At 41.4% G+C, this 71,543-nt stretch overlaps 4 protein-coding genes and 1 pseudogene across 6 annotated transcripts in view; 4 read left to right on the forward strand and 1 right to left on the reverse strand.

Moving 5' to 3' along the window:
• The first annotated feature begins 5,059 nt into the window (after positions 1–5,059).
• LOC129084872 (60S ribosomal protein L18-like) lies at positions 5,060–5,626 on the forward strand. Its single transcript, XM_054591154.1, has one exon. The coding sequence runs from the start codon at positions 5,060–5,062 to the stop codon at positions 5,624–5,626; it is 567 nt and encodes a 188-aa protein (XP_054447129.1).
• A 5,843-nt stretch (positions 5,627–11,469) lies between these two features.
• Positions 11,470–15,888, forward strand: LOC129084870 (tubulin alpha-1A chain). The gene is made up of 4 exons (XM_054591153.1): positions 11,470–11,629; positions 13,679–13,901; positions 14,044–14,192; positions 14,620–15,888. The coding sequence occupies exons 1-4, from the start codon at positions 11,627–11,629 to the stop codon at positions 15,598–15,600; spliced, it is 1,356 nt and encodes a 451-aa protein (XP_054447128.1). The 5' UTR covers positions 11,470–11,626; the 3' UTR covers positions 15,601–15,888.
• A 4,484-nt stretch (positions 15,889–20,372) lies between these two features.
• LOC129085107 (60S ribosomal protein L15-like) lies at positions 20,373–20,968 on the reverse strand (annotated as a pseudogene).
• Positions 20,969–47,660: 26,692 nt separating this feature from the next.
• On the forward strand, positions 47,661–51,540 carry LOC129084873 (tubulin alpha-1B chain). The gene is made up of 4 exons (XM_054591155.1): positions 47,661–47,749; positions 49,149–49,371; positions 49,514–49,662; positions 50,043–51,540. Exons 1-4 carry the CDS (start codon positions 47,747–47,749, stop codon positions 51,021–51,023), a joined length of 1,356 nt encoding a protein of 451 aa, XP_054447130.1. The 5' UTR covers positions 47,661–47,746; the 3' UTR covers positions 51,024–51,540.
• A 15,225-nt stretch (positions 51,541–66,765) lies between these two features.
• Positions 66,766–71,543, forward strand: part of LMBR1L (limb development membrane protein 1 like) — a 12,253-nt gene continuing 7,475 nt past the window's right edge. Inside the window, exons 1-3 of one of the 3 annotated variants that reach the window (XM_054591159.1) lie at positions 66,766–67,008; positions 69,534–69,618; positions 70,695–70,728. In XM_054591159.1, the coding sequence (XP_054447134.1) occupies positions 66,937–67,008; positions 69,534–69,618; positions 70,695–70,728 (191 nt within the window). In that variant the 5' untranslated portion in view covers positions 66,766–66,936. The remainder of the gene's footprint in view (positions 67,009–69,533; positions 69,619–70,694; positions 70,729–71,543) is intronic. The other 2 variants (XM_054591156.1, XM_054591158.1) reach the window with 2 other exon arrangements.

Consider the following 71,543-nt stretch of genomic DNA (forward strand, 5'->3'; position numbering starts at 1 on the left):
CTGTCTTCGTTTCCTTTTCTGACACTTGTTTTTCTTGCAGTCCTTTACTGGCTTTAATTTATTAAGTCTGTTCCCAAATCTGGTAAGTCGATCTCCTAAATATCCCCCTAAATCCATCTCTTTCCTTCCAATCCGTTTCTTCTGTTAGCCTCAGGCCCTCATCACGAAGCTTAGATGACTGAAAGCCTCCTAAATAGTCTCCTTGCCTTCCATCTCAAACTGTCTGGCCCATTCTTTAAAGTCCTAATGGTCTTTCTAAACTGGTATCAATTGTGACAAAAAGAGCTGAATCCAGGTTTGCCTGACTCTGGAACTGGTAACCCCATCCTTTACTCTTTACTGCTCCTCATTCCTACACATCACCAGCTCCTCGAGATCCAACCTTCCATATGCTTCCCAAATATGTCTACTTTCCATTGCCATTACAACTTCCTTAAATCAGTCTTATCATATTAACCAGCAATCTTCTAAACAGTCTCCATGCTTTCTGGCCCCCCATCCCTAACTCTATTCTCTCTATTCTCCCTGCACACAGCAGTCAGAAGGATCTTTGTGAAATGCAAAGTTCATTATTCCTCTTTCCTTTAATGGTTCTCACTGAGTTTGGAATAAGGTCCTTTCATAACTGACTCTTTGCATAATCCTCCAGTCTCATCGCTTCCTGGTTCCCTTTTCTAACACTTTATGTAGCAAACCACCTCCAGTTTCTGAAACTCACCCAGCTGTCTATGTGTTTGCATAGGCATGCTCTTTCCCATTTGCACCTACTACTCCTATTCATTTTTCAAGACAGTCCCAAGTATCACCTCTTCCAGAAAGCCTTCCTGCGTTCTCTACACTGCAGCATCCCACAAAGACCTGGAAGTTACAGGTAATATCGATCTCTTTGATCAGGACCATGCCATGCTTCTTCCTTGAAACTTACCAGAATATATTACATCCACTTAAATCTTAGCCAAACAAATACCTCTTACCCTAGACTATGCCTGGCCCAATATATGCACCTTAGAAGACAATTAATATTTGTTTCCAAAAAGAAGAAATGGATAAATAAATGTTTGAAACATGTAGGGTTGATCATCCATATGAGTTAATTAGTTGGCTTTAAAAAGAATATAATCATTTAAAAAATAATAAAGTTGAAATATGTATGAGCTAGAAAGAGAGAAGTTACTTTGATTTATGACAAAAGTGTCACTGCATTCCTGTGGGGGAAAGGATGGTCTTCTAAATAAATAATTCTTGGTCAACTGGATTTCCATATGGGGGAAAATAAATCAAATCTTGATCTCTATATCGCACCAAACACATGCGAAAATATCAATTCCCATATACATTATGCAACAAAATATAAAACATTAAACAATAAATCCTTTAGAAAAAAATAAACCCTTTAGAAGAATGTGTTCATGACCTTGTGAGAAGGCAAAGATTTTTAAATTGTAACTCAAAAATCTTAACAATAAAGGAAAAATGATAAGCTGAACTACATTAAAATTAAGAACTTCTATTCATCGAATGACACTATTGAGAGAGTGAAAAGGCAAGCTACAGAGTGGGAAAATATTTTTTTAATCTTCAAATGCAACAAAATACTCTTATTCATAATACATAATGTACTCCTACCAATTTTTAGGATAAAGACAGGCCACCCATGAGAAAATATGAAAAAGACTTGAACAGGCATTTTTCCTAAAGAGGATATATCCAAAAGACAATGAACGAAGCAAAGGGTGTCAACCTTATTAGTTAATAAATTAAAGTTACAATGTGATAAATATCACTATAAACTCTCCTGAACGCTACAATGAAGGAGGATGAGGAATAACCAGAACTCCCCTGCACTGCTAGTGGGAGTATGCATAGTAATTACAACCACTCTGGAAAAACACAGTTTTTCTATTAAAGCTGAACATATACATGCTTTTATTACTCCACAATTCCACTAGCAGCAGAAATACATACAACAGGCCTGGGTTCAGTTTGTTGGACTGTTGTCCTGTGCACCAGAGTGGCAGGTTTGATCCCCAGTCGGGACATATACCTGGATTGTGGTTCAATTCCCAGTTGGGGCATGTACGGGAGGTAACTTATCTGTTTCTCTCTCGCATCAATGTTTCTCTCTCTCTCTCTCCCCCCAACCTCCTCTTCTTTCCTCACTCCCACCCTCCCTTCCCCTCTCTCTGAAATCAATAAACATACCTTCAGGTGAGGAGTAAATAAAAAGAAATGCATACAACAGAAATTTGTAAATATGTTCAGCCAAACACATGTACAAGAATGCTGGAAACAATGCAAATATCCATTAACATTGGAAATGGGTAAATTATGGTCTATTCATACCATGGGGTACTACAAAGCAAGGAGAACAATTTACAATTACACTCAATGGTAAGAGTAAATTTTGCAAACATAATATCGAGTGAAAGAAGCCATATATGACAGAGTCTATTCCATTTATACAAAGTTCAATAACAGGCAAAATTGATTGATTGTGCTAGAATTTAGTGGGCATTACCTTTTGAAAGCAGATAGTGGCGGGGGTAAGAAAAGAAAGGAGAGATAGCTCATGTAGTGATACTGTTCTTTTTCTTGATCTGCATGCTGGTTTCATTAGTAATAATGTTCAGTTTGCAAAAATTCATCAAATTGTACATTTATGATTGGTGAAAATTTATATGTGTATGTTATCCTTCAATAACAAGTTTTCAAAATGAAGAATATAAAAGAAAGCCTTGCACTTGGTAAACATAATTACACCTAAATTGTGTATCCCAATCAGTGGCATAACTTGAAATTCTGGGTTACACTTGGAGAATTCTATTCTCATACCATACCATCAGCATAGAATGCTGTTATCATTAGGTTCTAAATATACATCTCCACTCCCTCTAACCCTGACCTTTCTATGTGCAATGTCAACCTCAGATTCTCAGTGGCCTCCATGACTTCTGCCATCAGTCCCTCTATTACCTCATACAATATAACACTCAATGTGTGAGGTTACATCACCAGTTGGTCCTGCCCTCAACACCCTCCCCACAATACACACACAAACACATTTCTTGCTCAGAATTGTGTCCCTTCTCAATGTCCCTATTTCAGTAAAGAACACCACTACCATTTCATTCTTTTGGCTCTCTAGGTTCAAAACTTAAAGGGTTAATTTTGACTCTTTCCTTTTTACTTCACATCCAAATAATCACCACTGGATTCTTCCTTTGGGTGGTCTCTTCTGTTATCCCTTGCAATCCATTCCCACTGTAATTACTGTGGTCTCCACCTTCTGCTTAGATTATTGCAGTAACCTCCTTATTGTTCCCCTTCTCTCTAGTCTCTCTCCCTATTCAACTTACCTGTCAGATTGATTTTATGAAAATGCTGTTCCTTTCCCTTTACTCTTTAAAAAAAAATTATAAGGGCTTTACATTGTCTATGGACTCAAGCCTAAACTCCTGCTTCAGACTGGAGTTAAAAATACTTCATTAACTAGCTCCTCTATCCCATATAATACATCACCCACAATTCCTTTGCATGCCCAAATCAAGTCAATTTCTTTGCCTTCCTTTATAAAGGCACCAGATCATCATCATACTATGTCTTTGCTAATATTATTTTCCCTATTTAAAGTACTCACTCTACTCCCATCCCATTCAGTCAAAAGCCACCATTCCTAATGAAGGCTTCCATGATAAACCATAGGCCATAATATAAGGACTTTTTTCTTCCTTTGAAATTTCTATAACTTTCTATTCAAGGCAGTATGGAATAAATTGTGAAGAAGATAAAACTGCTCTTTAGCAGCCACAATTTCCTCTTTCTATAATCTTTAAAAATTCATTAAGACATTTTCAAACATACTGAAAAAGAGAAAACAGTATAATAAACTCTATATACCCATCATTAAAATTCAACAACTACCAAATTTTTGCCACAATCTTTTATCTACTATTTTTCCCTTTGTTCTTTGCTGAGGTATTTTAAAACAAATCTGATACCTTATTTCATTTAACCCACCATATTTCTACATGCATCTCTAAAAATTATAGAAATTTTCTTACATGATCATACTACCATTGTCAGTTAATAAAAATAACAATTTGTTGTATTTAACAACCAGTCCATATCAAAATTTCCCTGGTTATCTCCAAAATGCTTTACATTTATTTTGTTTGAATCGGGGTCCAAACAACATCCATTGTTATATTAGGCAGTTGTCAAAATCTCTTTTAATCCAGAGCAGGCCCCCTTTCCCACCTTTCTAACCTCATTCCACCACTGACTTGTTGCAGAAACAAGATAATTTGTCCTGTACAATGTCCCACACTCTGCATTTGTCTCTTCTCTCCTTGTGATGTCTTGTTCTCACTCCACATGTGTCTTGTTCATCTATCCCCTGCATTTCCTATCGGTGGGAGTTAAGAGTCTCTAAAGGCTCTAAAGATTTGATTAGATTCAGCACAATTGTTTCTGCTAGATCACTTCATAGATGAAGCCATGTAGTTCCTAATGTATTACATCATAGGTTCACAAGGTCCGGTTGTCCACTTTTAGTGACGTAACATTAATCAATAAGTTCAGATTAATAGCCTAATCTTTCTATTTAAAATATCCCCATCAATATTCTATCTGAATTTTCATCCACTGATTATCTTTGCCCGACTTAATTATTGCATTGGAAGATATAAAGGGTGATTTTCCTAATTCTATTTTTACCTCCCGTATCTTCCATATTTCTTAGCTGGCCTTTCATATTCTACAAAAGAATGATTTTCCCCAATTAACCAGGGTCATTTGGTTACCCTAAAATACAGTTTGTACAGTAAGTACAAAACAAATGCTCAATTATTTATTTAATTATTTGGTTGTCATTGTGTAGAGTTGGTGTCCTAGTTACTTCCAATAATGTGATGATATCAAATGGGTATTTTTAATTCACTTTTTAAATCTTTTTTATTTTTCTTTTGCTTTGTGGGGATATCTTTATGAATTTATTAGTTTATATTGTTAAAACTTTTATTATTAAATTGCACGAAAAAGTGGAACTGAAGGCGACATCATGGGAGTTGACATCCACCACAGCAAAGACCGAAAGGTTCGGTGCAAGGAGCCCAAGAGTCAGGACATATACCTAAGGCTGTTGGTCAAGCTATACAGGTTTATGGCCAGACGAACCAACTCCACCTTCAACCAAGAGGTGCTGAAGAGGTTGTTCATGAGTCGCACCGACCCGCCACCTCTGTCCTTTTCTTGGATGATCCGGAAGATAAAGCTTCCTGATCGCGAGGGCAAAACTGCTGTGGTTGTAGGGACTGTAACTGAGGACGTGCGTGTCCAGGAGCTGCCCAAACGGAAGGTGTGCGCACTTCGCATGAGCAGCCGCGACCGAAGCCACATCCTCAAGGCCGGGGGCAAGAGCCTCACCTTCAACCATCTGGCCCCGGACTTCCCCCAGGGCTGCGGCACTGTCTTGCTTTCTGGTCCTGGCAAGGGCCGTGAGGTGTACAGGCATTTCGGCAAGGCCCCAGGAACTCCTCACAGCCACGCCAAGCACTATGTGCGATCCAAGGGCAGGAAGTTCGGGCGCGCAAGAGGCCGGCGGGCCAGCTGCGGCTACAAAAACTAACCCCATATCCTACCTTCTTATTAAAAAGATTTTGGATGCTGAAAAAAAAATTGCATAAAGAGAATACATAAAATGTAACTTTACTGCATAACAAATAATTATTAAATAAACATTCAGCTTTTATACCCTTTGCTTCCCTTTCCCCTGTCAAAATCAACTCTCAGGAAATTATCTGAACTTTAATGAAATGTAAAATCAATATGTCTTCTAGGGGATTTTTAAGTATAAGATTTACTTCTATTATAAAACTGACGGAGCAATATTAAAGATTTGGTATCTTTATTTTTTATTTTATTTTTTAGAATATTTTACTGATTACGCTATTACAGTTGTCCCATTTTTTTACTCCTCCTATCCCCCTCCACCCTGAACTCCCCTCCCACCAACAATCCCCCACCTTACTTAGTTCATGTCCTTGGGTCGAACATATAAGTTCTTTGGCTTCTCCACTTCCTATACTATTCTTAACCTCCCCCTGTCTATTTTGTACCTACCAATTACGCTTCTTATTCCCTCTACCTTTCCTCTCATTCTCCTCTCTCCTCCTCCCTGCTGATAACCCTCCATGTGATCTCCATTTCTGTGATTCTCTTCCTGTTCCAGTTGTTGCTTAGTTTGGTTTTTTTGGTGGGAGGTCGGGGGGGGGGGGTTAGGTTCAGTTGTTGATAGTTGTGAGTTTGTTGTCATTTTACTGTTCATAGTTTTGATCTTCTTTTTCTTAGGTAAGCCCCTTTAACATTTCATATAATAAGGGCTTGGTCATGATGAACTCCTCTAATTTTACCTTATCTGGGAAGCACTTTATCTGCCCTTCCATTCTAAGTGATAGCTTTGCTGGATAGAGTAATCTGGGATGTAGGTCCTTGCCTTTCATGATTTTGAATACTTTTTTCTAGTCTCTTCTTACCTGTAAGGTTTCTTTTGAGATATTAGCTGATAGTCCTATGAGAACTCCTTTGTAGGAAACTGTCTCCTTTTCTCTTGCTGCTTTTAAGATTCTCTCCTAATCTTTAATCTTGGGTAATTTAATTATGATGTGTCTTGTATTCCTCCTTCAGTCCAATTTCTTTGGAACTCTCTGAACTTCCTGGACTTCCTGAAAGTCTATTTCCTTCACCAGATTGGAGAAATTTTCCTTCATTATTTTTTCAGTTAAGTTTTCAATTTCTTGCTCTTCCTCTTCTCCTGGCTCCCCTATGATTCAGATGTTGGAACAGTTAAAGTTGTCCCAGAGATTCTTAAGCGTCTCCTCATTTTTTCTGAATTCTTGTTTTTTCATTCTGTTCTGGTCGAATGTTTATTTCTTCCTTCTGTTCTAAATCGTTGATTTGAGGCCCGGTTTCCTTCCCTTCACTGTTGGTTCCCTGTATACTTTTCTTTATTTCACTTTGTATAGCCTTCACTTCTTCCTCTGTTTTGTGACCATACTCAATCATTTCTGTGAGCATCCTGATTACCAGTGATTTGAACTCTGCATCTGATAGTTTGGCTCTCTCCTCATCGCTTAGTTCTTTTTCGGAAGTGTTGTTCTGTTCTTTCATCTGGGCCATATTTTTTTGTCTTGGCATACCTGATAGGTTGTAAGGAGCGGATCCTTAGGTATTCACAAGGGTGGGACAACCCACATCTCTGCATGGTGGAGCTATACGTGGGGGTGAGGTAGAGAGGGAACAATGCTGCTTGTTCAGTTCTCACCCACTTTCAGTCACTTCCCCTGCTACCCACAAGCAAATTGGGCCCTTCTGGTGCAGATTCCCAGGTGGGTGGGTTTGTGTACATTCTAGGATCCCGTGGGTCTCTCCAGTGAACTCTCCTGTGAGGCTGGGAGTTTCTCCTGCCACTGCAACACCCACAGATTTTTACAGCCAGAGGTTTTGAGGCTTTAGTTTCCCACACTGGAACCCTGGGTTGCGTGATCTGTTTCGCTCCCCAGTTGTTCCTCCCTGCTTATCTCTCCATGAATGTGGGAACACCCAGTCCACCGACACTGCCTTGCCCACCTGGTCTGCCACCTTGCTGTGTGTCCTCTCTGCCCTGGCTGTCCACCTCCACCTCTCCTACCAGTCTGGATGAATATTCCTTCTCTTACTCCTTATTGTTGGACTTCCATACAGTTTGATTTTCTGGAAGTTCTGGTTGTTTTTTGTTTTTATTTTTGTTGTTGTCCTTCTTTCGATTGTGCGAGGAAGCAAAGTGTATCTACCTAGGCCTCCATTTTGGCCAGAAGTCTGGTATCTTTATCTTAAAATAAACAGGCATTGATCTTATTTACACAGTGTAATGACATGATCTATATCATGTGACATGATATGTGATATATATTATAATAAGATCACTGGTTGTGTGCGGAGACTGGACTAGGCAGGGGTACGAGTGAATGTAGAGGAAATCTAGGAAGGCACTGAGGTTGTCCTGGCTAGAGATGATGTACTTACTAGAGTTGAGGCAGTAGAGACAGAAAGAAAAGAAATAAGATTTGAGAAATATATAGGAGGTAGATTTAACAGAACTTACTGACTGACTCTATGGTAGTCAGAAAAGAAAGGACAGATGTTAAAAGCAATTCTCATTTCTCATGTGAGAAACCACGTTTATGCTATTCCATTTCTTGAGCAAAAAGACTTGTAGGAAGTGTATGTTTGTGTGAAGATAACTAGTTCAATTTGGGATACGTGTGAGAAATCCAGCAAGAGATTGAAAGTTTATTATATGACCTGGACCTAAGAAGAGAAGTCAAGATGTCATTAGCATATAGAAAGGATCTTCAGCCTGGGGAAGGAAAACACTTATCATCCACTGAAGTGGATGAGATTACATAGAATAAAATGAGGGAAAGGTCTAGGACAGAACCTTGAGAAACGTCAACATTTAAAGATTAGGAGAGAAGGAAAAACCATTATAGACTGAGAAAAAAAATGTAGGAGGGAAACCCAGAAAATGTAGAGTCTTTAGGGCCAAGGGAAGAAAATGCCTCAAAAAGAGATAATAGTCAACTGTAACAAAGCTTTCATAGGTCAACAAGAACTAAAAAGTGTCATGTGAATTTAGCAACAAACACAGAGGGCATTTGGTTTTAAAGAATGGTAGGAGCAGAATCCAGACTGGAATAAATTTAGGGATAAGTAGGAAGTGAAGAAATAGAAAAAAAGTGTTGGACAACTCTTTGTTTCCTGCATAAGTTATGATACACAGGGTCATGCAATGGAGTCTCCAAGGCTCCTCCCCATACACACACAAACACATACCATTCTCAAGTCTATATACATGTACTTGTTTTATTCTTTAATTTTCAATTAGGTTGGAAGATTCTAGTGTAAGGAGACCATGTTACTACCTCTGATTCTCACAGTATTTAGAATGGTCCAGGGTTTACTATTGACACTCAGTACATGCTTAGTCTATAAAAAAGTAAAATACTTTACTAAATACCTTTAAATTAGTAACTGTAATAATAGTTAATGAAATATGTACAGAGAAAAGTTGTTCATTTAACTCGACAAACATGTATCAATATATGCCTGCTGCATGCTAGGCACTTTGTCGGGGACTAGGATTCACATTTTAATGGAAGGAAGGTATAGACACACAAATAAATAATTTAAATTCCACAATATTATGAAATGGGAAAAATGTTTTATGCTTATCTTTTTTTATGCTAATCTTACTGTGGACAAGAATGAATATATTAGTGAAATAGTTGATGTAATCTAAAAAAGTTGGCAGTAAAAATAAGTAAACTAGACAAAAAAATGTTTTGCCTCCCATAGTTTACATGCTATTAAAAAAGATGAGGAACAAAAAGAATAGATCATTTCCCCTTCTCCTCCCATTTATATATTTAATATTATCAGTACTCAAATAGTCTATTTCTGACCTAGATCTTATTGTTACTTATGCCCAAGGGAAGGAAAAAAAAAATCCTCATTTACATAAGGAACAGAATGGCTCTGAGATAGAGTTACAAAGAATCAATTGCACGAACCCTCCTCTTTTTAAAAATTTAATCCTCAGTGTAAATTGCATAAAGAATTGAGACTATTGGGCATATTTCTTTTATATTATAAAGAAAATAAAATTCAAGACTGTGCCTCTCATTCCCAAAAGATTTGTACACTTTACCATGGTCCAGCAGTGTCTAATTTACCTCATTATTAAAGCTTTGAAAGAAGTATTTCCAATGAGCGACTTAATTAATCCTTATACTTCCCTATGCCATTTAATTCCTATTTTTGTTAAATGAATTTCTGAGTCTCGAAAGAAGCATTCAAGTTGTCCTTAATTTTCCTGTCTCTATATTGAAACATATATTTACTAAAGAAAGATATGATGTTGAAGATTATTTTTTCTTCTAGGAAATATGCAAGAAGTAGATAAAATAATTTGTATGTTGGGTTTTTTTTATCCCTAGGGAAGACTACTGAAGAACATTTGAAAAGGTAAAGCAGAGCTATGGAAAGCAGACTAGTAAATTCCACAGCCACTGTTTAAACACCATAACCTGTAGCAACTGTCTCAAGTCCCTCCCTCCCACGCCCTGCTTTGCCTGCTAGCCCAGCACGAATGGACTCTGCAGAGCACTGTAAATGGTGCTGCAAACCCTAAAAATAAGTCGCTGAAAACTGAAGGGAAAATACAAATTTTCAACTTCATGGCCATTACAAACCTCTTTACCTCTGAAATTTCATTAGTAGTGTCAGGAGGTACCCAGTCCAGAGTCTTATTCTGCATAGCCTATCTTTGTTGATAATGGAGCCTTTCTAAGCAGCAACAATAACAAAAAAAAAATGTTACTGCAATCCACTTCCTAGGGAGTGAAAGCAAAGCCTTTTTGTCCCAAGAGGCCATTGAGCAACCACCAGCCTCTAGCTGAATAGAAATGGTGTGAGGCTGGCTATAATTTCCACATTTGCCTCTCATAGATTTACCAAATTCACATGGGATACATAAAAAAGAAATGCAGTTATTGAGCTGACATCACACAGTTGTCTCTGGATGGCGGCAACATTACAAAATGATCTTTTTACACTGCACACATCTCCTCCTTTTTTATTTGGTATCAGTTATTTTTCTCATCCCAGAAAACAGAACAGTGCAGAATGTAACTGCATGCTCAGGTAGTACTAGCTTCTGAACATAATTCTTTCTCCTTGCATTTTTTTCAATTCTTTATCAGGAATTATTGACACGTTATAACTATTTGTGTGCGTCCCTATTTAGCATGGTTATTCTTTCCATCTTTCCTTTTTGTTTAGCTATTTGGGGGAAGACTGCAAAAGAAGCTCTGAAAATAAATTACTTGAACCTGAGAAACCATTTTGGATGGCTCTATTATTGAATCTTTTTAAAGGTTTTTTTTAAAATGTCAGATTACCCAAACCATTTTAAGCATCATTCCCATCGTTTCTCCTACTTTATTTGTAAAGCAATTAGAGATGTTGAATCCTCACCGAATGTGGTCGAATTCAGTATACTTTGACGAAGGAACTGGGAATAATTTTCCATTAAATATTTCATCTCAACACAAATTCTGCGATTAAGTGTTGGTAAAACCTTACATTGGTGGTTTTAACTGTAGTTTGAGGTTTAAGCAACATAAACTCATCAAAACCCAGCTCTCTTTCTTTCCTTTTGCACCCCCTCCCTAGCCCCACCCCATCATGGATGCTCGGCTGACTGTTTTTTCTCGGTCTCTTTGTCTGAAGGATGCAAACAGTCTATGGATGCTAGGGAAAAGGGGGTGGGGGAAAGATTACCTCATCCCATCTCCTTTGCACCAATCACAACTCTCCTGTCGTGGCTTCTCCGGGCAGATTGAGGGGTCTGGACCAACAGGAAAAGGCCCCAGCCCATCCCCATGGTGACTGAGTTGTATATAGGGAGCTGCATCCGCCCATATGCCGCAGGTTCTCTTACATCGACCGCCTAAGAGTCGCGCTGTAAGAAGCAACAACCTCTCCTCTTCCTCTCCGCCATCCGCTCGGCAGCCGCAAAGCAGCAACCATGGTAGGAATCTGCTTTCTCTGGTTTTTTGCGGCCGTCGGGTGGGGTCGGTCTCCCAGGGTCTACTTGGAATATCTAAAACTCTTTTCCCTTTACAGCTTCTTTGGTAAGAGTAGTCTTACGCTTTGTTAGCGAGGTTAAGCTTCGTCTGTCCCAAATCCTTGAGTTGGCCGCCGCCGCCGCCGCAGTGCGGGGTGCAGGAGCCCAGCAAGAACTGCGCCCTGGGCGCGGCAGAATCGTTGGGAAGAACAAAGGCGGCGAGGAAGGGCTTTATGTTACCCGAGCCTTTCCGACCTGCAAACAGCCCATCTATTGGTGATGAAAGAGTCTGGGGCAGGGCAAGACGGTCGTGGCTTCCCCTGCTTAGCCCTTGTGTGTGTGTTTACCGTGTTCGTGTGACTTGGAGAGGCCCTTTTCTTCCTCGCGTCTTTACTCAGGCAAGGAGAAGAGGAGTCGTCCCAAAAGACTAGGGGTCGGTGGGTATAGAAGGGAACAGTCGGGGTCGAGAAGGGCCAGGACAAAGCGGAGCCTTGGGTTAGGGGAAAAGAGAACCTTTCGTCACCGGTTCTTTGGCATATTAGAAAGGTACCCGTATATTAACGGGGAAAAGTGGTTAGTTTCTGTTGGAGCTGGTGGGAGCTGGTGGTAGCCGGCGTCAGGGAGGCGCAGGGGCGGAGTTGTTTGTTTCTGGCTTCTCTGGCCTTGGAGCCACTGGGCGGGGTTCGCTCTTGCTAAACCTCTTCTGTCAGAAGACTTTTAATAAAAGCCTTTCATAATTGCGGGACTGTAGGCGTTAAAAGGTTTTTCATTCACATCTAAACGTAAATGAAATATTTTTTTTTCTTGAGGAGCAAGCCACAGTTCACTTGACAAGCCCTTGTCTTGTCCGGGGCGATCCCACATGAATGAATGTGTCTGTCTTGGCCGCCTGTTCAATGAGAGAGAGAGACCATTGTGTCAACCAGTGTACCCCAATGTTCAGGACCCAGGGAAACGCCCTTCCCTGCTCCCCCTCCCCTCACATGTCAGTGAAGAGACAATGATAGACAATGGAAGTTGTAGCCATAAAGACCACAGAGGATTAAATATCTATTGAATGTGATGAGTATGAGCGTTCTGTGGTGGGTAGTAAAACCTCAAAATGAAAACAGGTACTATTTTGTTTTTTGGATAAATATTTCATTATCCTTTCACTGGGCTTTTATTGTTTGGTAGCTTCTCATGTGATATTTGTTTCTAATTTAGGGATTGTTGTTTAAAAGATACTCATAATTTTTCCAGTTTTTTCCAGTGGAGAAGATTCTGGAGAAACGTAAAAAAAAAAGTAATGAAATTGCTGCAGACAAAGAAGAATTATACTGTGTCCAGCTGTCTTTTGTTCTCACGCATATTCATTAATTCATTTCAGTTTAGGCATATGGTCCCAGCCTGGCTCAGAGGAGGAAAACTGGCAGAATGGCACAATGAGATCATGTAGGCAGTTTCTGGAAATAGAGCTTGCTCTGTTAAATAATGTAGCAGACAGTACAGGCTAGCACCAGGCACAGCAAATACAGCAATGCAGGAGTCAGCCCTTGTTGAGCTTCCAACCCCCTAAGTACAGATGGATTCTGCAGATAGACTGCAGAAGGGTGTGGCTTCTGGCCTCAGCTGCAGTACAGATGTCCATGTTGAAATACCAAATCATATTTAGAATAAACTCTTATCTTTATTTAAAGGGGAAGGATTCCAATTAATTAATGATTGGATTTAACTTTACTTTATAAAACCTGTGCTTTGAATATTTTTTAAAAAATAACAAAAACCTATTCAAGCATGCCTGTGACAATGGGCTTGGACCATGTGCCAAAGAGTGCAACATACTGAGGCCACACCCATCTGCAGTGTTCGTAGCAGGTGTTTTCCTTAATCATTTCTGCCATGATAGGGATATGACCTCAGATAAATTTGAAGAATATCTGTATAATACTAAAAATATTTTTAGATATCTACTGAAAATTCAAAATGCTAACACAACCTGATTGTACAATTTTTCTCGTTTCCTTCCAACAGCGTGAGTGCATCTCCATCCACGTTGGCCAGGCTGGTGTCCAGATCGGCAATGCCTGCTGGGAGCTCTACTGCCTGGAACATGGCATCCAGCCTGATGGCCAGATGCCAAGTGACAAGACCATTGGGGGGGGAGATGACTCCTTCAACACCTTCTTCAGTGAGACAGGCGCTGGCAAGCATGTGCCCAGGGCAGTGTTTGTAGACCTGGAACCCACAGTCATTGGTGAGTTGCCCTCAGTAACCCAAGTGAGACCCCAGGGGTCCGGGACAGGAGGTGTGTCTTGGGGGCTCTGTCGATGCCTTGGGGTTGCGCAGGCTTGCGTGGGTTGTTAGTGATGGGTGGCCTCCTCGTTTCCCTTTTCCAGATGAAGTTCGCACTGGTACCTACCGCCAGCTCTTCCACCCCGAGCAGCTGATCACAGGCAAGGAAGATGCTGCCAATAACTATGCCCGTGGACACTACACCATTGGCAAGGAGATCATTGACCTCGTCCTGGACAGAATTCGGAAACTGGTATGTTTGTTTTCAAGGATAAAGTAAATTAATGAGCCTAAGGAAGACATTTAAAATATGCTCTTTCTTTTTTTTCAAATACAGAATTGAAATGTAATATTAGAGATGAGTTATTCCTTTATAGTTTCTTTAAAATTTCAGAACATGAATTATTTGGTATCATTTCATTAATTTTAATGAAGCTATTTTTAATTAAGAAATGCTGAGTTATTCTAGGCAAATAAAGATAAAGATAAGAGTTTATTCTAAATATGATTTGGTATTTCAACATGGACATCTGTACTGCAGCTGAGGCCAGAAGCCACACCCTTCTTATTATAGACAAAATAAGATCTATATCCTTGGAATTGTATAAAATGTGAAAATATATTTATCAGTTATCACAGAAAGCAATAATTATGTTTCTGCTGTTCTTCTTTCCCTACAGGCTGACCAGTGCACAGGTCTTCAGGGCTTCTTGGTGTTCCACAGCTTTGGTGGGGGGACTGGTTCTGGGTTCACCTCCCTGCTGATGGAGCGCCTCTCCGTCGATTACGGCAAGAAGTCCAAGCTGGAGTTCTCCATTTACCCAGCCCCCCAGGTTTCCACAGCTGTAGTGGAGCCCTACAACTCCATCCTCACCACCCACACCACCCTGGAGCACTCTGATTGTGCCTTCATGGTTGACAACGAGGCCATCTACGACATCTGTCGTAGAAACCTCGATATCGAGCGCCCAACCTACACTAACCTGAATAGGTTGATAGGTCAGATTGTGTCTTCCATCACTGCTTCCCTCAGGTTTGATGGAGCCCTGAATGTCGATCTGACCGAATTCCAGACCAACCTGGTGCCCTATCCCCGCATCCACTTCCCTCTGGCCACATATGCCCCTGTCATCTCTGCTGAGAAAGCCTACCATGAACAGCTTTCTGTAGCAGAGATCACCAACGCGTGCTTTGAGCCAGCAAACCAGATGGTGAAATGTGACCCCCGCCACGGTAAATACATGGCTTGCTGCCTGTTGTACCGTGGTGACGTGGTACCCAAAGATGTCAATGCTGCCATTGCCACCATCAAGACCAAGCGTACCATCCAGTTTGTGGACTGGTGCCCCACTGGCTTCAAAGTTGGCATTAATTACCAGCCTCCCACTGTGGTGCCTGGTGGAGACCTGGCCAAAGTACAGCGAGCTGTGTGCATGCTGAGCAACACCACAGCTATTGCTGAGGCCTGGGCTCGCCTGGACCACAAGTTTGACCTGATGTATGCCAAGCGTGCCTTTGTCCACTGGTACGTGGGTGAGGGCATGGAGGAGGGGGAGTTTTCTGAGGCCCGTGAGGACATGGCTGCCCTAGAGAAGGATTATGAGGAGGTCGGTGTGGATTCTGTTGAAGGAGAGGGTGAGGAAGAAGGAGAGGAGTACTAAAGTTAAAATGTCACAACGGTGCTGCTTTTACAGGGAAGCTTATTCTGTTTTAAACATTGAAAAGTTGTGGTCTGATCATTTAATTTGTATGTAGCAGTGTATACTCAAATACAATTACTGGCCTATGCTTTAAAACATGACGCTTTGTTACAGACCCAGTGAGTCCATTTCTCTGATGGGTTTGAATAAAGTATTCCCTGTCTTAAATGAGTTCAGACTTGTTCATGTCTTCTGTTTGGGTGTCTGATAATTTTTATGTATTTAGTACATTGAGTAGAAGGGATAACTGTTGATCATGATGTGTGTGTGTGTGTGTGTGTGTGTGTATAATGAAGTGACTTTTTTAAACTATCTTAGTATATTATAAAACTTAGAAATTATAAAACATATCTAAATATTATTAGATAACATCCATGCTATTCTTAAGTTTTGACTCCATTGTAATAGTTACTTTAAATGATAGTACTCTTTAGAGTTGGTATTTGCTAATACACAGCCAATGTTCTGATTGGCTGCTGAGTATTCCGAATGCATCATCAGGTCTTAAAAGCTTATTTTCATACCCCCTCATCTTGGCATGTGTCTAGTGTCATTGTGTTTCCTCTGTCCAGGCTTCTCAAAACAAGTCTCTCTCCAAGCAGTTGTCCCCTATGCTAGACCTAGTTCTTTTCTTTTTCCAAACATTTTCAGCTGAATGTGACAATGGAAAATCCTGATAAATTTATTCACTCTAATGTGTTAATTGTATATCTGAACTTTAACTCTCCGAAGATACTCTTTATTATGGGCCAAACACTTCAAAGAACAAAACTAATAGTGGAATTGAAGGCATCAACACCAACACTGTAAGAGAAATAGTTTGGGACGAATGGCTTCTTCAACAGTGGAGTTCACCTGCTAGTCTAACTAACCAAAAGGCTAAGAATTGAAGGATATCAAATTGTCTTGCGCTTTCATGTTACCTTGTTCTGGCAAAATACCCTGTGGTAATGATTTTTTTTTCTTAAGTATCAATAGTCTATTTAATCTCTCTCTCCTTTGACACTACCAACTAAGGGGTGAATAGTATTACAGTTACTGGAATCTGAGTTTAATGTTTAAATTCATGGAAATAGTTGTGCACCACCTACCATTTCAGTGAGTGACACACTGCATATAAGACAGTGGTTCTATAATATAATGAAGCTGGAAACTTCCTGTCACCCAGCAATGTAACCATTGTAACATCCTAGGGCACCACATTATGTGTTTGTAGTGATGCTGGTGTAAACCACTTTGCTGCCAATTGTATAAAAGTATAGCACAGTACATAATACTTGGTAATAAATGACCATGGTACTGGTTTATGTATGTATGATACTTTTTATTATTTTAGAGTATACATTTTCTGCTTAAAGTTTGTTGTAAAACAGTATGTTGTGTTAACACCAGCACCAACTTTATAAGTTTTTACTGCATCTCTTGACTAATTTTCTGTTGTGCTTGATTTAACCTTATGCTGTTTTGTACAGTAACAAGGCTTGTAGTCTGCAAGCAATGGAGCTTAGTTGTGTAGTAAACTATACCATCTAGTTTTGTGTAAGTACATTCCGTGGTGTTCATGCACATCGACATAATTGTCTAACAAAGCATTTCCCAATGCATCCCGTTTGAATGACTTATACAAAATAAAAAGTAAGCCAAGATTAACTAAAAGCCAGTCCAGTACTGCTCAACAGTCTTAACTAGAAGCCAATGCAAATAGATCTGATGAACAAAAAATAAAAGTCCTCATTCAGATAAAAAGCAATGGAAACTAGATCAACTGTAAGTTTTTAATGTACCTTCCCAGAAACTAGCAAAGTATAAGGGATATGGTAGGTATACAATGATTATTGGTTGCATGAGTAAAGTGTACGCTAAAAGAGATACAAGTATAAAATCAAAGGGAAAAAAAGCTCTATGATCCTAGTTTTTAAAAAATATTATACAGCTTTGTCCACTGACAAGGCCAAGGACCACTGTAGCAATGAGTATCCCTAGCATTTAGATGGTAGGCTCTAAATACCATTTTCCATTCAAAGGAACTGGAATGTTTTAGAGAAAAGACTGGTTCCAAGCTGGAAGCAGGAAATACACAAGTTCAGCCTCAGATATTTTCTCATTCCAGAAAGCAAGGAAGACATAAAAAACTAAAGTCACAACAAGTCAAGTTGAAGGGGCTCTCCTTGATGGTACAATGTGAGCACTGAAAACTGTAGTGCAATAGATTAACCATATAAAATATGTTAAAATCGAGCTCATGATATTTTGTGTTAAAAAAGGGAAAACAGTATGGCAGCTTCTTAAAAATATTAAATACAGAATTACCATATGATCCAGCAACCCCATTTCTTGGGTATATACCCAAAACAATTGAAAGCAAGGAGTTGAACAGATACTTGTATATCCATGTTCTTAGCAGCGTTATTCACAATAGCCAAAAAGTGAAAGCAACTAATGTCTATTAATGGATGAAGGAATAAACAAAATGTGGTATACACATACAATGAAATATTATTCAGCCTTAAAAAAAAATTCTGCCCTGACTGGTGTGACCCAGTTGGTTGGCATTGTCCCCCAGAATGAAAGATCATGGGTTTGATTCCCAGTCAGAGCACATGCCTAGGTTGTGAGTTTGGTGTCCTGATCAATGTTTCTCTCTTTTTCTCCCTCTCTTCCCCTCCACCTCTCTCTCTCTAAATTAAAAAAGAAGAAAGAAAGAAAGAAAATTCTGACACATGCTACAACATGGATAAACTTGGATAAACTTTGAAAACATTAAGCTAGGTGAAATAGGCCAAACACAAAAGAACCAGCGTGGCCTGATTCTACTTATATGAAGTACCTAGGGGTGCTATATGAAGTAATAGAATAGTCAAATTCATAGAGACAGAAAGTGGCTACCAGGGACTATGGGTAAGGATATAATGAGAAGTTGCTGTTTAACAGTTTCAGTCGGAATGATGAAAAAATTCTGGAGACAGTGGTGATAGTTGAAAAACAATCCAAGTGTACTTAATGATACTGAATTGTACACTTAAAAGGGGTTAAAGTGGTAAATTTTATGTTATGTATATTTTGTCACAATTTCAAAGGAATTATAGCCCTGACTGGTGTAGGTCAATTGGTTGGGTGTTGTCCTGCAAACCAAAAAGTTGCCAGTTCGATTCCTGGTCAGGGCACATGCCTCGGTTGGTGGCCAGGTCCCTGGCTGGGGGCATGTGAGAGGCCACCAATCAATGTTTCTCTCATACATCGACATTTCTTACCCTCTTTTTCTTCCTCATTTCCCCTCCCTCTAAAAATAAATAAATATAATTTTTTTAAAAAATAAAAAAGAATTACACAATATTAAAACAGTTTGGTTTACTTACATATATTTCATGTAAACTTATTTTACTTTTTATTTAATTGTCATAAAATACACATAGCATAAAATTTACCATCTTAATCGTTTTTTAAGTGTACAGTTCAGAAGTGTGAAGTGTATCTATATGGTTAGGCAACCAATCTCCAGAACTCTTCATCTCATCTTGAAAAATTAAAACACTATACTTGTTAAACAACTCCTATTCCCAGTTGAGGCAAGACTGTTCCATGACATGATGCTGCTGGACCCTCAAGCTAGATGTGGACCAGAACAGAGATTGCTTCCCATAAATTCTCTCAGAGACTATCTGATCCATCCCTTCCCTACGCCCCATGGCACGTAACAGGCCTTCATCCTACCCTAGGCAAGCAGGTAAGGTGTTTTTCCCTTATCTGGGATGGGACACAAACTAGTACCCCTATCCACCCTGCCCTGTTCTATATAATTCTTTAGTGCCTGCCACGTGGCTGCACCAAAGGCACACCTCATATGTAAGTTCCCTTAATAAGTTCTTGATGTAATGCTGGAGTTGTCAGCATTACATCAAGGTACTCAATTGTCTTTGGTCTTTACCTGCCCTCTGCTTATGGAAGTAGCTTTTCAGGCTTTCCCCAGGGTCTGTGTCTATGAACGTTCCCCCCTCCTCCTAGCCTCTGGCAGCCACCATTCTACTTTTTGTCTCTATGATTTGGACTATGCTAGATACCCCAAATAGTAGAATCAGGCAGTATTTATCTTTTTGCGGCTAGCTTATTTCACTTAGGATAATATCAAGGTTCATCCATGTTTAGCATGTGTAAGAAATTCCTTCCTTCTAAAAGCTGAATAATATGCCATTGTATATACAGGGTAGTTCATATGGAGAGTAGTACAATAGTTAATAAATAATATTACAGGAATAAACTGTGTTTTGCACACTTACAACTGTAAATCTACCTCTGCCCTACCCTGTATATACCACATGTTGAATATGGGCATTATGGTTGCTTCCACCTTTTGGCTATTGTGAATAATACTGTTATAGCCCTGGCTGGCAACTGGTTCAATTACCAGTCAGGACACATGCCTGGGTTGCAGGGTCAGTCCCTGGTTGGGGAGCATATGAGAGGCAACTGATCAATGTTTCTCTCTCATAGCTGTTTCTCTCTCACATCTGTTTCTCTCTCTCTCTTTCTCCTTCCTCTCTCTCTAAAAATATATAAAGAAAATACTTTTAAAAAATGCTGTTATAAATGTGGGTATACAAATATCTCTTCCAGACCCTGTTTTCAATTTTTTTTGGATATATCCAGAATGTGCGATCACATGGTAATTCTATGTTTAATTTTTTTGACTGTTCTAAATTGTTTATTATGTAAGAATTTTACAAACATTTCTTATATTAGCAGTAATGGTGGAGCTGGAAAGTCTTATGCCTTCTCCAAGCTGCATAGCAAGAACCACCAATAGTGTGGTGGAATTTGTGGCCTTTCCTAGGCCATGGCTCTTAAGGCCCACAGATGTCAGCCCTGGCATCTGCCCGTGCTTGTGGATGGGTTTGGTGATCCATTGGGTGTCAGGATGCCTCCTGATAGCCTTATGGAATGGATCAACGAGGACAACCTCAAAGAATTTGTACGTGGAATCTTCACCAACCCAGTAAGAATTCAGGACTCTCAGAGCCCCGCAGTGGTGCCCAGCTCACTCCTTGGCAATAGAAGAAGCTTCCAAAAAACTTTAGCTGGTTAACACTATGATGGACAGGCTTGCTGTATGTTGTACCCTAGGAACAGGGTGATTGCAGCTACCACAGCACATGTGAATACGATCTATGACATAACCTTGCTTGGCCTTTTATCCCGGCCTACGTGCTTTATCGGGCTAGGTGGGGGTGGTGGGCCCTCTGGAGTACCGCCAGCAGCGCGCCCTGAGAAGCAAGGACATCACATAGGACAGCTTCTTCCTCCATAGCTCCTGGATGTACTTGTAAGTGCCCATCTTGGCTTACCTGATGGGTGCAGCCAGACAGAGAGGAAGAGCCTTTCTTCTATGTTTAATTTTTATGAGGAACTGCCATACTATTTTCCACAGAGGCTACAGCATTTTACATTCCTGCAAACAGTTTCCAATTTCCCCATATTCTTGGCAACACTTGCTATTTTGTCTTGTTTTTTGATAGCCATTTTAATGTGTGAGGTGGTATCTCGTGGTTTTAATTTGCATTCCTCTAATGATTAGTGATGTTGAGTATCTTTTAATGTGTTTTTTAAAATGTGCTCTTTGGCCATTTGGATAGCTTCTTTGGAGAAATGTCTGTTCAAGTCCTTTGCTCACTTTTTTTTAGTATAATTTTGTTAACAAGGTATAATTGATATATAACATTATATTAGTTTCAGGTGTACAACATAATGATTCAATATGCGCCTATATTGCTAAATGATCATCACAGTAAGTCTAGTTAAGATTGATCACCATTCACAGTTACAATTTTTCTCTTGTGATGAGAACTTTTAAGATTTACTGTTAGCAACTTGCAAGTATGCAATTTATCTTGGTTACTACAACTATAGTAACCACGCTATAGATCATATCCCTCATGACTTATTTATTTTATAACTGAAAATTTGTACCTTTAGACCCCCTTCACTCATTTTGCCCACCCCCACCTCACTCCCATCTATGGCAACCATTAATCTGTTCTCTGTAAATGATAGCATTTGCTCTCTTTTAAATTGGATTGTTAAGGTTAGGGTTAGGGTTAGAAAAATATAATAAATGGGGTTGTTAATATGAAAACATTTTTATCCCACTATTTAACCTATGAAGTTATAGGAACTTTGAGATAACTAAAATGTAAAAAATGAAGAACGGACAGCAGGCCCTGGCTGGGTAGCTCAGTTGGTTAGAGCATCATCCTGATACACTAAGGTTGCTGGGTTATTGCCCAGTCAGGGCACATACAAGAATCAACCAGTGGACCTCAGACCTTCCTAAATCCGCTCAAACAAGCAACAGCTGAGTCCAATCCCCATACATCTCGTTGAGTGGCCCCATGCCCAGCATCAACAGCAGCCATCTGCAGATTGCTTTATAGCTTACCCAAGGGGCCCCAGACAGAACACAGGTGGAGGCTGACCTTGGCTTGCACCACCTGGGAAACCCCAGAGCCTGAGCACCCAGCAGACAGTTACAGACCACGTTAGAGCACCACCCAACAATCTCCAAAAGCCACGGAGGGAGGTGGTAGCTGGCCAGGGGTCACAGACAGTCCTATGAGTTGTGTGGACTGGGTAAACCCCTCCCATTGACATGCTGACAGCAATCTAGACAGCTATGAGAGGAGGGAGTACTCAGTCCACATGCAGGGCGCACCTCGAGTACACAGCTTGGGAGACAGGAGGCTGAGCCACTGGACCCTACAGGACACTTACTATATTAGGACACACAGCCAAGACATGGACTCAAAGCACCTCTACCTAATACATAGAAACAAACCCAGGGAGGCTGTCAAAATGAGAAGAAAAAGAAGTATGTTCTTTCGCTAATCCCTTCACCTTTTTTCAGCCAGTCCCTATCTTCCCCTTACCCTCTTACAGCTATCAGTCTGTTCCATGTTTCTATGTCAGCAAAAGAATATTTTGTCCCGAAACCATCATATACATTTTATAATTCTCCAGGATGAGCTATGATGCTCATCCTATCCTTATTTTCTTTTTAATTATATTTTATTGATTATGCTATTATAGTTGTCCTGATTTTTCCCCCTTTGTCCTTCCCACCCAGCACCCCCACTCCCTCAGGCAATCCCCCCACCATTGATCATGTCCATGGGTCATGCGTGTAGGTTCTTTGGCTACTCCATTTCCTATATTGTACTTTATAACCCTATGGCTATTCTGTAACTGCCTATTTGTACTTTTTAATTCCTTCACCTCTTCACCCATGTACCCACACCCCCCTTCCAAATGGCAACCATCAAAAGGCTCTCCATATCCATGATTCTGTCTCTGTTCCTATTGTTTCTTAGATTCAATTGTATATATATAATTATATAAATTATATATATATATTTTTCCATTTTATTGTTCATAGTTTTGATCTTTTTGTTAAGTAAGACCCTTTAATATTTCATACAATAATTGTTTGGTGATGATGAACTCCTTTCATTTTTTCTTGTCTGCGAAGCTCTTTACCTGCCCTTTGAGTGTAAATGATAGCTTTGCTGGGTAGAGCACTCTTGGCTTTAGGTCCCTGCTTTCCATGACTTTGAATATTTCTTGCCAATCCCTTGTAGTCTGCAAACTTTCTTTTGAGAAATCAGCTGACAGTCTTATGGGAACTCCCTGTAGATAACTAACTTCTTTCCTCTTGCTGCTTTTAAGATTCTCTCTTTCTCTTTAACCTGTGGCATTTTAAATATGATGTGTCTTGGAGTGGGCCTCTCTGGATCCATCTGGTTTGGGACTCTCCATGCTTCCCGGGCTTGCATGTCTATTTCCTTCACCAGATTAGGGAAGTATTATTTCATTATTTTTTCAAACAGACTTCCAATATTTTGCTCTTTCTCTCCTTCTTGCATCCCTATGATGCGAATGTTGGACCTGTTGAAGTTGTTGTAGAAGCTACTTATACTATCTTCATTTTTTTTTAATTCTTTTTTCTTCTTGCTCTTCTGATTTGTTCTTCTATGCTTCCTTATGTTCCAAATCATTGATTTAATTATCAGCTTCATCTCCTCTACTGTTGTTTCCCTATAAATTGTTCTTTATTTCAATTACTGTATCCTTCGTTTCTCACTGGATTTTTTAATGCTGTTGAGGTCCTCACTAAGTTCCTTGAGCATCCTTATAACCAGTGTTTTGAACTCTGCATCCGATAGATTGCTTATCTCCATTTTGTTTAGTTCTTTTTCTGGATTTTTGAGCTGTTTTTTCATTTGGGCCATGTTTCTTTGTCTCCTCATTTTGGCAGCCTCCCTGTGTTTGTTTCTATGTATTAGGTAGAGCTGCTTTGACTCCCTGTCTTGGTAGCATGGCCTAGTGTGGTAGGTATTCCGTAGAGTCCAGTGGCACAGCCTCCTCTATCATCCAAGCTGGGTAATTGAGGTGCGCTCTTTCTCTGGGCTGGGTAGTTGAGCTTTGGTTGCCGTTGGCAGGTCAATGGGAGGGATTTACTCAGCCCAGTCAGTTGCAAAGGCTTGTTGTGACCACCGACCACCAATCTCCCCTCTCCGTAGAGGATCAGCAGTCCAGGGGCGGGGTGGTGGTGCTCTGACGTGGTCTGTAGCTGTCCTCTGGGCGTGCTGGCCCTGGGGTTTCCCAGGTGGTGCAGGCAAAGGTCAGCCTCCACCTGTGTTTTGTCCAGGGCCACCCTGCCTGAACTGTAAAGCAGTCTGAGATGGCTGCTACTTTTGCTGGGCTTGGAGACCCCCAGGCAAAGCTAAGTTGTGAATCTAGGCTGGCTGGTGGTAGTGCCAGGTTTGGGACGCAGTGAGGCCAGCTGTCACTTGTTTGAGAGGATCTAGGAAGTTGTGTAGCATGAGCCAAGACCAGCCATTCATATGGGAAAGCAGTTTGGGTGGGTCTGTAAGTTGGGGAAGGCAGAGTCCCTGGGGATCTCCATGGAGGGTCAAACAGCGTTGGCCAGGTTGATGGAGTCTCAGATATGGCACCAGCTTGCCAGCTCTGTGGGGAGAGGGTTGAGAAAAGGGACAATGGCCTCTGCTCACCTTGATGCCAGACACTTCAACTCCTCCCTTTGTACCGCTGGTGCCTTTCAAGCTGCTTCCTCAGTGCTGGAGCTCAGAGGGATGAGTCTGAGCAGGTAAGTCCATGTGTAGGTTCTTGAAGAGGAACTGCTTGGGGCTCCAGCAGTTTCTCCCACTGACTCAATCCCCGCTGGTTTTTGCAGCCAGAAGTTGTGTGGACTTACCTTCCTGGCACTGGAACCCTGGGCTGGGGGGCCTGGTGTGAGGCTGGGACTCCTCGCTCCTGAGATATCCCTCCTGAATTTTTATCCACTACATGTGGGTGAGGGACCAGCCCGTTCTGCGTCTGCGTCCCTCCAACCAGTCTGGATGGATGTGGTTTCTTTAATTCCGTAGTTGTCAGACTTCCATTCAACTCGATTTCTGATGGTTCTGAGTGATGGTTGTTCTATATTTTAGTTGTAAATTTGATGTGATTGTGCAAAGAGGCAAGCCATGTTTGCCTACGCCACCATCTTGACCAAAAGTCCTCCTATTCTTTTTTCTAGCTTTAATTGGAATGTAGCTTTTTGCTTTGAGATGTATATTTTATGTTTTTTATCAATATACAAAAAGGATCCATATTAATATAAGTGTTTCTATTATTATTTATATATTTTAGGAGTTTTATCAGAATTAATGTTGAATTTTATTTAATGTATTTTCTGTAAAGTTTAGAGATTGTCATTTTTCTCCTTCAACACATTATGCTGATTTTTAAAGCTTTCCTAATGTTGAATCATCATTGCATTTCATAAATTTAAAAAAAAAAAACAACTTGGTCGTAGTGATTTTTTTCTAATACGCTGCCAGATTCTCTTTGATATGATAATTTTCAGTCCCACCAGCAGTGTATGTGAGTATATGGTTAAGCCTTACATTATTTTTCGATATAGACAGTGGCATCATACCAGAGTACATTCCGGGGGGGCGGGAAGGGTGATTCCACCAGAAGTCTCTATTGCACAGTCCAGGCAAGTAGGCCTTTGACGACCTAGCTTAATTCAGATACAGAATTTAGAGCAAATGATCAAAAGTAGGAGATCGTTCTTGATGACTAGTTTTGGTGAGAGCAGATGCCCTCATCTTGTTTCTAATCTTAGAGAATGTTTAATATTTCACCACCAAGTAGAATGTTAGCTGTCAGTTTTTTATAGACATTATCACAGTAAGTTTCCTTCTATTCCTAATTTACTGAGAGGGTTTTTTTTTGTTTGTTTGTTTCATTTTAAATAAATGAATGTTGGGTTTTGTCAAATTCTTTCCCTGCATGCACCTATTGAGATGATTATATGGTTTTTTTCCTTTATTCTATTCATGTGGTGAATTGGGTTCATTGTCTTTTGAATATGACATTAACTTCGTATTCCTGGGATAAACTACACAGAGTTGGTTTACATTTTAAAGCAGGAATTCCAAATACAGGGCTCTGGATGGCATAGGGTACTTCATAGATGATTCTCATGTACTGGTGAACTCCCTGATGTTGTAGGCAGAATTCCGTGTGAATATGCTCATGGCAGATTGTCTCCAAAGGCAGCCACTAGCCATTTCTCTCATCCCTGTAGGTACATAGTACTTTTCCCATCAAGAGGCAGAGTCTATTCCTCTCTCCTTAAATCTCAGTTGGCCTTGTGATTGTTTTGACTAATAAGATGTGACAAAGAGAATTTGTGCCAGATCCAGGTCAAGCCCTTAAGAAGCCTGGCAGCCTGTTTTCATTCAAGGAGGCCATATGAAAAAGAACCAGGGCACCCCACCCAACAGCCAGCACAAAGACCCCAGACGTGTAAATACAAATATCCTAGGCATTCCAGCCCCAGCTGAGATCCCAGCTGAATGCAACTGCATGAGTGAACTAGATGACACCACATGAAACAAACCAAGTGTCCTGAACCCATGGAATCATAATAATAAATAACCATTGTTTTAAGCCAGTTAAGTTTTTGGGTGGTTTGATACATACCAATAGATAACTAAAACAACACTTACACACACATGTGGAGAGATGAGAGAGAATTTCATCAGATTCTTCAAAATGATTAAACTACTAGAGGAATGAAATACTGAAAATACTTTAGGAAATACACAAGTTCCTCAACATACTAAGGGGTTACACCAGGATAAATCAATCATTAAGTTGAAAATATCATTAAATCTAAAATGCATTTACCCTGGCAGGTGTGGCTCAGTGGATTGAGTGCCAGCCTGTAAACCAAAAGGTTGTAGGTTCAACTCTGGGTCAGGGCACATGCCTGGGTGGTAGGCCACATTCTCCAGTTGGGGACGTAGGAGAGGCAGCCAATTGATATATCTCTCACACACTGATCTTTCTCTGTGTCCCCCTCTCTCTCTTTCCCCCTCCCTTCTCCTCTAAGAAGTAAATAAATAAAATCTTTAATAAAAAATATCCAGGACATTCCTTAATGATATGCTCTATTGGTTTTACAAGTCTATTTATTTAATTTTTTACAAGTCTATTTTTAGCTGATGTTAGCATGTTCTAGATGGCACTTGCTGTTAAGAACCTCCCCAAATCATTATTTTATAAATCACTTTGTGGTAATGAGACAGGAAGCACTTTCCTCAAAAGAATGTATTAAAGGCGCTAAGCAAATGTCTCACCTGCAACCTTGAGCTTGAGTAATTCTCTCTTTTTTTGTAAAGAAAAAAATATTCTAATTTTATCAAGTGTATGATTTAGGCAATGTAATGTAATAGCACCTACTTTAGGAATACTCCAATGTAGATTACATTTTCTGTTAATAACTTCTGAAGTCCTTATTCAACATTTCATCTTCTGGTATTTGCCACTCTCGACCCTTACCCATACCCTCCTATACCCATTTTGTTTCTTTACCCAAAGCTTTAATCTCTACGAACAGTTCACTAGTATCTGTAAAAATAGTAGTTGATAACTTAAGATGTCATCTTTCTCTAAAGTACTGGCATTTTATACATGGAGTTATTAGGAACTAAAGATTTGACTTTTGAAGGAATCATCAGGAAAAGATGATTCCTAGCACTACCTAAGGCAAAGCAGATGATATTTTAGGTAGCTATTTTAAGTACCTCCAGCCATTATAATAAGATTACACAGTAATAGACTAATAGCCACTCTTCTTATTCCAAGGCTATAACCCTGCCTCATATACTTTATCTTTTGTTTTTTATTTCTAACACCTATATTGAAATGTAATTCACATATTATAAAATTCATGCATTTTACAGTGTACCTTTCAGGTGTTCAGTATATTCACAGAGTTGTACAACCATCATCACAATCAATTTAGTCCATCTCATCACCCCCAAAAGAAACTCTGTAACCTAGGCAAACCAGTAGCCCTATGCAACCGCTCATCTATTTTATGTCTCAATGGATTTGCCTATTCTGGGCATGTCATGTAAATAGAATCACACAATATGCAGCTTCTTTCACTTAACATTATGTTTTCAATTTCCATCGTGTTGTAGCATGTATCAGTTCTTATTTGTTTTTATTGCCAAATAACATTCCGTTGTATGAGCATACAACATTTTCTTTATCTATTCATCAGCTGATGGACTTCTAGGTTGTTTCCATTTTTTGGCTATTATGAATAACTCTTTGAAGGACAGAAGAATTTGCCATTCCAAAACATGTGTCTTTAGATCATTTTGAACTGAAGGCAATTGAGAAGAAGCAGATAAAATAAAAAGTAAAAAACTCTCTCCCCTCCATTTGCCTAACACCAGGATATAGATTTGTACCTAAGTTAATCACTGACAACCTTAAACTTTTATCAGCTCAGAGACAATACCACAGGACTCCATATAGCAAACTTTACTGACTAGCCCTTATCTTCCATTAGTCCCCCCATATATTTGCCTTCCCACAATCTGCCACCCTTAGACACTCAAGGTCCTTTTCCTTTACCTTGTTACTTTTCTAAAACTTTATTGTTCCTTCACTAAAATGCTATATAAGCCCAAGTTTTAACCAAACCTTTGAGTTACTATCCTTGAGTTTCTCCCATATATATGACATACATGTTCATAAAGTTCTATTTGTTTTCCTCTTGTTAATATGTGTTTTGTTACAGAGCCCCAACCAAGAACCTATAAAGGTAGAAGGAAAAATATTTACACACACACTGTGACAATGAACATTTGAAGATTTCATTTATTTATTCTTAGGGGGAGGAGAAGGGAGTGAGGAAGAGAGGGAGAGAAACATCCATCTGTTGCTTCTGGTACATGCCCCCAACCAGGGACCTGCCCTGCAGCCCATACACATGCCCTGACCAGGAATCAAACCAGCAACCTTTTGGTTTGTGGGGTGATGCCCAACCCACTGAGCCACACCAACCAGTGTGGCAACAAACACATATCTGCATATCAGTTTTTTTGTGGCTACGTTTTCTTTTCTCTTGGGTATATACCTAGAAGTGGAATTTCTGGGTTATAGGGTATCTCTATGCTTAATATTTTATGGAACTGCCAAACTTATTTCCAAAGTGGTTACAGCATTTACATTCCTACTAGTAGTGTATGAGAGTTCCAATTTTTCCAAACTCTCACCAAGATGTTATTGCATGTCTTTTTTATAGTAGCCATCCTAGTGAGTGTGAAGTAATATCTCACTGGGGTTTTGATTTGCATTTCCCTAATGGCTAATGATGTTTAGGACCTTTTTATGGCTTATTGGCCATTAATATATCTTCTTTGGAGAGGTGTATATTCAGACTCTTTGCCTATTTTAAATTGGATTATTTCTTTTATTGATGAGTTGTAAGAGTTCTTTTTATGTTCTATATACAAGTATCTTAAAATATTTATAATTTGCAAATATATTCTCCCATTCTTTGGGTTGTCTTTTTACTTTTTTGACAGTCTTTTGAAGTACAGAAGGTTTAAATTTTGAAAAGTCCTATGTATCTTTTTTTTCTCTTTTGTTGCTTATACTTTTGGAATCATATCTGAGAAGGCTTTGACAAACCCAAGGTCATTAAGATTTACTTCTATATTTTCTTTCAAGAGTTTTACAGTTTTAGCTGTTACATTAGGTCTATGATCTATTTTGAGTTAATTTTTGTATATGTGTGAGGAAGGGGTTCAATTTTAGTCTTTTGAATATAGATATCCAGTTGTCCTAGTACTATATGTTGAAAAGACTATTCCTTCCTCACTGATTTATCTTGGCATCCTTTTCAAAAAATTAATTGACCATAGCTGTGAAAGTTTACTTCTGGACTCTCAATTCTCTTCCATTGACCTATTATATTTATGTCAGAACCACAATCTTGATTACTGTAGCTTTGCAGAAAATTTTTTAAATCAGAAAGCCAGAGTCCTCTAACTTTGTTCTTCTTTTTCAAGAGTAGGTCCCTTGAATTTTCATGTGAATTTTAGGATGTTTGTTAATTTCTCAGAAAAGCCAACTGGGGATTTTGATAGAAGTTGTGTTGCAGCTGTATTTCAATTTCACAAATATTGCCATTTAAACAATATTGTCTTCTAATCTTTAAACATGAAGTATCTTTCCATTCCAGAGACTGAAGAAGAGAGGGAGGAAGGGGAGGAGGGAGAGAGGGAAGGGGTTGGGGGAGAGGAAAAGAGCGGGGAGGACATCGATTGTCCCGTTGGCCTAGTCCTAGGTACATGCTCTGATTAGAAATCAAACCTGTGACCTTTCTGTTTACTGGACAACGCTCCAAACAACTGAGCCACACTTGGCCAGAGCAAGAGGGAGTTAACTTTAAAGAATCCTTATTTAATATGCTGAACCTGAAGTTCTGCCAGATGGGAAATTTAAATGCAGCACAATTTTCTTCGTAATGTGTTGTGTGTGTATGTCTCTCTCTCTCTCTCTCTCACACACACACACACACACACACACACACACATAATCTGCTTGCCCCACAGAATTATATGTTGGTTGGCTGAACATATGCCAACATTCTTCATAACTTACATGGCTTCAGCTGTACATATTTTGTATCTCCCAGTTTATACTTTTTAGTATTTAAGCCAATGTAGTCAAGAAAGATACAGATTTCACTAATTTTTTAAAAAATCTTTCTTAGATAATTTCCCCTAAGAAAACTATACAGAACTAAACATTAATTCTCTTCCATCATATATAAAACATATTGTTTTAAAATTTTATTAATGGTAATTTAACTTGAATGAGTACTTCAAAATTACTGGCTTCTCATCCATTTTTAATAGCTTGTCCTCCCTTCAAAAGCATCAGGGGTAAAATCAGTGTTCTTTACTACCAACCCAACATAATTGCTATTCTTTCTGAATTACTAAGGTCAATTGATATTTTTAGGTTTAAAAAAAAACAACCCTGTTTCTTCTACCATGCAGAAATCAGTACTATTTGACAGTACACATAAGAATTAGTTATTTTTCTTCTTTGTGCACTAAGACAATGTATTAATACTTTTTTTGAGAATTAGTTCTTGAATTTGGATTGTGCAAAAAATGAATCTCTTCATAATATTTTCTGTGGAACCAAAGTGTTTATACTATAAGCAAGAAAAGTGGTCCAGGGGCAACAAAATTAATTTAGAAGGCAAAAGAACAAAAACACTACAAAGCAAATCTAAACTTTAAAAATCTAAGAAGGAATATGTTATTTGACCTTTAAATTTCTCACTGGGAAAGCTTTCTGTAGAGCCATTCTCCTTACTGTTAAAAGTTAAAATAACAGACACCAGAAAGAGTCATTTGGGGTGCTGAAGATTGAGTACCTGGGTTTCTATCTCAAAGCTCAACAGACTAAAAAGGAACCAGTTCTTAAATTATGTGAAATGTAATCTTCCCATACAAAGTGGAACAATAAAGTACAATTCATGAGTGATACTATATCCATATATTCATTCATTTAATACCTTTGCATACCAAATATATAACAGCCCTGTGGTAGGCATTTGAGGATACACACTTATATATTCAATTCATATTTAACACATTTATTCACTACCTACTACATAAGACTGGGGCTGAGGCATTGAAAAAAACAAACAAGATCCTCCCTTTTTAGAACTTATATTCTAGTGGTGAGATAGAAAATAAGCAAATAAATAATAAATGTGATAAGATGAAAAAGGAAGCAGATTGGGGGAAAGAAAAGGGATGTAGGGTGCTATTTTAGGAAGAAAGGTCAAGGCCTCTTTGAGATGATAATATTGAAAGAGAAAATAAGGAAGTGAGCCAGTGGATATCTGGGGGAAGAAGAGCAAATCAGGCAAAGGGAACAGGTGGAGAGCCTTGAAACAAAGTAGCACAATCACTGTGTTGAAAGTATAGTAAGAAGGCCAATGCAGTGGAAGCAGAATGAGTGAGGGGTAAAATGACATAAATGAAGCCAGGAGCCAGACCACTGCAACCTTTTAGAACATTGTAAGAATTTAGATATTATTCTAAGAATGAAAAGAGGAGGCATAATCAAAGTTATATTTTTAAAGCATCATTTTTTAAAAAGACTACAAGAATAGAAACAGGGAAGAAATAGGGAGAGAAGCACACTATTCTTGTGTCTGGGAGAGAGATGACAAGACAATTCAGGATATATTTCAGAGGGAGAGCTGACAGGGTTTGCTGATGAATTGGATGGTAAATATTTTAAAAAGAAAGGAGTCAAGAATGACTCAGAAGTCTTTGGACAGAGCAATTAGATGAACAGAGGTAGCATTTACTCAGATTAAGAACACCTAGGAGAGGAAAGGAGCAGGTTGTATGCATGTGAGTATGGGAAGGGAGTAGAAATCAAGAATTCTGTTTTGGACATGATAAATGTTCAATAGTCAGCTAGATAAGTGCTTCAGGGGAAAGGGGAAAAGTGTGGGTGGGAGACATAAATTTGGTAATCATCAGTATATAGATATTATTTAAAGCCATGAGACTAGATGGACATAGATGCCTTTTTATAGTTATGTGTTCATTTCTCTGTATCAGTGGTATTCATATTTTTGCTTTGTACCACTTAAAATTCTTTTGGAAACTACACACATCTTCAGACATTTTAAAGTTGATATCTAAAATTTTTTGTTTAAATTTTTTTTACATGTACTTTTAAACATATTGTAAATTTTGACATTTAAAAGGAACTCTTGCACCTTTCTGTTACATCTAATGGAGTCTAAAAACACAGTAATTTGAAACTTATTTACTTTTAAAAGATGAGAAAATTGAGTTTTCAATAACATGGTAGGCTATATATTTTGATGTGCCTTCCAGTAAAAACTAAAAATGGAGATAAAATAATAAAACCATTATCTTACAAACATCAAAAAGCTGATAAGATAGTAAGTAAGGAATATTTAAACCAAAGGGAAGTAGAACACTGATGCCATTTTATTTATAGCCTTAAAAAAAAAGGTATCAGGATTGAATGTAAAGCCCAGGGACCACCCAAAGTGAGCGGTACCAGAGAAGCACCCACTCAAAAAGTTGGGATGCTAAAAAGCTAAACCTTCAGTGTAAGGGTGAGCCACAAGTAAATCTACCACACCCCTTCTTCCAGGAGAGTGTAAGGAAAATTGCCTTGGTATGGGCAGGGAAAAAGGAAAAACATGTCCAAAACTACCAGCTCTTGCCTGAATTTGCAACTCGAATTCACATAGCTTGGGTGTTCCAAAATAGTTTAGTTGAAAGTCACCCTAGACTGGTAGCATCCCCATAAAACTGGAAGAAGAAAAAGCAAATCCTTATCTTAAGCATCGAAGAATTTCCCCCCAAAACCTAATTTCCCAAGGAAAAGGAGCTTTCACAGTAAAAAGAAAAAAAGAAAGAAAAAGTTATGCAACACAAGGAAGTAAGGGATCGACCAGTATAAACAACATAGATAAGAAACAGGTTAGCAAAAGCTTTGGATATTGGAATTATCAGATTCAGATTACTCTGCATACTATACTTAAAAAAGTAAAAGACATGCTCTGGCCAGTGTGGCTCATTTGGTTGGAGCATCATCCCGTACACAAAAGGTTGTGGGTTTGATTCCCAGTCAGGGCCCATGCCTAGGTTGCAGGTTTGATCCCTTATGTGGATGCAGGTCAAGTGACCCCTGGTCCAAACATGTATGATCCTTGGTCCAAGTGTGTACAGGTGGCAACTGATCCATGCTTCTTTTTTGCATCAATGTTCCTCTCTCTCTCTCTCTGAAAGCAATGAAAAAAAATGCCGTTGGGTGAAGATTAAAAAAAAAAGACAAGCTTGAATATATCTGTAAAAAATAGGAAACAAATGACTAAACATATTTTTAAAAGAATAAAGTAGAAACTATAAAGGTAAAAATTAAAATAATTGTATTAGTTTCCTAGAGCTGCCATAACAAATTACCACAAACACATCTCAATAACAAACAAACAAAAAAAATAGTAAAGATACAAAGAAATTTGAATATCTTGGTGAACAAATTTGACCTAATGAACATTGTACACAGTAACTGAAGAATATATTTTTTACAGGCACATAAGGAATTGCACCCTTATTAAATATGTATATCAGAAAAGAATAAAAGCTTGACAATAAAGAGCTAAGCACTGTTGGCCTAAAAATAAAAAGTTGAAGTGAGAAGCAACAAGCATTTGAGATCAAAGAACTGCAATTCAAGTGCACAGATTAAGGCAGAAACCCAAATTGTGTCCCAACTACAGGGTGAAGGCAAAGGGGGTTTATGAGAAAAGGAGGAGCAATAACTACATGACTAGAAGAAAGGAATTTCGTTGGTGTTAACAAACTAAGTTGCTCTGCTTATATACTACTGGTTACTCATTCTATTTTCAGAGAGTCTACAATCACCAGTCTTTGTGATCAGATGTCTGCTTTCCTGTTACTTTTACAAACAGTTGGTTGTAAGACAATGTTGGTTTGGCCCAGTCCAAATGTTATTTTGCATAGTTCAAATCTTCCAAAGGCTCAAGGAGCAAGACATGCAAACAGTTCCTCTGGAATGGCTGCTCTGACTTTATTTTAAAATGGCTGTTTGTCCTCACCGGAGTGGTCCAGTTGGCTGGGCGTCATCCTGCAAAGCAAAAGGTTGCCAGTTGGATTCCCTGTCAGGGCACAAGCCTGGGCTGTAGTTTTGGGTCTCTGGTTGGGGTGTGTAAGTGAAACAACTGATCAATGTTTCTCTCCCTCTCTTTCTCTCTTCCTTCCCCTCTGTAATAATAAATAAAATATTTTTTAAAAATGACATAATTGATAACTTCTGATAAAACTGGTTAAGGAAAAAAAAGAGTTAGTACAAATAACCAATATCAGAAATGAAAAAGAAGCCATCACCACAGAAGTCATTTGTGTTAAAAGGATAAACTGGGACATTATGACAAATTTAATTATAATACATTTGTAAATAAAGATGAACTCAGAAAAAAAACTTCAAGAAGAAATAAAAAATCTGAATAATCATATAACCATTAAAAAAGTGATCAGAATACATATGCATATATATATTCGTTCCTATAACAACACTACCACTACCATCTAGGCTCAGATTGCTCTACTAGCAAATTCCACCAAATTTCAAGGAAAAAAATATTCCTATATTATACCAACTCTTTCAGAGAATTGAAAAAATTCTGATTCCTTTATGAATTTGAAAGAACAAAAAGTAGGAGAAAGGAAAATTACAGGCCAATTTTACATTGGTGTAAATACCCATGAAAATATTAACAAACTGAACCTAATAGATTCTGAAATATGATAAATTGTGACTCAGTTTGACTTACCATAGTAATTCAAAGTTATTTTAATTTTAGGAAATACATCATATTAGCAGAGTAAAAGAAAAATATCAACCCTGGCCAGTGTGGCTCAATGGATTGAGCACCAGCTTGCAAATCAAAGGATCGCTGGTTCGATTCCCAGTTAGGGGACAGGCCTGGGTTGTGGGCCAGGTCCCCAGTAGGGGGCGTGTAGGAGGAGATGTTTCTCTCACATCTATGTCTCTCTCTCTCTCCCTATCTCTCTCTCGCTCTAAAAATTAATAACTATATATCCTCGGGTGAGGATTAAAAAAAAAAAAGGAATAAAGAATCCAAAAGAATAAATGTAAAATATGGCTGTGGTATAATTAAAAACAAATATTTGGTCTTTGTCTTCCAGTTCCTAGCACTGGAAGAATTTTAGGAGACTGGCTCCTAAAATCCTTGGAGTATCCTAGGTAAGAATAGTTGTCTTGGCCCTGGAAGGGTGGCTCAGCTGGTTGGAGCATTGTCTGGATAGGCCAAGGCCAAGGTTGCAGATTGTGTCTCTGGTTAGGGCACATATAAAAAGAAACCAATGAATGAAATAACAAATCAATGTTTCTCTCTGTCTCTCTCTCTCAAATCAATTTTTTAAAAAAAGATATTCAAAGAGATGATAAGAGGGTTGGAACTTTTCAGCCCCACCCCAGGGAAGGATGATGGGCTGGAGACTGAGTTCAATCACCAATGGACAATGACTTAATCAACCATGCCTATGTAATAGAATCTCCATATAAACTAAATGAAAGGGTCTGGAGAGCTTCTGGGTTGGTTAATATATCAAAATGCTGGGAGAGTGGTATACCAGAGAGAGCACAACAGTTACATGGCTCACCCCATATCTTCCTTGTTCTACGCATCTCTTCCATCTTACTGTTCCTGAATTGTATCTTTTATAATAAAGTGGCAAATGTTAGTCAAGTATTTCCTGAGTTCCACGAGTCCTTCTAATGAATTATTGAACCTGAGAAAGAGGGTCACGGGAACTCTTGAATATATAGCCAGTAGATCAGAAGTGCAGGTGGCAAACTGGGACTTATGACTGGCCCCTGAAGTAGGGAGTAGTTTTGTGTGAGTGAGCCCTTAACTAATGAGGTCTGCACTAACTCCATATAATGTCAGGATTTAATCGAATGTTGAACACCCAGTTGGTGTCAGAGAATTAATGAACTGGTGCAGAAAATACCATGTATTTGGTGTCAGATAAGACTTTACAGAATGGTCTGTATGCAAAAATTCCAAAAAATTACATATAAACTATTACAACTTAAGAGTATAGCAAGGCTGTTGCTAGATACAAAATCAGTACATAAGAATCAACTGTATTGCTATACACTCCCAAGAAACAGATAGAATATGAAGTTTTTTCAAAGATATCATTTATAATAAATAACATCAAAAAGCATTAAGTACTACGATAAAGTCTAACCAGAAAATGAACAAGACACCTAAGGGGAAATTTCTGAAATTTTATTTAGGGATATTATGAAGATGATTAACATACTGAGAAATATATCACATTCATAATTTGGAAGTATCACCTTATGAAGATGTAGAGTCTACCTAATCTGATTTATAAATGCAATGCATTGCAAAAATAGAATAGACATATTTCCCTAATTCCACTGAGTACAACTAAAAACTCTGGACATTATAAATAAAACAAATATAAGACTCTGAAAGACAGACAGAATGCAGACTGGTTAGGGACCTTGGGTCCAAGGAATAATATGGCGGTGAGTTCCCTGGGTTTTCTTTCTGCCGGGATCTCCTTACTCCTGAAGGAGATGACAAGCCAGAAATGCCCAGGCAAAGGGTGCAGACAAAACATCACCACTACCACCACCACCAACAACAGCAAAAGCATGCTCTCCCTAGCCAAAGAACCAGGAAATGGGCAATCTAGCAACAGAAAACATTTGGACAACAACTGGTCTTCTCTAGCCAGACACCACACAGAAATCTGTGGCCCCATCTCCAGCCATGCCAGCAAGACTGAGTGGAGAGCCTCGACTTTCACCCTAGTCAAGCTGTAACAAGACACAGCAAAGAATATGCTTTTCTAAATATAATATTGAGACAACTGGATATCCACACACATGTGTTTTATTGAATAGTGTTCTCCCAAAATACATGTCCACCTACAACCTCAGAATACGACCTTATTTGGAGATGTAATTAGTTAAAATGAGGCATGCTGGATTGGAGTGGGTCCTAAATCAAACTGTCCCTGAGCAGAGTGGGCCATTCACGTGGCACCTTGGTATATGACCGAGCACTTAATGCTGGTAGAAACAGGTCTTTATTTACAACATTCCAACCTTGGGAGAACTTACAGCACCTCAGCTGAGAGCCTTCCTTTCCCATGAGACTCAGCACTTCCCATGCTCCCCACCAGGCTGTGAGCTAGAAGCCACCAAAAGTTTCCCACTTTCTTATCTTAAGCCAGCTGCACAAACAGTTCTCCAACCGCTCTGGATCAGAGTCACCATCTTCTTGCAGCAGTTCTCTCCTTCAGGATCCGAGGTACGTTAGCATCAGCCTCCAAGTAACAGTCCAAAAAAGCATGTGCCATGTTACTGTGGATCATGGTGAAACACAGGGAAGGCATAGGTCTTAAAAGTTCAGGTAAAATCCAAGTGCAGCAGGTCAAGATCTGGCAAGGAAGTCCTTTGCAGCTCTGGAGTCAGCAAGAACAGGTACGCTCACAGCAGCAGCATCTCTTTTCTTATTAGTCGAGGCCTCATGGCTTCCTCCCTCACTATAAACTACATAGCTGCTTGCTTACTTCTCCCGTCTCACTGCTTCACAGTCAACTCCCCATCTCCTTCCCAAGCTGCACTGCAGTGCCCGAGAGAGAGCCTCATGGCTGCAGCGCCTAGTTTAAATCTTGGCCCGCATCTTCCAGTGAGACCTCATTTCTGACACCTCCCAGAATGGGTTACATCTGTCAGTCCTCTGTACTGTTTACATTTGTTCAGGGGGTCATCCCCAGTCAGGACAGGCATGGCCTGGTGATTCAGGGTGGACCACCTTTTTGCCTTCTTGGCCTACACTGTAACTGGAGGACCACCTCCCAGCTTAACACATGCATGCACTGTAAACTCCCAGGCTAAATCACAAGCCAGAATACATCCAGAAAGTCAAGCAATCCCCCTTGCTTCCAGCAGCTGCCACAGCTGTTTAACATAACTACTAAGCTAGCCAAGCTGCAGTGGATATGTGAAATCTCTCAATCGCCATGCTCTGCTTCCCCCATCCCCGAAGCCACAGCTGTGGAGGTTTTGGGGACTTTCTTTGACCCCTGCTCTATACCCCATTACACAACGACTGGCATCCTGATAAGAAGGCCATGTAAAGACACAAATACACTGGGAAAACACCATGTGGTGACAAAGGCAGAAATTGAAGTGATGTACTACATGACAAGAAAAGCCAAGAACTATGGGCAACCCTCCATAGCTCGGAGAGAAGCATGGAACAGATTCTCCTTCAGAGCCTCCAGAAGGAGCCAACCTGACCAACACCGTAATCTCAGACTTCTAGCCTACAGAACTATAAGAGAATAAATTTCTGTTGTTTGACCCAGTTTGTGGTACTTTGTTATGGCAGCCCTAGGAAACTAATATACACTCCAACCTCATGCCATACAAAAAAAATTAACTCAAAATGGATCAAAGATCTATATCTAAGAGCTAAAACTATAAAACTCTGAGAATAAAACATAGGAATAAATATGATCTTGGCTTAGGTAATGGTTTCTTAGATATGACAGCAAAACACAAGCAATAAAAAATAGGAATTCATTAAAATTAAAAACTTCTGTGCTTCAAAAGGAACCATCAAAAAAATGAAGAGAGCCCTGGCTGGTGTAGCTCAGTGAATTCAGCGCCAGACTGTGAAGCAAAGAGTTGCCGGTCTGATTCCCAGTCAGGGCACATGCCTGGGTTGTGGGCCAGCCAGGTTCCCAGTAGGGGGTATGAGAGAAGCAACCATACATCGATGTTTCTCTCCCTCTCTTTCTCCTTCCCTTCCCCTATCTCTAAAAATAAATAAATAACTAAATTTTTTTAAGTGAAGAGAAAACCCACAGGATGGGAGTATTTGCAAATAATATATCAGAGAAAGGACTTGTATCCAAAATATACAGAGAAATATTACAATTCAACAATACAATAAAAATTTCAAAAATAAGCCCTGGCCAGTGTGGCTCAGTTGGGCATCGTCCCGCAAACCAAAAAGTCACCAGTTCAATTCCCAGCAGGTCTGAGCACATGCCTGGGTTGTGGGTGTGGTCCCCAGTAGGGGCACAGAGGAGGCAGCCAATTGATGTTCCTCACATTGATGTTTGTCTCCCTTTTTTTCTCCCTCCCTTCCCCTTACTCTAAAGTCAAAAATAGAAATTTTAAAAAAGTTAAAAATTTCAAAATGGACATGGGATTTGAATAAACATTTTTCCAAAGAAGATATACAAATAGCCAATAAGTACATGAAAAAGTACTTAACACCATTAGCCATCAGGGAAATGCAAATTAAAATATGAAGAGATACCACTTCTCACATCTAGTATCAAAGAGACAGAAAATAACAAGTATACATGAGGATGTGGAAAAGCTAGAATCCTCATAAATGGCAGGTGGGATTGTAAAATGGTGTGTCCACTTTGGAAAAGAGTTTAACAGTTTCTCAAAATGTTAAACATATGGTTACCATATAACCCATAAATTCCGCATTTAGATATATAGCCAAGAAAAATAAAAACATGGCTACACAAAAACTTATATATCAATTATACATAAACAGCATTATTCATAATAGCAAAAAAAGTAGAAACAACCCTACGTCAATCAACTGAAGAATGGATAAAAAAATGTTGTACGAAATATTTCATACAATGAAATGCTATTTGGCAATAAAAATAAATGAAGTACTCTTCTGGTCATTAGGCAGCACAGGCAGACATGGCTTGCCTCTTCGCACAATCACATCAAAATTACAACTAAAATATAGAACAACCATCACTCAGAACCATCAGAAATCGAGTTGAATGGAAGTCTGACAACTACGGAATTAAAGAAACCACATCCATCCAGACTGGTTGGAGGGACGCAGATGCAGAACGGGCTGGTCCCTCACCCACATGTAGTGGATAAAAATTCAGGAGGGATATCTCAGGAGCGAGGAGTCCCAGCCTCACACCAGGCCCCCCAGCCCAGGGTTCCAGTGCCAGGAAGGTAAGTCCACACAACTTCTGGCTGCAAAAACCAGCGGGGATTGAGTCAGTGGGAGAAACTGCTGGAGCCCCAAGCAGTTCCTCTTCAAGAACCTACACATGGACTTACCTGCTCAGACTCATCCCTCTGAGCTCCAGCACTGAGGAAGCAGCTTGAAAGGCACCAGCGGTACAAAGGGAGGAGTTGAAGTGTCTGGCATCAAGGTGAGCAGAGGCCATTGTCCCTTTTCTCAACCCTCTCCCCACAGAGCTGGCAAGCTGGTGCCATATCTGAGACTCCATCAACCTGGCCAACGCTGTTTGACCCTCCATGGAGATCCCCAGGGACTCTGCCTTCCCCAACTTACAGACCCACCCAAACTGCTTTCCCATATGAATGGCTGGTCTTGGCTCATGCTACACAACTTCCTAGATCCTCTCAAACAAGTGACAGCTGGCCTCACTGCGTCCCAAACCTGGCACTACCACCAGCCAACCTAGATTCACAACTTAGCTTTGCCTGGGGGTCTCCAAGCCCAGCAAAAGTAGCAGCCATCTCAGACTGCTTTACAGTTCAGGCAGGGTGGCCCTGGACAAAACACAGGTGGAGGCTGACCTTTGCCTGCACCACCTGGGAAACCCCAGGGCCAGCACGCCCAGAGGACAGCTACAGACCACGTCAGAGCACCACCACCCCGCCCCTGGACTGCTGATCCTCTACGGAGAGGGGAGATTGGTGGTCGGTGGTCACAACCAGCCTTTGCAACTGACTGGGCTGAGTAAATCCCTCCCATTGACCTGCCAACGGCAACCAAAGCTCAACTACCCAGCCCAGAGAAAGAGCGCACCTCAATTACCCAGCTTGGATGATAGAGGAGGCTGTGCCACTGGACTCTACGGAATACCTACCACACTAGGCCATGCTACCAAGACAGGGAGTCAAAGCAGCTCTACCTAACACATAGAAACAAACACAGGGAGGCTGCCAAAATGAGGAGACAAAGAAACATGGCCCAAATGAAAAAACAGCTCAAAAATCCAGAAAAAGAACTAAACAAAATGGAGATAAGCAATCTATCGGATGCAGAGTTCAAAACACTGGTTATAAGGATGCTCAAGGAACTTAGTGAGGACCTCAACAGCATTAAAAAATCCAGTGAGAAACGAAGGATACAGTAATTGAAATAAAGAACAATTTATAGGGAAACAACAGTAGAGGAGATAAAGCCAAGAATCAAATCAATGATTTGGAACATAAGGAAGCAAAAAACAACCAGTCAGAACAACAAGAGCCCTGATTGGTGTGGCTCAGTGAGGTGAGTGACAGCTTGTGAACCAAAACATCACTGGTTCAGTTCCAGTCAGGGCGCATGCCTGGGTTTCAGGCCAAGTACCCGGTTGTGGCATGTGAGAGACAACCAACTGATGTTTCTCTCCCACTCTTTCTCCCTCGTTTCCCCTTTCTCTGCAAATAAATAAATAAAATTTTAAAAAAGAACAAGAAGAAGAAAAAAGAATCCAAAAAGATGAGGATAGTGTAAGCAGCCTCTGGGACAACTTCAAGAAATCCAACATTCGCATCGTAGGGGGTATGAGAAGGAGAAGAGAAGGAGCAAGAAATTGGAAATCTACTTGAAAAAACAATGAAAAAAAACTTCCTTAATTTGGTGAAGGACAGAAACATGCAAGCCCAGGAAGCACAGAGAATTCCAAATGAGATAGATGCAAAGTGGCCCACTCTAAGACACATCATAGTTAAAATGTCAAAGGTTAAAGATAAAATGAGAATCTTAAAATCAGCAAGAGAAAAGAAGCTAGTTACCTACAGGGGAGTTCCCATAAGGCTGTCAGCTGATTTATCAAAAGAAACTTTGCAGGCTTCAAGGGATTGGCAAGAAATATCCAAAGTCATGAAAAGCAGAGACCTACAGCCAAGACTGCTCTACCCAGCAAAGCTATCATTTAGAATGAAAGGGTGGGTACAGAGCTTCCCAGACACACACACACAAAAAACTAAAGTAGTTCATTATTACCATACTATTATTATATGAAATGTTAAAGGAACTTATTTAAGAAAAGGATCAAAACTATGAACATAAAATGGCAAAAAACCACAAATCTAACAACAATGGAATCTAAAAAACAAACTAAACAAATAAGAAGAACAGAGAGAGAATCATGGACACAGACAATGTTTTGATGGTGTGGGGGAATGGATGAAGAGGTGAGAGAATTAAGACGTATAAATTAGTAGTTACAGAATAGCCATGGGAATCTAAAGTAAAGTATAGGAAATGGAGTAGCCAAAGGACTTATACACACGACCCACGGACATGAACAGTGATGCGGGGATTGCCTGAGGGAGTGGGGGGTGCTGGGTGGAGGAGGTCTAAGGGGGAAAAATCAGGACAATTGTAATAGCATAATCAATAAAATATAATTTAAAAATAAATGAAGTACTGATACATGCTAGAACACTGATGAACACTGAAAACTAAGCTAGAGTAAAATAAGCCAGTGACTGTATGATCTGTTTGCAAGAAATGTCCAGCATAGACAAATCCAGAGAAACATAAAGTAGATTAGTGGTTGTTAGGGGCTTGGAGAGGGGTGAACGAGGAGTAATTGCACATGGGTTCTAGGGTGGTAAAAATGTTCTGGAGTTAGAGTGTGGTGATGGTTGCACAACTCTATAAATGTGGTTTTAAAAAAACACTGAATTGTACACTTCATTTTTTAAAGATTTTTAAATTTTATTTATCTTTAGAGAGAAGGAAAGGAGGGAGACTAAGGGGGAGAGAAACATCGATAGGTTGTTTCTGGCATGCGCCCCAACCAGGGACTGGGCCCACAACACAGGCATCTGCCCTGATATGGAATCAAACCAGCAACCCGACGTTCGACCAACTGAGCCACGCCTCTCATGGCTGAATTGTACACTTTAAAGGGGTGGAGCTTATAAAACATGATAACTCAATAATTTTTTTATAAAGTAGGTAAATGTCAAAAACACATATTTCTACTTCTTAGAGCCATAACCCACTATTTTACTTTATATTGACCTTTTATATTAACTCTAATTATTAAAAAAAATACATCTGGATTAAAGAAATCCTGTTAAATACAGAAAAGCAGAAAAAAGATTTTTTAAATCACCAGAAATGTTACCATTCAATATTGAGATTTTTATTTTCTTTTCACAGCACGTTACCAGAAAAGGGACCTGGCCCTGAGCAGGCCTGCCCTAGGGCCGGCGGATAATGTATGGGTTCTTCACAGGACAACTCCAGGTGATTTTTAGAGGATGTTTATAAAAGCTGGGTACAGTGAAACAAGGAAGGGCCTAGGATAGAAGCAGCAGCAGGAGGGCTATGCAGGGAAATGAGCCTAAGGTGGGCTGCTTTGGCTTCCTAAGAAGCCAGAGAAAAGGGGGCCTTGGAGATAGGGTCAGGGGGTTAGGCCCGGAGGAGCTGTCACTACCCATTGTTCCCTGGTTCTTGCAACCTCATGTGCTCCCTTAGAGTTTAGGAGATGCATGTCTGTGGGTGAAGAAGGAGGAGAAGGCAAAGGTATGGGCATGCTCCAGGGAGGGAGAGCACACTGACACCTTCACTTAGAGGGCTTTTACAGACTGGGGGGTTAGTGGCAGTCTTGGGAGGATCTCAGTAGGATATTCATCTGCTTTATGCTGATGTGCCAAAATGAAGCTTATTCCCTTAATTTCATCTGTTCTTGGGTGTGGTTGGCAAATGGCACAAATTAAATTTCTGCTACCTAGCTCCCTGAGTAGGGTGATTTAAACTACTTACTCTCTACTTGGGGAAGTGCAAAACCATTTACTCTTGTGTCCTTAGTTTAGGGAAGATAGCTAGATGGCTGCAAACTGCTTGTTTAAGTCTCATTTTCCCTGTTCTGCTTGTTCTGGCTTACTAGCCTTTCTCAATTCCAAGCTAACATTGATTCCCATTCACAAATTAAGCTCAAGAAAGATAATCAAGAATCTAAAGGATGCCACTATTAACTAACAAAATTAGAATTGCATCTAGTACTATCTGAAATTAAAGCCCATTTTCCTTCCTCTCTACCATCTGAAGAAAAACAGAACATGAAATGACATATATAAATTTATAACACTGCAATAAATAAAAGGCCAAATGTTTGAAAATTTTTGATGGTTTATAAGTTGTTGCTAATTGTTATTTGTCTTTCCTTGTGTTAAGTAAACAAAATATTTGTGAACTTTTCTGTCCAAGTCACAATATGAAACTATCAACCAGTGTTATTGACTGCTTAGAACAGTAACAATTGGCCATGATATTAAGTAGCAAAGATGGGAGTGGCTCAAATAGCAACACAGTATTTCTCACTAAATCCAAGATTCAAAGCAAATAGTTACAGGCCCTAAAACAATCCAACAAAAGAAAAGACCTATATATCAGTTAAAATGTTAAGATGCTGGATAATACTGTGTTTATATTTCAGCAATTTAATAACTATTATTTAGTTCTTAAATATAGACAAAGTGTATACATCCACATAGAGTATAAACACAGAGACCCATGTAAGTCTAGTACAAGTAAAAAAGAAAAAAATGTCAGCCTTTCCTCTCAGGAACTAAAAGGTAGAAAAATTAGTTAACTTTGCATTATTGAATATTTTTCTGGCATAAAGATACCAAACTAGGTTAAATTTAAAGGTCTCTTTGGCTCTATTATTTTCTGAAACTGAAGGTATTATCAGGGACCTAAAATAACTAAGTTAATTAATTAATTAATTCTTTTTTAAAAAAGTAGCAGCAGCAGTTCAAGCCCTGGGTGGACAGCTCAGTTAGTTAGAGCGTTGTTCCATATACTAAAAGATTGCAAGTTCAATTCCTGGTCAAGGCATATACCTAGGTTGCAGGTTCAAAACCTGGCTGGGGCCCATACGGGAGGCAAACTATCAATGTTTTTCTCTTTCTCTCAAATCAATAAAAACCTATCAAATACTTCCTTATTCACAACAGGGGAATGCACAGATAACAAGGCTAGCAATGCTAATAGTTTTAGGAGGGTATCTGGGGACACATATAGGCCCACAGGAGCAAATACCTGCAGTGAAAGCTCTAAGGTTCTGCAGAGATCTAGGAGGAGGGAGGTGCCTGCTTTCAAATGGCTTTCATCCAGAGCAGACAACAAAATGGAGTTGAGCTAGGTGGTTCCCTAACATTCATACTTCCATTTAAGACAAGCAAATGACAAGCATTCCTTGAAGATACTATAGGTTCTGTTCCAGACCACTGTAAAAAAGCTAGCTGTAATCTTTTTGCGGGTGGAGAGCCTTGCCTTCAATTTGTTAAAAAAAAAAAAAAAAAAAAATGTAGTATCTGGGAAGCACAACAAAGCAAAGCACAATAAAATGTATGTTCATGTTTCATCTTCTTTTGAGAATAAGTGGGACAAATACATTTCAAAAAAAAGAAATGTGTGACAACCTTAAACTAATAGGATATTATATGTCAAGAATAAGTGAGACAATATTCAAATATATTCCTGTCTCCTATACCCAGTTTGGAAAGTGTGTACAAATTTGGGGTTTTGACAGGACCAATAAAATATGAGAAGTAAATAAGAACCTCTTTGTTTGCATTCCAGGTTCATAGGAATATGAGTGGAAAAAAAATATATATCTTTACAAACTGCATACACATACTAACAGTAAATTTTTTTATTTGCCTGATATGAAGGGTGAAGGCTTTACCAAATCTGAATCAGGTAATAACTGAATACGAACTGTAAATTTTTACTGTTTTATGTTTACCTTTTTTGTTACTAATACACTATCACTGGGAGGGTATTTTTGAATAGTGTAGTAACAATAATAAATTTCTGTTAGGACCATTTAAAAGCTACACTTTAACCCTAACTAACCTCCTTATGCATTTCCAAGGGTTAACAGTGGTCCTGAAATAGTCTCCTGAAAGGGGAGGGGGGAAAATCTACTCCCTATAATCTGGGCCTTCTACCACTAAGCTATAACCAGCTGATCTATTTTGACACAACAGAACGCAGTTATTAATTATATAAAAAGTTTTATGAAACTAATATAAGGAACCTCTACTTTCTAATACCCTTCCGTGTCTAATTCATTCCTATCCAAGCTTCTGTCTTCACTTCTTCAATTCAGCTACCAAATTTGAAACGTGTCTTTAAAACTCCGTTTTTAAAAGTCCCTAGGGCTACTCCATAAAATTGGTAGTTGAGGTCCAAAAATGGGCTGTTTTAACAGTTTGGATGTTAAATGCTTAGGTACCGTAATACTGTTGAATAATCGTTTGTTTAGGGTTTTTTTTTTTGTGGGGGGGGGGGGGGGGGTTGTGGGGTTTTTTTGTTTGTTTGTTTTTTGTGGGGTTTTTTGCTTCCAATGTTTGGTACCTTTAGTTTAAAGAACAAGTCATTATAGTAAACCAAATAGAACTATTCTGTTCCCTAAACCTCGCGTACTCCACATTATCAGTGTACACAATGAATGCGCTGCCTTTAAAGGAACTCAAGAGAAGGAAAAGGCAAAACTCACTGGTGAATAGCGGCAACGTGAAAATAATCAGCTGAGCTATCTGGACCAGAAGTTTCTGTATTTCATGGTGCTTCCTCATTAAGACCGTATACACTTCTTAAGTCTTAGAGTTCGTCCAACTTAAGGCAAGCTTCCTCTCGCATTCTCAGGACGGTTTGTTTCCGAACCCTGCCCACCCTCCGCCCAGGCCCCGGCAGCCATCACCGCGGACTGCAGAACCCGAGCTCGCGGCCCGCAGGCGCGGAGGCCCCCGCCCCGCTGGGCCGACGCGGGGAGGGGGCTCCGGGCTGGGAGCCCGCCTCTGCGGCGGCCGAGCTGGGCACCGAGTGGGCCCGCTGGGCCGGAGGAGGGGCCCGTGGCCGTGGCACCGCCTGTGCCCGCTCGCCCCTCCCCGAACCGCTACTTAAGCGACTCTGGCACCTCCCCCGCCTCATTGCGTTACTTACCTCGACTCTTAGCTTGTCGGGGACAGTAACCAGGACCCGCTGTCTACTCCTGCTGCTTGCGCCTCCCAAACCGCAGCCATGGTGAGTGGGCCGCGTGCGGCGCCGCCCTCGCTGGGGAAAAACAAGTCGGAGGATTTTGGAGGGCCTCTAACTGAAGAGGGCTGGGAAGAGCGCTCTCCATTTGCAGGGCAAAAAATGAGGCGAGAGCCAAGGGTGGGCATAGATCGATTCCGGTTTGTGGAGAAAAGGTGGGGCCCGAAAAGGGGGGAGGCCCCGCCTTTTCTTCTCGGACTCTGGAAGGGGATGGTTGCGCGCTGGTTCCTTCCACCGTGGTTATTGCTCTTATTTAGCCCTTGGCCTTAGGGCGCCGCGCCCCAAGACCTTACAGCCTTTTCCCGCGCGTTCCCATCCCCTTTTCCTTCCCCCGCCTTTGCCGGGCGCGCGCGCGGGCTCTCCCCGCCCTCACTTCCTCCTCGGCGCGAAAAGCAGAGGCGGGAAGGAACCCGACACAAAAGCGCACGCGCGACCGTTACCTTCCCGCCAGGGAGCGGAGGGAGACAGTCACTGCAGTCTGCGCGTGCGCGCTAGGGCGCTGCGGGTCTGTGGCTGGAGTGTGTCTCCTGTTACCCTGAGTTTCTGTTTAAAAATGAAAACAAGATGAATGTTAAGACAGACTCCTTGTCAGTGTGTTTGCACTATGCCACTGTATTAGAAAAATTACCTCCCAACAGCCCGTAGAGACCATTTGCCCCCCCGTGGCCTCTCTGCTATGTTAGGAATGCTTGTGAGAACAGGTGGTGGCGGTGAAGGATTTTGAGGGAAGGGAAATACGATCTTGGTCCAGATATGTGCCGCAGATAATCCCCTGATGTGCCCTAACAGATGTGGAGGTGCTGGGTTGAGCCCAACTCCTGCGGGGAGCTTAGGATGGTTGGCCATGGCAGCGCTTCTGCCGACGTGGCTGGGACTGCTCCGTCCTCTGCAGCTGCGCGGTCCCGCTGGCCGCAGCGGGCGCGGGCACGCACACCCTGAATTGCTCATTCATCCTGTGCCGCAGAGCCCTGCCCTTCTTGGGGTGGGGGGTCGGGCGGCCAGACATTTCCTGTTAACTGCTCTGGCCACGTGCTTCCTGTACTGGGAGCTGCCCGGAAGTCTGGCCACCTAGTCAAAAATGGTATTCTGGGGCCTGAGCGCTGGACCAGTGGCCGCCTCCTTGTCTTGCTCCTTCAAAGGAAGAAGCTGTGACTAAGGTCTCTCCTTGGTTTGGAAAGAGGTCTTCCCAATTTAGAGGGGGAAAGGAAGTTCATTTAAAATAATGTAGATAAAATATCTCTGTAACAGTTGTCCCCTAGAAAGTTTTACATTTTAATTCATCTTAGAAGAGATAATTTATATAAGATTTAGGATTTCATACCTATATTGTTCTGCTTTACAGTCAATACCAGATTAGTTTCATCCAGGTTTTTTTTCTTTCCCACAGCGAGAGTGCATCTCCATCCACGTTGGCCAGGCTGGTGTCCAGATCGGCAATGCCTGCTGGGAGCTCTACTGCCTGGAACATGGCATCCAGCCTGATGGCCAGATGCCAAGTGACAAGACCATTGGCGGGGGAGACGACTCCTTCAACACCTTCTTCAGTGAGACAGGCGCTGGCAAGCATGTGCCCAGGGCAGTGTTTGTAGACCTGGAACCCACAGTCATTGGTGAGTTGCCCTCAGTAACCCAAGTGAGACCCCAGGGGTCCGGGACAGGAGGTGTGTCCTGGGGGCTCTGTCGATGCCCTGGGGTTGCGCAGGCTTGCGTGGGTTGTTAGTGATGGGTGGCCGCCTCGTTTCCCTTTTCCAGATGAAGTTCGCACTGGTACCTACCGCCAGCTCTTCCACCCCGAGCAGCTGATCACAGGCAAGGAAGATGCTGCCAATAACTATGCCCGTGGACACTACACCATTGGCAAGGAGATCATTGACCTCGTCTTGGACCGAATTCGGAAACTGGTAAACACTACATTTATGTCTATATATATTTATGCGAACTAGTGTCACCCCAATACAATTTTTAAAAAGTTAACCAAAATACATGCGTTAAGGTAATGAATAAAATCGTAAATAAATAAATAAACATTTAGAATGGTTTGGGGGGGTTCCATTGCAACTTGAGTGGAGAGACGAAGCTATAGCATTCATTTTTTGGTGCATGCCAAAATGTGGGATATGCTGCTCGCTATTATGTTAATTGAAGTCCCCAAGTTATGGGACTATTTTCCCACCCTTCATGCTTATATCAATCTCATATGTTCATGATTTAAAGAAATAGAAATTCTAAGTAAGAAAATGTATCCTGGCATTAAAGAATTTTCTTTTTTCTTTCCCTACAGGCTGACCAGTGCACAGGTCTTCAGGGCTTCTTGGTGTTCCACAGCTTTGGTGGGGGGACTGGTTCTGGGTTCACCTCCCTGCTGATGGAGCGCCTCTCCGTCGATTACGGCAAGAAGTCCAAGCTGGAGTTCTCCATTTACCCAGCCCCCCAGGTTTCCACAGCTGTAGTGGAGCCCTACAACTCCATCCTCACCACCCACACCACCCTGGAGCACTCTGATTGTGCCTTCATGGTTGACAACGAGGCCATCTACGACATCTGTCGTAGAAACCTCGATATCGAGCGCCCAACCTACACTAACCTTAACCGCCTTATCAGCCAGATTGTGTCCTCCATCACTGCTTCCCTCAGGTTTGATGGAGCCCTGAATGTCGATCTGACCGAATTCCAGACCAACCTGGTGCCCTATCCCCGCATCCACTTCCCTCTGGCCACATATGCCCCTGTCATCTCTGCTGAGAAAGCCTACCATGAACAGCTTTCTGTAGCAGAGATCACCAACGCATGCTTTGAGCCAGCAAACCAGATGGTGAAATGTGACCCCCGCCACGGTAAATACATGGCTTGCTGCCTGTTGTACCGTGGTGACGTGGTACCCAAAGATGTCAATGCCGCCATTGCCACCATCAAGACCAAGCGCAGCATCCAGTTTGTGGACTGGTGCCCCACTGGCTTCAAAGTTGGCATTAATTACCAGCCTCCCACTGTGGTGCCTGGCGGAGACCTGGCCAAAGTACAGCGAGCTGTGTGCATGCTGAGCAACACCACAGCTATTGCTGAGGCCTGGGCTCGCCTGGACCACAAGTTTGACCTGATGTATGCCAAGCGTGCCTTTGTCCACTGGTACGTGGGTGAGGGCATGGAAGAGGGGGAGTTTTCTGAGGCCCGTGAGGACATGGCTGCCCTAGAGAAGGATTATGAGGAGGTCGGTGTGGATTCTGTTGAAGGAGAGGGTGAGGAAGAAGGAGAGGAGTACTAATTACCATTCCTTTCAGCCCTGCAATATGTCATACTCAGAATTTCATGTTCAGAACTTGCTTTCTGATTAGATTTTCTTTGCTTTTACCTGTGATCATGTCTGTGTTTTTCATGTATACCTGTAAGATTGTCTGCTCATTTCAAAGTAAAGGCATTGAGAAAATTTGACTTTGCTCTTTGTTGTAAATTGATTTCTCTACACTTAGAGGATACAGTCTGCAACAAGGTGGTAATATCAAGGAAACCACTTGTGTCTACCTGCCTCTAAGGAGGAAAAAGAGCACATTGGTCTGGAAAAGCAAAGCTTGATCCTGATGTACTGCAAAGTCATTCTAATCTAGTTCTTGAAATCAGGTAATTACTCCTGAGTTAGGAATAATAAGTACAAGCATACCTGGTCTTACTGTACCTCACAGACACATTTTAAAAAATTGAACACAAGACCCTCCAACCAAAAAATTTCAACTCGTGATTTGTGATCTGGAACCAAGCCCCCAATACCCCTAAGATACACCTGTAAATCAATTTGAATCTCCTGCAAACATGACTGCTGTTAACGTGCACTTACTACTACAGGGGGTTAACCGGCAACATTTGTAAAGGTTCAGAGCTTACATTCCAAGTATATAATTTGTCTACATCTAAAGGAATCTAGAGATAAGCATACAAGGGGTTTATCCTAGGAGAAAATATGTTTCAAATTCAGAAACCATAGGGACAATTAGATTTGTTGAAAATGATGGAATAAATGTCCCACCCTGTATTTACAAAATAATTGTTCTAGCTCCTGAAAGTTGACTTGGCAGATATTTGAGAAAGAAAACTGTTGGGGGGCACTGCAGGCCTAGCCTAGTAACACAAATGTAGCTATCACAGTCCCCAGGGGGAGGTCTATGTTTACATTGGGTTATTAGCCAAATGGGAATTAAGGTTTTGAGTTTGTGCCCAACTCAAAGGGAAGACAATCTTGAGAGATGTTTGAAGACCCTCTGAGATGTTCCTCATTTTTGCACAAGAGGGTAAGGTAGCTAGGCCAGAGCCTGGAAAGTACCAGCAAACCAATGCAGGAAAGCTTGGTTTTCAGGCAAGCAATACTCAGTGCAGAGGGTGCCGTGATGCTTTTTCAGTTAGATGGCACAAGATGGGGCAGGGTTAAGAGGCCAGTGTTTCAACTGTAATGTTTTATATTGGAGTAGGGGAACATTGCTTTTTTAAGGAAATAAACTAAAATAACGTAAATGTTAAGATGACAAGCTTGCATGGTTAAGTACATAAGTGTTTGTGATTTATCACCTGTTACTGCATAGCAAATTGGCCAAAAATTTTGTGGCTTAAAACAGTATATGGCCCTGGCCAGGTGGTTCAGTTGGTTGGAGCATCAACCCGATATACCAAGGTTGCGGGCTTGATCCCCAATCAGGGCATGTAAAGGAGTTTAGTGAATGCGTGAATGGGTAGAACAAATAGATGTTGACCTGTCAAATAAATAAATAAACATTTAAAAACAATATATGTGTACTACCTCATGTAGTTTCTGAGGGTCAGGAAATCAGGAGCAGCTTGGTTGGATGGTCTGTCTTGGGGTTTATCATAAGATTGCAGTCTCCTGATGCTTCATAGGCTGGAGGATTCACTTCCGAGGCGGTTCACTCACATGCTTGGCAGGTTAGTGCTGATTGTTGGCTGGTGGTTCTTTACTTGGACCTCTCAATAGGCATCCTGGAGTGTCCTTATGACATGGCAGCAGGCTTCCTCCAGAGTGAGTGATCCAAGAGAGGCAAGTTAGAAACAATAATGTCTTATGACATAACCTTAGAAGTTGTACTGTCATTTTAGCACTCATATATGTTACACCTCAGTCCTATGAGAGGAAACTACAATAACAGGAGGTGTGAATCAATGGGAGTTACATAATGTTTATATTGCCTAAAACACCATAGTTACAATCTCTTATTTTCTGTAGCCTTGAAATATTTCATTTTTAAAAAGGAAGGAAACGTGTTTTAGAGAAAAGGTTTTCCATTTTCTACAGTTCAAACTCAAATTTCAGTATTTTTAAATATAATTTATTGATTATGCTATTACAGTTGTCCCAGTTTTTCTCCCATTGTCCCCTTCTACCTGGGAACCCACATTCCCTCCAGCATCCCTCTCGCCCCCGCCTTAGTTCATGTCCATAGGACATGCATGTAAGTTCTTTGGCTCCCCCACTTCCTACACTGTTTTTAACATCCCCCTGTCTATTCTGTACCTCCCAATCCGTACTTCTTAATCCCTGCACCTTTGCCCCGTTCTCTCCTCTCCCCCTCCATACTGATAATCCCTCTAAATGATCTCCATATCTATGTTTCCGTTTCTGTTCTGCTTGTTTGCTTAGTTTGTTTTTTAGATTCAATTATTGATAGTTGTGAATTTATTGCCATTTTAATGTTCATAGTTTTGATCTTTCTTGTTAAATAAGTTCCTTTAATTTTTCACATAATGGCGGCTTGGTGATGATGGACTCCTTTAGCTTTACCTTGTCTGGGACACACTTTATCTGCCCTTCAATTCTAAATGATAGCTTTGCTGTATAGAGTAATCTACGTTGTTAAGTCCTTGCTTTACATCACTTTGAATACTTCTTGCCAGTTCCTTCTAGCCTGCAAAATTTCTTTAGAGAAATCAGCTGACTGTCTTATGAGAACTCCTTTATAGGTAATTATCTGCTTTTCTCTTGCTTCTTTTGAGATTCTCTTTTTATCTTTAACCTTTGGCATTTTAATTATGATGTGTCTTGGTGTGGTGCTCTTTGTGTCCATCTCGTTTGGGACCCTCTGTGCTTCCTGGACTTGTATGTCTATTTCCTTCACCAAATTAGGAAAGTTTTCTTTCATCATTTTTTCAAATAGATTTCCAATATCTTGCTCTTTCTCTTCTCTTTCCAGCACCCCTATGATTTGAATGTTGGTTTGTTTAAAGTTATCCCAGAGGCTCCTTTGTCTATTTTTTTTTTTTTTTTTTGGATCCTTTTTCCTCCTTGCTGTTCTGATTGAATGTTTTCTTCCTTCCTTATGTTACATATCATTGATTCTCGGCTTCATCCCCTCCACTGTTTATTCCCTGTAAATTTTTCTTTATTCCACTTAGTGTTAACCATGATGTCTTCCTGGCACTGGAACCCTGGTCTGAGTGGTCTGGTGTGGGGCTGGGATCCCTCACTCCTTAGGTATCCCTCCCAATTTTTATCTACCACACATGGGTGTGGGACCATGCATTCTGCATCTCTGTGCTTCTCCATGTATCTCCACACCTCTGCCCCTCCTACCCATCTGAATGAATGTGACTATCTTAATTCTTTGGTTGTCAGACTTCCATACAGTTCTATTTTCTGACAATTCTGGGTGACATTTGTCTTGTAGTCTAGTTGTAATTTTTGTTGTGGTTGTGCAAGGAGTCAAAGCTTGTTTACCTATGCCTCCATATGTACTGGAAATCTCAAATTTCAGTATTTTTTATTGGCTTTTAAGCTGTCCTTTGGAACCAACACCTGTCTACCTTCCTGAACTATCCTATCCCTTTTATATCTTATTTTGCTATTGCTCCAACTTGGTGCTAAAATTCAGTATTTACCTCTGTACCCTCTGTTCCCAAACACCTTTTATGTCAAAACAATGACTAGTAGTAATCAAAGCTTTTGATGACATGAGATACCAAGTGTGTGACATGGCAGGGATGGCTATAATGAAATACTAAGGTGCCCAGGAAATGCCACCAAACATTCCTTCAGGGGAGTTCTAGGGTCTTATTATCTACATCTGTGCCCCAGCAGCAAGCACAGTGCCTAGTAATGCTTATGGCCCACAGATTGCTCCCATGGAAGTAAAAATAAATAATGATTATTTCCTTTTTAGGCCAGATTCTTTATTGTTCTATTCAATGTAAACATTTAACCCTAGAGTTTTATAAAATGTTCTCACCCTCTTTCCAGGCCCAGGTCTCTTTAAGCACCTCCTAGATGGTGAGTCTCAGGGTGGCAAGTCCTAGGGAACAGAGAGAGACGCTTGACCTCTTGTTCTGTCATTAGTCAGGCTCTCAATCTTGTTTATACTACAGATGTCCCTTTTGCACTACAGATGTCCATCTTGCCTTTCTCAGAAGGGGATAGCAAATAGGGCAATCAAGTCTCGGAGGACTCGTAAGCTTAGAGATGTATGTCCAAACTTGGGAGATGAGGAGCAGGGCACCTCAAGCCAGAATGGAACAGCTCTGCTCAGTGGGACCCCAGAGCCACTGCTAAGGGAGGATGAGAGCCATTTACTCAGAAAAGAAAGAAGTATAGGTAAAAGCCTAAGGGGAGCTGACTTAGAGATAGTGAGAATAATAATAATGGTAATTAACATCAACACCTTCAATTTACTACCCACCCACTTTTTTTAAACACCAGAATGCTTAAATACCTTCACAACCTAGCATTCCTCGCTTCATTTTTCACAAATGACAGATTTAATTGGGAGGGAAGAAGGGAAGTGATACCACAGCCCAGTATCCTGCCTTGCAGGATCAGGTGCCTTAAATATTGCCTGCCACAAGATCAGAGGCAATAGAGGTCTTTCAGGCCTACGAAGGACCAGGGCTGTGATTTAGGGACATGCTCAGATTGAGGCGTGAGGGAGAAAGGAAAGAGATGCCATTTTCCCCTCCCAATTCCATCAAATTCCTGGCAAATTCCTGGCAAATTCCTGAATGCCCTGCAGATGGCACCACTGACAAGGAGTTCTCTGCCCAGAAGTGCTGAGCTCAGATTTGTGAACTCTGCCCTGGCTGTCACCTGGGAGCCGAGCCTAAAAGATATAGAACTAACTGGCATCCCTAGCATCCCTAGCATTCTTATACTTGTCACTTTTTGTTCTGTCCATTCCTGGAGCCAGCTGGACCCCGTGCTAGGCCATTGTGAATCAGGCAGGCACAGGAAACCCCGCATCCAAGGAGCCCTTGACCTCAGCTCCTCTTCTAGGGTGCCTCCCAGGTTGGGATGGGTATAAAAACATGGCTGTGGTGTCAACAAGGGGTAATAAAGGAGTGTGTTGCCAGATTAATCTGAACTTAATATTGATACAAACTCAATAACCAGCTGTTTATGTGGCATCGTCATGTATATACTGATATCATTGTGTTGCAAGGGCCAGGTTTTCCTCTCCACCATCTGGTCCATAAACTGGAATAAATGCTCTACCCTACCCATCCCTCAACTGATGAACCCGTCTCCTAACTGACAGCCTGCTGTATGTTACTGTGTCCATCTGTGATGGAATCAACCTCATCACTTCAGTCCTGCCTGGGGCCTTCAAACACTATTTTCTCTGCCTATTTGTAATAATTGCCCCAAACACAGCAGATCCCACCCCCTTTGCCCAGTTAACTCTTATTCCTCCTTCAGTGATGAAAACCCAAGTGTCAACTAATCAAGGATTTGAAGACTAGCTTCAACTAGATCAGAATTCCTAGTACATATCTTTACAGAATTCTCTACTTTTCTCTGAAAGTATTTCTTGTATTTTGGAATTATATATTTATTTATGTGATTATTTAATATATTTCCTTCACCAGATTTTATAAGCTCCATGTCTATTATAGTTACCATCCTCATCACCAGTACCTAGCTTAGTGCTTTGTATGTGACTGACACTTAATAAATATTCCAAGAATCAATTTTGGGCAAGAATATAGACTCAAACTTTTAACTCTGGAAGCTAGCAAAGACTACCTTCCCCTTTCCCCACTTTCCTAGTCCCAAAGACCTAAGGTGCCTGAGGAAGACACTACAAGGTAGATAGTGACATCAAATGAAGGTAGAAGAAAAAACTGCTCCTCTGTTCTAAAGATTCTTCTTAAATAAGAAGAAATCCCTCAGCCTCTCTCTGGCCCAACTCTGGTATCTTGTGATACTAACATGTAGGAACTTCTGCTGGCTCACATTGACCAGACGAATGTGTGCCATGATACAGGGGTGACTCAACTGCCAGAACAGGCTGATGTCACCTTAGACATTCCTTCTCTACAACATTGTGCAAAGCTAGGGATATAAGTATTCTTACCATCCTCTTCGCTCATCACCCCACTATGCAAACTATTGTCCACTTCTGTGCACCTTAAGAAGGATATAGACAAGTAAGAGAGTTTCCTCCAAGGGGTGAGTGGGGTGGGTAAGTAAGGGGTTCTGGGTACAACAACTCAGAAAACTGAGGTTTTTTAGATTAGGAAAGAGAAATCCAAGGAAGAGCTCCTGTCCAGGAATGGCAGCAAACTCATTCCTCAAAACCCCAAAGGGCACACCAAAGGATGGGAAGAACATTGCACGTCACTTTCTAATAATTAGCTAGACCCACAGTGGACCACTATGGCATCCCCATTGTGAAAAGCAAACAGGTAGAACTGAAAAGAGTTCTAAGATTCCTCCCCATTTCCAGAGCCTAGGATTTCCAAGTTTTCTTGCTATTTCAAGGCAGTCTTTCATTATGAATACTCTCATATATTTTTTTGGAGAGGTCAAAGATAGGTAGGGACAAAGGAATAGAGTTTCTCAAAACATGTTTCTTAAACCCTCCCCCGACAATCCTGCCAATAACAATAACTACGAAAAGTTCTCGGATCCAGGAAAGCATTGACTAAGGAGAACCTCTGGCTTCCACAGAATCCTAGACAAGAGGGCAATTCCAAAATTTTCAGTTTATTTCTAGGAATTGGTCCAGTTTCCATCAGAGAGAAGGAAAAAGTTTACAGCTTGTCTTAGTTTGGGCTGCTATAACAAAACACCATGGACTAGAAGGCTTGCTTAAACAACAAACCTTTATTTCTCACAGTTCTGGTAACTGGGAAATCTAAGATCAAAGTGCTGGCAGATTCAGCCTGGTGAGAGAGCTCTTCCCAGTTTGCAGAAGGCTCACCACCTTCTTGTTGTGTCCTCATAAGGCTGAGAGAAAATTCTAGTCTCTTTCTCATCTTATATGAACATTAATCCCACGATGGGAGCTATATCTTATGACCTCATCTAAACCTAAGTACCTCCCAAAGACCCCACCATCACATTTGGGGTTAGGGTGTTAACATGTGAATTTGGTGGCGGGGGAGGGGGTGACAAACACTTAGTCCATAGCACAGCCTTCAGAATTTTGACCTTAGAATTGGATGGGTTCTTCCTGAAGATCCAGAAAGTCCTGGGAATAAAACCACCCTAAGTAAAGCTACTAGTCTTAGAGGGAGAAGGAATTTTTCTGTACTTCTTATGTTTTCCATGGGAAAATTGGGACATGTAAATAAGCAAAGAAAAAATTAAAATAATCCATAATCTGAATGGAAAGTTTCTGAAATTTTTGTTTTTAAAAAAAGGATAACTTTTGAGACTTCTGGTCAAGATGGTGGCATAGGTAAACACAGCTTGCCTCCTTGCATAATCACATCAAAATTACAACTAAAATACAGAACAACCATTGCTCAGAACAGTCAGAAATCAAGTTATATGTTAATCTAACAACTAGGGAATTAAAGAAAGCACATCCAGACTGGTAGGAGGGGCAGATATGGGGAACAGGCTGGTCCCACACCCAAGTGTGGTGGATAAAAATTCAAGAGGGATCAGGAGCAAGGAGTTGCAGTGCACACCACACCCCTGAGCCCAGTGTTCCAGTGCCAGAAAGATAAGTCCCCATAACTTTTGGCTGTAAAAACCGGTGGGTATTGAGTTGGTGAAAGAAACTTCTAGAGTCCTAAGCAGTTCCCCTCAAAGGACCCACACACAGACTTACTCAGACTCACTCCCTCTGAGCTCCAGCACTGGGGTAGCAGCTGGAAAGGCACTAGTGGCATAAGGGGAGGAACTGAAGTGTCTGACATCAAACAGAGAGCTGGGGGACAGCTTTCTCCCACCAGAAAGGCAAGCAGAGGCCATTTTCCCTTTTCTGAGCCCTCCACAAACAGAGCCACAGAGCAGGCAGGCTGGTGCCATATCTGAGACTATCAAATTGGCTAACACTGTTTGTCCCACCCTCGAGTTCCCCTGAGACTCCATCGCACCAAACTTATGGTCCACACAAACTGTTAAACCTGGACTTTTCCATATGAATGGCTGGTCTTGGCTCCTTCTTCACAACTTCATAAATCCTATCAAACAAGCAACAGTTGACCTCAGTAAGCCCCCAACCCCATACCTCTTGCTAAGTGGCCCCAGGCCTGGCACTAGCAGCTGCCAGCCTAGGCTCACAGCTTGCCTTTGCCTGGGAATCTCCAAGCCCAGCACAAGAAGCAGCCATCTCAGATTGCTTTACAGCTGATGCAGAATGGACCCAGCAAAACACAGGTGGGGGCTGACATTGGCCTGCACCACCCAGGAAACCCCAGAGCCTGTGTACCCAGTGAACAGCTAAAATCTATGTTGGAGCACCACCATCCTGCCCCTGCACAGCTGATTCTCTACAGAGGGCAGAGGTTGGTGGTCAGTAGTCACAATCAGTCCTTGCAACTGACTGGCCAGGGTAAACTCCTTCCATTGACCTGCCAACAACAACCAAGGCTCACCTACCAGAGGAGAGTGTACTCAGCCCACAGGAAGAGCACACCTCAATTACCCAGCTTGGGTGATAGGGGAGGCTGTGCCACTGGACCCTACAGGACACCTACTACATTAGGCCATGCTGCTAAGACAGGGAGTCATAGCACCTCTATCTAATACATAGAAACAAATACAAGGAGGCTGCCAAAATGAGGAGACAAAGAAACATGCCCCAAATGGAAGAATATATCGAAACTCCAGATAAAGAGCTAAACGAAGTGGAGATAAGCAATCTATCGATGCAGAGCTGAAAACACTGGTTATAAGGATGCTCACGGAACTTAGTGAAGACCTCAGCAGCATAAAAAGATCGAGTCCGAAACAAAGCATACACTAATTGAAATAAAGAACAATTTATAGGGGAACAACTGTAAAGTGGGTGAAGCTGATAATCAAACCAGTGATTTGAAACATGAGGAAGCTTAGAAGAACCAATCAGAAGAGCAAGAAGAAAAAATAATCCAAAAAAATGAGGATAATGTAAGCAGCCTCTGGGACAACTTCAAGCATTCCAATATTTGCATCATAGCGGTGCGAGAAGGAAGAGAGAAAGAGCAAGATATTGGAAGTCTGTTTGAAAAAATAATGAAAGAAAACTTCCCTAATCTGGTGAAGGAAATAGACATGCAAGTCAAGAAAGCACAGAAAGTCCCAAACCAGATGGATGCAAAGAGGCCTACTCCAAGACACATCACAGTTAAAATGTCAAAGGGAAAGATAAAGAGACAACCTCAAAAGCAACAAGAAAAAAGCAGATAATTACCTAACAAAGGAGTTCCCATAAAACTGATTTCTCAAAGAAACTTTGCAGGCTAGAAGGGATTGGCAAGAAATATTCAAAGTCAGGAAAAGCAGGGACCTACAGCCAAGATTGCTCTACCCAGCAAAGCTATCATTTAGAATGGAAAGGCAGATAAAAAGCTTACCAAACAAGAAAAAACGAAAGGAGTTCATCATCACCAAACCATTATTATTGAAATGTTAAAGGAACTTAACAAAAAAGAAGATCAAAACTATGAACAATAAAATGACAATAAATACATATCAACAACTGAATCTAAAAAACAAACTAAACAAACAGGAACAGAGACAGAATCATGGATAGGAAGAGAGCTTTGATGGTTGCCATTTGAGACGGGGTTGTGGGGGCATGGATGAGAAAGCGAGGGGATGAAGAAGTACAAATAGTGAGTTATGGAATAGCCATGGGTATGTAAAGTACAATATAGGAAATGGAGTAGCCAAGAAACTTACATGCATGACCCATGGACATGAACAATGGTGTGGGGATGGCCTGAGGGAACAGGGGGTGCTGGGTGGAAGGGGGCAAAGGGGGAAAAATTGGGACAACTGTAATAGAATAATCAATAAAATATAATTTAAAAGTTTTAAAAAGGTAACTTTTCCTAATCCCCTCTCCACCCCTTTCACCTCTGGGAGTGGGTGCTGCTGGGTCGTCTCTCTGCTCCTGTCAAGGTGCTATTCAGCACTTAGTCAACATTTGAAAGCTCAAAGGTGGTCTCACAGGAAGAACTAGAACAGTGAAGTTTTTAGATACAGATATAGAGTGCCAGAATTCTTTAAGTTTTAGCTTTCTATGACACTGAGTATGTAAGATGTTTAGTAATGAGAGAAATATAGAAGTGGAGAGGTACACTGGGAAAAAAAAAAACTTCTGAGTCAGACATTCCAAGTTCAAAACCCACCTTCACCACTTGCTGTTGTAGCCCCTTGCCCAAGTTATTCAATCTCTTCTGAACTGATTCCTCATCTATTTAAAAAAAAAAAAGGTCTACAGCCATATATTCACAGCTCTGAACAGTTGCTTATGCTGAAATAACCATCCCAAAACCTCCAGTGTCACCTTTTTCCCACTCAAATTATTCTCTCCTACAAATTCCCACAAAATTGTTTTTATACAGTTGTTGTATCTCTGCAGTCCTTGAAGGTAAAATTTTGTTGCTTGCTATACTTTGCTTTTTGAGGACTTGGCAGTTGCCTACAGTGAGTGTGCAATAAATATTAACTTGAGTTTATAAGAGTGGTTGCTTTGTATATTGTTTGAACAGTGTTTTAAAAAAACTGAGATAGAGTGATGAAATAAAAAATAGCATACCATCTCAGGAAAAAAAGATGTTAACTTGAAACCTTAAAAAAATAAAATAAAAATATCTACCTTGTAGGGTTCTTGTGACATTGAATAAAGTAATCTGTGTAATTTAGCACTTAGTGAAGGCTCAAGTAGATTATTCCTTTGTCTGTGTTGCTTGAAGATGTTGAAATTTATTCCACAGTCAAGGTGGCCCCTTCACTAGGAAGAATGGCTAACTAATTTCCTGGGCAGATCAAACCCACAAATGCTCAGGTGATTTCAGCATCATCCCTTAGACTCAAAGGTTGTGGGTTTGATTCCTGGTGGGACATAAACCCAGGTTTCGAGTTCGATCCCCAGTCGAGGAGTATATGAGAAGACAGCAAACAGATGTTTTTCTCTCTTATTGATGTTTTTCTCTCTCTCTCTCTCTTCCCCTCCCCCAATTCCCTTTCTTTCTCTCTAAAAAAGCAATGAAAAGGTGCCCTCTGGCGAGGATTAAAAAAAGGAACTGCCCTGGGCTAAGTATTGGGGTTGAGAGGAAAAGGTGAATTAAAAGCCAAATACAGGGTTCTAGCCCTCTAAGAGGAGAGGAAAGGAGAAAAGACATAAGGGGAGGTAAAGTTAAACAATATAAAAGAGTTAAATAAAAGCTCAAGATAATGAATGTTATGAGACAGTATGTACATGCCCAATTGTTCATTGCCCACTGAATTATACAGTTGAAAGTTGCCTTGAGAATTTAGAAGTGGTAGAAATACTTTTAGGAAAGGATGAAAGAGAAGACATTATCTGGGTTGAGCCTTGGAAGTAGATAGAATTTGGACTGAGAGAGATTTAGTAGCTTTAAAAAGAGACTATGTAGTGTCTTTCTGCAGTGTTCTGAGTAGTAATTCAGTAAACAGAGAAGCTTTCACCAATTCTAAACATAGGCATTGGAAAGAAAATTACTGGATTTGTAAACAAGAGCTCAAGGACTTGTGAGCAAATAAATTATACTGCTGCTGGGCTCAAAACTCCTTTTTCTAGGAAGTCTTCTAGATACTTTCTCTTGTTCTGAGCTTGAACCTATCTTATACAATGCTATTCCAAGTTCATTTGTTTATAGATATTGTACCTTTTAAAGTTCACTTCAGTTGTACACATCAGTACATTCTTGATGATGTGAAGTCTCTAAGCAGAAATCTATGTTGACCAGTTGTTAGAATCATATGTAACAGTTTGACTCAAGTGATGATGTCACAGCACTTTGTGGATTGCAAAGGAGCATTACCACCAGATTTATAGATTTGGAAGCAATCTGAAGGGTCTTCTAGTTTTGCAGAAGAGATCAAGTGTAGCTCAGAATGACAATGCTAGAACCAGAACTCAGCTCTCCCAATTATTAGCAGTGCCTGACATCTTTTCTCACTACATTTGTAAATATTTGAGTACTATATGTATTAGGCACCAGGCTAAGACTAAGGAAAGAACTGTTCAAAATGTGGGCCAAAAAGGGGGTTCTATAGAAAGTAACCTCACGGAGTGATCTGATTATAAATTCCTAACTGGGCAGGTCATGGTAGGTAATCATGCCCAGGCATATAGCTTTATAAATAAATGGTTTATCTTTGTTTTAAGCAAGCCCTGTCCATTGTTTTTGTGCATGTAAATTAACATATATTTTTATTTTTATTTTTTATTTTTTTGGTTTTGAGAGTAAGTTTATTAAAGCTGGGAACGGTGAAAAAGGAAGTGCTTAAGATAGACGCAACAAGGGAGAGCCTAGGTGGGGCTGCTTTGGCTCTCTGGAAAGTGAGAGAAAAGGGAGTCCCTGGGGACAGGTTCAGGGGGTTAACCTGGGATAAGCTGACACTGCCCATTGCTCCCCTGGTTGCAAGTCGTTTGGGGTCCCTTAGAGTTTACAACCTACACACCTGTGGAGGTAGAAGAGTGGGAAGGGAAAGGCAAGGGTGTGTTCCTGAGAGGGGGAGTTCTATTGGTTAACAGACCTTTGAAATAAACTGAACCATCCTCAAGAAAGCACATAATCTTATTAACTACCTGTAATCCTGCCTTGCTTTCTTTCACCCTCTTGTAATCTTCCTTAGCTTCCCTCCTTAATTTCAAATGCATAAAAAAAAACTGCAAAACTGCTATCAGTTTTGGCTCAAATAGACTCATAAAAATTCTCTACAGGTTTGAATGCTCTTAGGTTGATAAATACAATTCTCTTTATTTTTTTAAATTTTTATTGATTTGAGAGAAAAAGACATCCATGTGTTGTTCCACTTATTTGTGTAGTCATTGGTTGATTCTTTTTTTAAAAAAAAAAGATTTTATTTATTTATTTATAGAGAGAGGGGAAGGGAGGGAGAGAGGGAGATAAACATCAGTATGAGAGAGAAACACCGTTTGGTTGCCTCCCATATGCACTTCTATGAAGGACCAAACCCGAAACCCAGGCATGTGCCCTGACTGGTAATCAAACCAGAGACCTTCCACTTTGCAGGTTGATACCCAATCAATTGAGCCACATGGGTCAGGACATTGGTTGATTCTTGTATGTGCCCTGACCAGGGCTCAAATCCATAACACTGGGATATCAGAATGATGCTCTAACCAACTGAGCTACCCAGCCAGGGCATAATTCTTTTACTTTAGGAGCCTAGATAGGGGAGACCAAAAAAATGCAAACTAAATTAAGGCAACTTATAATAAATGTGGCAAAAATAGACTGCTTTAGATAAGGTAGTGGGGGTGGGGGAGACTTCTCTGAGCAGGTAACATTTAAGTTCAAACCTAAAGAAAACAGGAGCCAGCTGAAAGTGAATTGGGAGGGAGGAGGGGTAGGTAAGAGCTCTTTTAGGCAGAGGGAACACCAGGTGCAAAACCCTGAGAAAAGGAAGAGCTTGGCATGGTCCACCAGGAACTGACCAAAGGCCAGAATAAAGATGGTGCCAAGTTGACGCAGTAGAGAGGGGGTAGCTCACAGGTCACAAACTCAAATGCACAAGTGGGCGGATGATGTAAATGGAAAAACTGGCAAGGTGTGTTTACCTGAGTAATAGGAGCTGTGGAAGACTAGTACATCCTCCTCTGTCTACAGAGCCACAAGTCCTTGTTGCCCATGTCTGCCACATCTATTTAACAGACAGAAACCTGAATTTTTAAGGTGTCATCTCCTGATTTTTAAATCTTTGTTCAAATTTGTTAAAAATGCTGTGAGCCAAATAAAACACAGTCCAAAGGTGAATTTTAAAAGATTGTATTTATATATTTTTAGAGAAGAGAAGGGAAGAAGAAAGAGAGTGAGAGAAACATAGATGTGCAAGAGAGACAGCGATAGGTTTCTTCTCACATGCTCCCAACTGGGGACCCGGCCCGCAACCCAGGCATGTGCCCTGACTGGGAATCAAACTGGCTTTTGGTTTGCAGGCTGGCACTCAATCCACTGAACTACACCAGCCAGGGCAAAGGCAGGTGAATTTTTAAGTGCAAGCAGATCACTTTTGAGAGGTTTTGAGCTAAGACAAGATCCGATTTGTGTTTTAATAAGATCATTAAAGCACAGAGGTTTGAAATTAAGATCTGAGAAATGTTAAGCTCCGGGGTTACCTCTTCCTGACAAGCTGTAAGTTCCTCTAGGCCAGGGTCTGGACACATTCATGTTTGTTCCTACAGCACATTCAGTAGACACAAGCCATGTCTCTCTGTCCTCTCTTTTCCTTGCAGCAGAGCCAAGGACCTCGCCAGCTATCATCTCCTCTTTGTAACTGTGTCTCCTTTCTCTCTTCCTGTTGAAATTCTGTTTACTTCAAGCTTGGTTGCTAAGAGGGAAATCAGCCCTTTAGATTCTCTCATTATTGTGCTATCACCAAAGACAGGTAGGTACGTACATACGTACAGATTCATGTTTTTTATTTCCCAGGTTCTATCATAAATCACTGGGAAAACAAAAAACATCAAAATAACTTGCCTCAAGAAGTTACAAAGGTACAGAATTCAGTTGTTAATTCTGATCCCTGACTCTTGTTCAGACAGTAACTGGATGCAGTCTAAGGCCTTTAAAATTGGGCTCTTATTGTTTAATGGGAGGCTTTGCAAAACACAGCCCTTCTTTTGAGTTTCTCTGCACTGCTCCCTCCAATTTAGAGGAAGGATTTAACTTCATCATGGCGAGACTTTTCAAACAGTACTTATACCAAGATCTCAGGAAGGTAACTTGCATTCCTTAATTATGTGACCTTGGGCACATGACAATCTCTCATCTTTTTCTAATGTCTCAAATGCTAATCACAACACGTTCTCTTCTTAACGGTTACAATATTAAAATGAGATAAAGTCTGTAAAGTGAGTGGCACATACAGCGGCAAATGTTTGATTCAACTCCACACAACAATGTTCCCCTGTGGGCATTTCCTCACAAAGTTTCAGAAGAATATTTCTGTAGTTCTTTATTCAGCACTTTTTGTTTTTGTTTTTGTTTCTTTTTAGTATTTGCTCTAGCACACACTTGGCCATCCACAGAAGTGACCTGAATGAAAACTGGCCGCGGAGGATTGCCCCACTCCAACATAAACTACTTTCAGAAAATGGTGCTAGGGTCCTTGGGTTTCTGGGCAATCGTACCTTTCAGAACCCCCACGGATCCCTCACATCCCGCCTGCTCCAAATGGTTCATTTAACTATGGCAAAACTAAAATTTCGGTCGCTATACTAAAATGCAGGAACCTCCCTTCTCAACAGCCACAGGCAAGGGAGTCGGTTAGTTTTAGGCTGAGCAGCGATTGGCCTCAAAAAGCCCGCCTCTTTTCAAGGGAAAGCCTATCAGTGTTCCTGTAACTATGAGCGGCAGCTGCCTAGGAGCCAATGAGTTCTGCTCTTTGAAAGGAACCCGCCCTTCCCTGTGTTGTTGCTTCGTCTCTCGTAGAATAGAATGAGGATCGACGCTTCCTCATAGCGAGCCTAGTGGCGGGTGTTTGCGTCGAAACGTGACCTAGACCCGACCTTAAAGGGGAGGGAGCAGAGGGAGATAGGGCGGGGGCCCTTTAAGCGAGGCTTGCTGATGCCTGCCCCTTTAAGGGCGGGGCGTCCGGACGACTGAATCTGAACCTCAGATTACCCTGAGTTTCCGTCGCAGGCTGCGAGGAAAAGCTCTTCGGCTGGGTCCGGGTGTTTGGCGGCGGCGGCTTTATCCCCGCTCGTCCTCCCCGGGCCCGGAGACACCCCTGCCTCAGTCATGCTGAGCAGAGTATGGAAGCAGCTGACTACGAAGTGCTATCTGTGCGAGAGCAGCTATTCCATGAGAGGGTCCGCGAGTGCATTGTGAGTGCGGGATCCGGGAAGGAAGGTTAGAACCAAAGGGAGGAGAGGCCGGGTGCCGTAGGAGAGGTTCGGGTCAGAGTACAACCGTCTGGGCCCAGAGCGCCATCAGACTCTGCCTGGACCATGGGCGAGCAACGAAGGGCCCCGGCACAACCGAAGAACCAGTGCCCCAGCTGCTGAACCACTAGGTCGGATCAGCTGGGTAGCTGCGCGGTAAACAAAGCCGGTCGTTTTCCGTTCCTCCCCTCTGCACGCCCCTCCCCCCGCCCTCCCTCTGTCCCCCACCCCCACCGTGTTCTGGGTCCTTCGGTGTCCGGGAGTCTGGTGAGTTTGCCCATCTTAGTCCTAGAGGGATGGGTTTGATTAGCAGTGGGTTTATTTGCATTTACCGCCCCCCCCCCCGCGCCCAAACCCAACTGTTGTTTGTTGAAGGCGGACTTTGGTGGATCTCCCACTTTGGAAGAAGGGACTCTTGCTGGGGTGGATTTTACTAAATAGAGATGGACAACAACTAAGGTTCCTCCACCCCTACCCCTTTATTGGTGTTTGTTAGGAACCCTGTGAGGAGAGGTTTCTGGCTAGCTACCCAGCCATTTAGGGATTTCCCCTGTAAGTGGTTTCCCTCAGTGCTCTAGAGGGCACCTGGCTTCCTTCCTTACTCCCTCACTGCGCTCTGGAGAATCAGCTGAACCTGATTCAATGGGACTCCTCATTTCTGGGCATTGGGCACCCAGAGGCGCTTAGGAAGTCGAATTTTCCTCAGGCCTGCTTTGAACTCTCATCTCTCTCCTTTCTCCTCAGTCTTCCTCCTTGTAGCTCCCCAAGGTAGCTCTTTTCCATATACTTAGCGGAAAGGAAAAGAGAAAGGTTTGGAAGAATGGAAGTGTTGCTGAGTGGGCTCATCCTTCATTTTTCACAGGCTGGACTCTAGTGTGCCCTGGGCAGCCTGATATTGGAGGAGGGATAAAGTGAGCCACGACTTAACTGGATCTATCCTTATCTGTGAGGACTGAAAAGTAGGAAGTGTATCAGTCCTTGTGTAGAATGCCACATCTTTCAGGATGCCTTTCTCACGTGTCCCTTAGTGAATAGTCCCGCATGGTGAGCTTGGGCATATCAGGGAGGCTTGCCCAGGCCTTGAGACATTGTATGGCCAGAGGCCCACATTCTTAGAGAACAGGGAGGGATGAGACCTTGGTCAGAGAAACAGTCTCCTGCATATCTCCCCCATCCTTTTGTCCCCTTAGCTGAGGACATCAGTGCTGGCCAAGGGCAGCTGAAGGCTTCTGGTAGCTCCTCCACCTGGCTCCCCTCCCCTGCTCTAGAGAATGACCTAGCCTCTCCTGGAACTGGGTGGAACTCCAGCCTGACCTTTTGAGCCCTCCTACCTTCCTGGCTATTACGCAAGCCAAGGGCAGAGCACTAGGCTGTAAAAATTCTGCAGTTACAATCTGAGTAGTTCATTCTACTCTGCTTCCCTAATGTCAAAATCTGCAACTTCGTCCTAGACCCATGGCTGTACTGAGGTCCCTATGACTTTTTTCCTCTTTGGTTAGCTATGTGCAGATTTTCTGTGAGGACTGGAAGACCACAAGACTGACCCTGCCTTTGAGTACTTCAAATGCAATTATGTTTCTTCTCAAGACTCCCTAAGAGTGGAACCAAACTGAACTGTGGCTTCTCCCCTTAGCAATAGCAGCTTACTTGGGGTAGGGTAGGGATGCATGCATGTGCAGAGTATCCTGGCCAAGTCCTGCCTTAACTGTTAATTGGTGGCCCAGTCACCTAGAAGCATAGGACAGGCCTTGACAGGCCCGGCCCTAGAGTTCGGAAGGTGCTTGAGGTAGGAACCAGGGATCGACAGCCTTTAAAGGGGCTGATGCTGACTCTAGAGATTTTGTAGATGCTGGGCCCCAACTAAGTCCTACTCTTAGAGACAGAGTGTTAAATGAGGCTCTGGGTTGGCCCAGAGCAGACCTGGTCTTTCAGGGTCCCTGAATAAATGCAGTAGAAGTTCTGACTTGATCTAGTGGCATGATTCCTACTTATTCTCTCCTGGAGCTTGAGTCAAGATGGCAGTGGGGGAGGAGGTGACAGGTGAGGGTAGTGAAGTGTCAGGGCAATACAGGTATCCCCTTCTTCCTCTCAAACTTGTTTCCCATTCCAATAATACGCTAGAAGTAATTCCCTTTGGTCTATGGCCTGTTTCAGGTATGTGTACATGTGTATCTTTAATTTTTTCTGCCCAATTACCAACCAGTGTTTGGCCATTGCTATTTTATCCCAGGAATACTCTCATAGGGCTGGACATGGTGCTGTTTCCCCAGGTGTAGGGGGACAGCCCCTGTCTGTGGCTTCTTAGAGGCTCCTGAGGCCTCGACTAGAGGAAGTACCAGGGAGAAAGATGGAACCCCTGGAAATATGGAGACTTGTTTTGGGGAATTGATCCCATGGAATTAACAGGGAGGCCCCTGGGGCTGTGCTGGGGATTCAAATTTCTCATCCTAGCTCACATTCTGCCACAGATCTCAACACTTCTGTTTGCAACACTCTACATCCTCTGCCACATCGCCCTGACTCACTTCAAGAAGCCTGCTGAGTTCACCACAGGTACCTCTGATTTCCCTCCCTCTGTCCACCCTCTGCCAGTGTTCTTGTTGCCATGGGGCCAGCCTCAGGAGAATGGGCCTATAGTGCCTGCTGGGAAAGGAAAGGTGGCTGTTTTGGAGTCTTGGCCTCTTCTGCCTCCACACCTCTCCAGGGAGGCACGGTGTGGTCTAGTGGAAAGTCTAGATAGAAGTGTCCACAACTAGTAAAGCCACTGGGGAGGTCCTGTAACTTTCTGACTTTTAAGTTTCATTCTCTACAAAATGGTCCTAATAATCTCTATGCAGTCAATTATCATTATGTGGACCAAACAAGATGGTTAATATAAAAGCCCTCTGTAAACCTAAAGTGGGCAACTACAAGATGAATGTTATCATGGCACAAGCTCCATCACCTTCTCTCCTAGTGCTCCCAAACCCAGGACCAGAGACCTCTGTGACCACTGGGACACCAGGACCTAGTGATGGTGGCTTTTCTCTAGAGCCTAAGTGTGCTCACATTGGAGCTTTCCTTTCTGTAGGCATTGTGTGACTGGTTTTGCAGGGGGGGCGGGGGCGATGGACAGACACCCTGGCCCCAGTTCCTAGCCCCAGCCTGTCCAGATTATCCTGTCCTTGCCCTAGCCGTTCCTCTCCTCCAGATGGCTTCATGAGCCCTCGCCCAAGAAGGCATCTATTCAGTGTAATTCTCCTAGGGACTTTTTCTGTGAATCTCCCCTCTTCCCACTCGCTGCATTTCTCTGAGCTGCACCCAGCCACTGATGAAACCAACCTCACAGACCAGTTGTTTGTGATACGTTGAGCTTACAAAGAGGAACCTGCAATGGGAAACATCATGGGGAGGAAGGGAAGTGAGGGATTTTCTAGCCTGTACCCTCTCCACCTGGGACCACTGCCACCTTGGCCAGAGAACATGTTGTGGGGTTCATAGCGTGAGCTCTCCCAGAGCCTCCTGTCCAGCTCTGCCCCTGTGGGTGAAGGCCCTTCTTTCAGGGGGCTGGAAGGCACACAGCAACATAAATGGTTCCCAGAGCCTCCCACTGATGTCCTGCTTCTTCCCCATGCCTCTGTCTCTTTTAGTGGATGATGAAGATGCCACAGTCAACAAGATTGCGTAAGTGTTGATGCCTGCACCTGGTACCAGTAGCCTTTAGAAGCTGAGATCTAGTGAGGTTCTGGAGCTGGCAGAGAGAGTGGGGTGTCACAAAGTAAAGAGAGAGTCTCTGCTTCCACCGCATTTCTGGCTTCTTCCGGCTTTACCCCACCCTGGGGACGCTTGGAAAAGCTGCTCTTCCTGTCTCCCTGGTTAGGTCAGGAGCTTCTGAGATCCACATGGCCAGGAACTGTAAGCTGGGGCCTGAGTCACCGGAAATGGCTTCAGCTTGGCTTCACCTCCCAGCAGCCATTAGGAAGGGAGTAGGGTAGGATGCGGACTAATTAAAACAGCAGGAGACAGGGAAGGTGGAACCCACAAAGGGGAGACATGCATGATTCTAAGAGGATGGCCCTTATTCCAGGCTGCTATTTACTGGCGAGCATAAAGAAAAATACAGATATGTCCCCTCTGGGTCAACAGATTACAAGAAGGCAACCTTCCTGCCTTGATAGACCAAATCAATAAAAGTGTCCCTTCTTTTCCACTAGTACAGCCCAGGACACAGACCTTGGCTATGAAGTTGGGTTGTAGCTCCCTTTTCCCTCTTTGCCCTAGTGTTTTGTGCAGGGCATAACCATATGGGGTGACCCTGCTAATATGTGGGCTGAATAAGGCAAGCTCAGAAATCCACATCTCTGAGCAGAGAAGCCAGGCCCCATAGGTTGGCATCATGCCTGGTGTACCCCACAGGCATGTGTGGGAGGATCACATTCCTGGGGACAGTCTGGGCAAGTGACCTGGCAGGTGATCAGGTTCCCATGAATGCCCGAGAT

The sequence above is a fragment of the Pteronotus mesoamericanus genome, unplaced genomic scaffold (genome assembly GCF_021234165.1).
Source record: "Pteronotus mesoamericanus isolate MK-2021 breed Mesoamerican mustached bat unplaced genomic scaffold, CSHL_Meso_final scaffold_21, whole genome shotgun sequence".
Classification (NCBI taxonomy): Eukaryota; Metazoa; Chordata; class Mammalia; order Chiroptera; family Mormoopidae; genus Pteronotus; species Pteronotus mesoamericanus.

Excerpts from the sequence above, each read along its gene's own strand:
- LOC129084872 (XM_054591154.1), top strand. The coding sequence starts at position 5,060 with ATGGGAGTTGACATCCACCACAGCAAAGACCGAAAGGTTCGGTGCAAG.
- LOC129084870 (XM_054591153.1), top strand. Across the intron at positions 13,902-14,043 it reads CCTGGAACCCACAGTCATTG|ATGAAGTTCGCACTGGTACC; the intron begins GTGAGTTGCCCT and ends TCCCTTTTCCAG. Across the intron at positions 14,193-14,619 it reads TGGACAGAATTCGGAAACTG|GCTGACCAGTGCACAGGTCT; the intron begins GTATGTTTGTTT and ends CTTTCCCTACAG.
- LOC129084873 (XM_054591155.1), top strand. Across the intron at positions 49,372-49,513 it reads CCTGGAACCCACAGTCATTG|ATGAAGTTCGCACTGGTACC; the intron begins GTGAGTTGCCCT and ends TCCCTTTTCCAG. Across the intron at positions 49,663-50,042 it reads TGGACCGAATTCGGAAACTG|GCTGACCAGTGCACAGGTCT; the intron begins GTAAACACTACA and ends CTTTCCCTACAG.